Source organism: Stenella coeruleoalba, assembly GCF_951394435.1.
Source record: "Stenella coeruleoalba genome assembly, chromosome: 1".
In the NCBI taxonomy this organism is placed as follows: Eukaryota; Metazoa; Chordata; class Mammalia; order Artiodactyla; family Delphinidae; genus Stenella; species Stenella coeruleoalba.
Window position 1 is genome coordinate 115,525,729 of NC_137169.1, and position 68,398 is coordinate 115,594,126.

At 44.7% G+C, this 68,398-nt stretch overlaps 1 protein-coding gene across 1 annotated transcript; it reads left to right on the top strand.

Annotated features, from left to right (window-relative positions):
• Window positions 1-1,035: 1,035 nt before the first annotated feature.
• Window positions 1,036-27,376, top strand: VANGL2 (VANGL planar cell polarity protein 2). The gene is made up of 8 exons (XM_079926909.1): window positions 1,036-1,387; window positions 16,487-16,747; window positions 16,886-17,006; window positions 18,920-19,527; window positions 20,319-20,455; window positions 20,969-21,104; window positions 24,221-24,452; window positions 25,273-27,376. Exons 2-8 carry the CDS (start codon window positions 16,677-16,679, stop codon window positions 25,531-25,533), a joined length of 1,566 nt encoding a protein of 521 aa, XP_079783035.1. The 5' UTR covers window positions 1,036-1,387; window positions 16,487-16,676; the 3' UTR covers window positions 25,534-27,376.
• The last annotated feature ends 41,022 nt before the right edge of the window (window positions 27,377-68,398 follow it).

Here is a 68,398-nt window from a genome sequence, read left to right on the forward strand (position 1 = left end):
ACTAATGACATTATAATAATACTTTTGCTTTCACTCACTCCAAGGAGTACATGTACTTTTCGCAAGCCTAGACTTTTATAGTGGGGGGTCAATCTTGGTGGGTTCAAAGCTATTGCCCCACTTCATGAAACTCAACTGGTTTCTTGGCATACTCTAAAGCAGAAATGCCCGATTATGTCGGATACTTGTGATACCCTACAATCCCTGTGTAGCGCCATCAACTCCAGTGTACGTGAAACCCTGGGGCCAAGAGCTCTGCCTGCTTGGGGTTAGGGACCCGATAGGCCAACGCATTTTTACACTTGGAGGTTTCCTGGGAGAAGGGCCTCTCTCCCCTGCCATCCAAACTTCCCGGCGCCCTCGTCGTCTCCCTTCCCCCACTCCCCCAGGGCAGGGTTTCCTTTGTAATTAATCCCAACGCTCAAACCAGAGGGGAGGAAAAAAGTGTTAATGAAGAGAGCGTCCCAGACTGACTGAGCGGTCGCCGCTCGCAGCTAGAACACCAAGTAATTAAATTATTTTTGGAAGCCGGGGGATATGGTGGCGACTGTGTCAGGGAAATCCCCGTATGCATGGGAAGAAGGGAGCATTTCTCGCCACTAATTAAAATCAGGGATGACTTTCTCTTCTCGCAGCCCTAGAGGGAGGAAAAACTCAATCTCTCCACGTCCCAGATTGCACTGGATTTCGTGTAGCCGGGTCTGGGCCCTAAAGAATTGAACACGGCCACCCCTCGGGGTCGGGGGGCTCTGTCTCCGACAGGCGGGTGGAGAAAAACAGCCCCAGGAGTTGCTGCGGGGTGGGCCCAGGACAGGAATCGAGACATCCCCCAGACCACCTTTCGGGGCCGAGGTCACAGTCCCGCCGGCAATTCCCGGGATCCAGGAGGGCCGCCAGGAATCTGGAGGCGAAGGGCTGGGGGGGGGGGCGCCGACTCTTGGAAGAGCGGGGCCGCAGACAATGGACGCGGCGGCGGGAGGGGCGGTGCCTGCGGGAACAGCCGGGAGGCGGCACCCGGGAGCGCGCGCTCCCCCGCCCCCTGCACCCCCTCGGCTCTCGTCCCCTCCCCCTCCGCCCCCTCCCCCTCCTCCGCCGGTTCCCGATCTGATTCCTGATCCCTGATTCCTTGATCCTTGGTCCCGCCATGGGAGCCTAAGCGCCCCGCATTCCCCCCGGCCCCCTGCCCCTGGGGCCCTGAGGGGGAAGAGACTGCGATCTGGGACGGAGAGGGGGCGACCAGACTCAGGAGCCCCCCTCTACACCCCCCCATCGTCCGCGCTGCCCGTCCGGGAGCGCGGAGTTCGTAGCGACCCGGAACGCTGCGGATACAAAGGCGCCGGACCGAGTGGGGCGCCGGCGGAGCCCACCCGGCAGTTCGCAGCGGCTGGTGAGTGCCGGGCCGAAGGGGCGCGGGCAAAGTTTGCAAAAAAAAAAAAGGAAACAGAAAAGGGGACAATCATGCAAGGGGCCAGGGGGTGCCCAGTCCCCCAGCGAGTGGGGTGGCGTATGGGGGAAGGGGGGCGCGGGGTAACCCCCTTCCGGTCCGTTCCCCCACTGCACAGCAGAGTGCCCCCCAACTTTGGGGAGAGGAAGGGGCGCGTGGGGAGGGGGCGGAGCCCGGGCCTGGAGAGCCGGGGACTTTCCTGGGCCCGGGGTCCGGCGCCCGGCGGGGGCCTTAATGTTACCGGGGGAGCCGGTTGAAGTCAAAGGCTGGGAGTGTGTGTTGGAGGTGGGGGGAGAGGCAGTGGAAGGATCGAAATCTGGAGGTGTTGGAAGGCGAGGGTGTTTAGGGGTGCATGCACACCTCAGAAGTGTGGGGAGGGCCGGGGGCAGGTATGCACTGAGGGTGTGATGTGGAGTCTGGGGAGACCCGCCCGAGGAGAGTATAGGGGGTGTTCGTGCAGGTCGAGGATGGGGATGGAGGCCAGAGACCCGGACACTGTGTTATCTATCGGGGCCCAGAGGACAGGCGCCGGCATCCCTCTCTCCACTCATATTTACCCATTTCAGGGGCTGTGGGCTTTGCATTGGTGAGTTTTAAAGGCCTGGTGGAGCATTAATGTGCATGATTCTTTGTTTTTGTGTGTGTGTGCACCTTGACGTGCTGCGTGTTCCTGCAGGTGGGTTTGGAGATGAAGGTGTTTTTCTGTGCCTGAGTGAGTGTGCACCCAGGGAGGAGCTGACCATGTATCTGTGGTGTGTTTGGATATGTATTTATGGGTATACTGTGGGGAAGGGGTGTGTATCTATGTGTGTGAACTGGGTGGGGGTTTATGGGAAAGAGATAGACAGGTACTGAGGAAGGTGGGTGTGGGGCAGAATGGGGCATACCTGGATAGGTGTGTGTGCATCTGTGTACTGGAAAGGGATGCGAGTGAATGTGTTCTCTTGTGTGTAAAACCTGTGCTGATAGATAAGTACCAGCGTGTGCCTGCCACACCACACACAGGTGGTGTGTGTATTTCTGAGTGTGTATTGGGGGTACTGCCACTTGCCTCTGCAGGCAGATTTTCCTGGCAGAGAGCCCCAAAGGAGGGCTGCCTGGAGGATCCTGAGGCTTCTTGGATGGCCCTGCCTTGGTTTTGAGGGTAGTGCCTTAAGTATCTGAGACCTATGGGTGGGAGTGAGTGGGCCATTTTATGAGGTGCCTGTTTTGGACAAGGGTGTGTGTTGTGGGGAATAGGGAACAGGGGTTCAGGTTGTAGTCCTAGAGGAATCTGGGGGATTGGAGGAGTCAGGGAGAAGAAAAAGAGGGACATCCTCTTATTCCACCTTATAGGTAGGGTTCTAGTGCTTGGAGAGGCTACATTCTTGGCTTCCCAGCCCAAGTTCAGGCCCCTCAGGCCACAGTTTTCTTGTAAAGCCATCTTGGAGTTTGCTGTTTCAGAGTCCACAAACTGCCCCCTCTCTAGGATCCTATAGTTCCCGAGGAGTCTGGGATTTTGGTATGGGATGGAGGCCGGAGGAAGGAGAGCCGGTGCGTAACATCTTGGGTTCCCTTCCCAAGGGAAGGGAAGGGGTTGAGAAGGTAGCATGGGAGCTCTGGGGAGGGCAGTGGAGGGTGTTTCTTCAGGAGTGTCTGCAGGTGTGTCTGTGTGGTTTATCACACTTTCTTTTTGCTGGTGAGAAGCATGATTGGGATGGAGCTGTGGTCTGGGACCAGGTCTCAGGGTGAGGAATAGGGGCTGAGCTTGCCAGGAGGACAGTTGTCCCTGTGGTGGGGAAGGGGCAGGCACTCATCCAGGGCTGTACTCACCGTCATGATGGTGCGGTGGGAAGTGGATGTATCTGTCCCCAGAGAAGCAGCATCTACGTTCTCTGTCTCTTTCCCTCTCTCTCTCTCTTTCATTCTTTCTCTTTTGGGATGAAGAGAAGGGGCTGGCCATCTTTGGGATGCATGCCTTGTTTGCCCATCTCACTCTCAGTCATTTTCCTTTTGCTGCCAGAGGTTAGATCGAGGCACCCAGTTTTAGGAGCTGAGGCTGTGAATGCACAGGCCCATTAGGGTCTCTGGGTAATTCCCTAATGGGAGTTCCTAATGGGCATGTGCAATTGGAATGTTCCCTCTTTAGCCCTCAGGGCTCCCCACCTTTCTTAAGCCCCCAGATTAAGAGCAGAAAATGTTGGGACTAGGGGTGGGGCAGAGAAGGAAAAGACTGGATTAAAAAAAATGCATGATTGCCCCAAACCTGACACCTATCTGATGGGTAAGGTTCCCAGGGCGAGTGAGGTTCTTGCATCTAGGATGGTGTGCTCTGGGGTACCTTCCAGGGTACCTTGTTTGCTCCTGGCCTCTCACTGCATGCATGATGTATTATACTGGTGTGTGCTGGGGGGCTCTTCCAAGGAGGAGAGGACTTGTGGTCAGACATTAGGAAAGGCCGCCTCTGAAAGTACTTCATACTGGAACTAGTGGCCGCGTTACCCCCTCCTCCCCCATTGTCTTGCTTCTGCCCTCTCTCCCCCTAATTCTTCTGGGACCGGCCTCTCTGGTGTGCCCCCTCTGCTTCTCTGCTCCTTCGAGATCTGAGGAAGGGCCCCCTTCCCTGTCCCTAGAGCAGGACAGACTTTTATCTGCTTACTTGGTTTCCAAGAGGTCCTTTCAGTTAGAGGGGGATCAACTTGACTAACAGAAGCTTTGTGGGGAACAGTGAAGAGATCTGGGATGCCCATCATCCCCTGAGCTTGAGGGTCTTCAGTTTTCCTTGGTATTCCTCCCTGAGCAGCTCCCCACACTGTGAGGCCAAAGGGAAGCGTCCAGCAGAGTTGCCTGGAATTAGTACTTAATAGTGTTGTGACATTGGGCAGGTTCTTAAAACCTATTCCTCAGCCTCTTAGATGTCTTAAGACACTATCCTCAAGACTGCCCTGGTGGTCCAGCGGTTAAAACTCTGTGCTCCCAGTGCAGGGGGCCCGGGTTCGATCCCTGGTCAGGGAGCTAGAACCCACATGCCGCAACTAAAAGATCCTGCACGCCGCAACAAAGATCCCGCCTGCCGCAACTAAGACCTGGCGCAGCCAAATAAATAAATAAATATTTACAAAAAAAAAAAAGGCACTATCCTCCCTCCCCAGATTGGGCCTTCCTCCAGGAACCTCTAGTGGCCTCCTTCCCTGGGTTTTAGCCTGCTCTTAAATTATAGTTTGGCCATTTCCTAGTTCTGAGACCTCAGATAGAGTAGATAACTTTTGAAGCCTCACCTGTAAAATGGAGTTAATAATAGGCCCTACCTCTTAGGTTTATGAGGATTAAATGAAGTAATATAGAGAGAGTACTTCACACAGTGCCTGGCACTTGGGAAGCCCTCAGTAAACGTTACCTGGAATGGTTTGGGTTCTGACTGATGATTATTAAAGGCGTGAGTTCTGGGTTGGGGAGGAGAGCTAGGCCTTGGTTCTGCACTTCTTCTGGCAGACCATATTGGGCACTGCCTACTGTTTGCCAGGTGCTGTGTGAAGCACAAGGGATGGAGGGGTGAATAAGACTGGCTTTCATAGGGAAAATGTGCATAAACATGGCAATTCACTGAAACCCAGTGAGTAGTATATGGAGGTGTGTTCAGGAGGCCACCGGAAGAGCAAGAGTGCTTGGTCCTGGCATGGGTGTCAGCGAGGGTTCCTGGAGGAGATGTGACCTTAGCTGGATTTTTTTTTTTTTTTTTTTTTTTTTGCGGTACGCGGGCCTCTCAAAAATATGGAACGCTTCACGAATTTGTGTGTCATCCTTGCACAGGGGCCATGCTAATCTTCTCTGTATCGTTCCAATTTTTTAGTATATGCGCTGCCGAAGCGAGCACAGTTGGATGTTTTTTAACTGAGATGAAATTCACATCACATAAAATTAGACATTTTAGGGACTTCCCTGGTGGTCCAATGGTTAAGACTCTGCAAGGGGTGCAGGTTCGATCCCTGGTCGGGGAACTAAGATCCCGCGTGCCGCGTGGTGTGGGCAAAAAAAAAAAAAAAGAGCCATTTTATTATTTATTTATCTATTTGGCCACGCCGTGCGGCTTGTGGGATCTTAGTTCCCCGACTAGGGATCGAACCCGCACCCTCGGCAGTGAAAGTGCAGAATCCTAGCCAGTGGACCGCCAGGGAATTCCCTAAAATTAGTCATTTTAAAGTGAACAGTGGCACTTTGTACACCCACAGTGTTGTGCAGCTACCACCTCTATCTAAAAACACTTTCCTTATCCCCAAAAGGAAACCTGTACCCATTAAGGATACAAGTTAATGTATCCTCCCCATTCCTTACCTCCCAGCCCCTGGCAACCCCCAATCTGCATTCTGTCCCTATGGATTTACCTATTCTGCTGTTTTATATAAATGGAATTATACAATGTGTGACCTTTTGTCTTGCTTCCTTCACTTAACACAATTTTTTCAAGGTTCATCCGCGTTGTAGCATCACACCTCCACTCCTTTTCGTGGCTGAATCATATTCCACTGTGTGGACCAACCTTAGCTGGATTTAAAGGATGAGTTAGGCAGGCAGGGAGGGGCCTGGGGAGGGTGCTGCAGGTAGAGGCTGAGCATGAGCTAGAAGGAACCCGGGGTGCTGGTGAGCCACATGCTGCCGGTGTTATTGGATCTTGAAGTATTAACTGGGGTTTTGGCCTCAGTTTCCCTGCCTATAAAATGAAGTCCTTTGTGGTTGGCTGGGGCTGGAGGCATTAGGGAGAGGAGAGGCTGGGATATTTTATTGCCTCTTCTCAGAGTCTGGGTCGCAGATGGGACTTTTTAAAACTTGCTCTTTCTTCCTCTTTGCTGGGCAGCTCCCTCCAGTATGCATCTGCCCTCATCCCTGTGGGTACCCGTCTTCCTGTTTTACTGGGCATTGACTTCCCCTCTCTCTGAATTGACCTGAAATTTCTCTCACGCTCTCCAGGTGGGTAACCCTGTTCATGGGGAGATTTTGGTAGCAGAGGTGAAGGAAAAGGCCTGGGAGTAAATCCTACTCACACTCGTTCCCCAGCAGCCTTCCCTGTTTTTTTTTTTTTTTTTTTTCCGGTACGCGGGCCTCTCACTGCTGTGGCCTCTCCCGTTGCGGAGCACAGGCTCCGGTCGCGCAGGCCCAGCGGCCATGGCTCACCGGCCCAGCCGCTCCGCGGCACGTGGGATCCTCCCGGACCGGGGCACGAACCCGCGTCCCCTGCATCGGCAGGCGGACTCCCAACCACTGCGCCACCAGGGAAGGCCTTGGGCAACCTTCTGTCACCTCTTGTCTTGTGATGTGGAGAGAAATGAGGTGGGTCAGGAAGACTCTCTCCATCCCTTTCTCCACACTGCTTGGTTCAGAGTAGGAGGCAGAGGCCTTGTGTGGTGGCGCCCTTTGGAAATTAGGTGTTGCTGTGCTTGTCTGATGCCCCTGGCAAGGCTGGTAATTACAGACATGACAGCTGGGAACGGGTTTGGGAGAAGTGGGCTTAGAATCAGCAGAGCTGAGGATTTCCTGGTAATCAGGGTGGGGCAGTGAGAGGGGAGAGTGGGAAGAAGTTGGGGGCTGGAGTGGGGCGGGAGGCTTGGGGCCCCCTTCTCCTGCCACTCCACACACAGCTGAGCTTAGCGCCTGCAGGAGAGAAGGAGGTGATTAGAGCCCAGGCCCCGCCTCACTGTAAATGTGGAAGGAGGGAGGGGAAGAGAGAGGCTGGAGGATCCAGGAGCCCCTGAGGAAAGAGGCAGAGAGTGTGATGAGGGGTTTTGGCTGCTCTCTCAGACCTGGGTGTGGTCTAAGTTAGAGAGGGACCGTCATTTGGGGGCTGGGCCAGCACTGTAGCCAAAGTGTTGTTTCCATCTTATTCTGGGTGGGGTCTTACTTCTCACAATGAGGTTATGGGAACAGGGAGTGAAGGGGATTGGCTGTGCACCCTCTATAGTAGAAAGAGGTGGAAAGTAACATTTTATTGAGCATCTGTTACATGCTTGACTCCGTGATATTCTGTATACATTATTTCATTGAACGCTCGACCTTCTGAAGTTGGCACAATTATCCCCATTTTACAGATAAGAAAACTGAGGTTTAGAGAGGGCAAGCAACTCATCTAAGATTACATAGCTCCTCAGAGGCTATGCTAGGTCTATCTGATGTCGTTTCTCTTCCGTTTCCCAAAGTGCTCTTTCCACCTTTCCCTCCTCTCATTTCATTTAGTTCAGGTTTTGTTCATTATTGCCTTTCATCTCGAACTTGAATAATTCCCCTACCTCCTGAAAAGCAGACATGAGTCCAGATGTCAGCCTGAGGAGTAGAGAACTCTACCCTTGAGGGAGGGTGTCAGTCTGCTGGAGGAATGGGGTCTCCTAGGAGGAGCACCTTGTTGTCACAGCCTGGGGCAGGCCTGCCACCTGGGCGGAACATCCCCGGGGGGCTGGCCTGTTCCTGTCTGCTGGGTCACTTCACATGTGGGGGCTCCGGCCACCATAACCCATGGAGTCTTGTTTTGATTGGAAGGGCCTGGCCCTCGTTGTCTGTAGAATTTTCCAGCAACCCCCTAACAATATCCCTCAGACCCCAGAGAGTTTCACCAGAGAGTTCGTGGCTCCCCCAGTCTGGCTAGAAGAGAGAGTGTGTCTGTGTGTGAGGGTCTGGGGAGGGGGCTCTGGCTTTTTCGGGTGAGTGGAGGTACACAGGAACAGGTGCTGAGCCCGAGGTGTGAATGCAGTAACTTGGAAAGCAACCGAGTGTGAACAGAAACACTTATTTTTGTCCCCTGCTTTACTCCAAGATTGGGGTGGCAGATTTAAGGGTTGGGGGATGTTGAGTCTCCTCAGAAAGAGTGAAAACCTCAGGTGGTGGGTTTGTCAAGACAGTGGGGGTTGGTTGGTGCTTGGGCCTTTCAGCTGGCTTGGTTTTCCTAGATAAGAACCGGCTGATTTACCAGGTCAGAGGCCCTGGAGTGAAGCAGGAGGAGAAGGTTTTCAGAACGGGGAGACCCAGGGAGAGCCAGGCCTGCCACCCGCACCCCCAGTCACACGGCGTCTTGCACCCTTAGGCCCTCCCTACTGCTTTCCCCACACAAACCGACCTTTGTTGCCAGGGTCCCCACGTCACAGCTGTCCCCGTCCACGTGCAGACCTGAGGCTGGCTGACTCCTCATCCCGAGGGGATGCTTTCTACTTGCCCCCCCTCCCGCCGAGGCGGGCGCTGGGTGAGCAGGCTTTGAAGGTCTCTTGGGGTCAGGGACAGGTGGGGCCCACCTAGGACAGTAGGCTAAGAAGAGGCGGAGGCATTTTGTTTTCCGTGAGGGTGGGCATGTGGAGCGCACAAGAGTTGGCCTCTGGGTCAACGTGGCTTGCCCGCCTCCCGTTGTCCACCTTCTCCTGTCCCTGGGGACAACTCAAGGTGCCTATTTTTCTTCTCGGCTCTTCCGCAGCTTACGTGGTGGGCACGTAGGGGCTGGTCCTTTGCCCTAGCTGAGGGAGGAAGAAGCTCAGAGCCTGGTGGGTGGGAATTATGGGGCCTGCTCATTGGTGAAAATTTAACAGAGCATCCAGGCATCTAGAAGCCCCGGTTACCTTCTCCCCAGCTTAGCATCCTGTCTCCCCTCTGGCTTCCACCTGGGACAGATGCCAAAGGGATTACTGGCCCCTTCTACCGAGCACTCCTTCCTCCCACCCAGTGTTCCTTTCCAGACCGACTGGGAATGGGTCTGGGGGAGGCAGGGAGTGCAGCGCTATGGTGTGTGTGCAACATGCGTGTACTTGTGTGCAGTGCGTTGGGGGCAGGGACTTTCTGAGAGCCGGGGTGGGGGTGGGCGTGCTGGAGAGAAAGCAGAGCAGGTCTTTACAGAACCTGCCTGGCCAGGGTGGGTGGAGCTGGGCGGGGCAGGCAGGAGCCATTCCAGGTTTCAGAGGGGGAATACGAGGTGTACACGTGCCTGTGTCTGTGCTTAAGTGTGTCTGTGGATTTGGAGGGTCCTCGGTCTCCCCCTCTGCTTTAGATCGAGAGAAATTAAGGAAGTAGGTGGAGAAGGGCTTGGTTGTGGCTTCCCTAGCTCCTCTGCAGTTAGAATGCAAGCTCAGGTATCCTGGCCGGGAGCCCGATCCATGGGCCCTCCCCGGCTGTGCTCCTTGCACTGGGGTCTGGTGGTGAACAGCTGCTCTGGTAGCATAGACTGTCTGCATGACCCAAGCACAGCTCTTCCCCTGCTACTCAGCCCAGTGAGGAGAGGGATCCTGCCCCCTGCCCCAGGGCTCTAAGGAGGGGGAGCTTATGTCTGGGGCCGTCCTGGGAGAGTGCCCACTAACAGGGCAGGGGCGGGGCTTTGTGCCAGCTTTTGGACATCTGCTTCCGGCTCTTTCCTAGCCCTCAGCCCACTGAGATCCAGCTGTTCTCTCTGGCCTCCTGGACAGCGCTGTCACTTAAGGACACAGGGGCCTTTTTCAGGGTACAGGAATGGGGGGGGCAAAATCCCATTTTTGGTCTAGGGCCTGGGGCTGGTCCTGGCCCACTTTGTGCCTTAGTTCTTTTCGTGGTAGGGAGAACCCAGCATGGGCCTCCTGGGATGCAGGATTCGTCCGTGGCGCAAGGCTGGATGGGAATGAGGAAGGAACACTGAGATCCTCAGTCAGGAGCGGTCGGTGGGTGGAGGCAGAAACCAGCCCTTACAGGGGAAGGGGCTCTTCAGTCTCAACTGTCTCAACAAGCTTAGGCCTGTCTAGTCTCTGTCCCTTTGTCACTGAGGAAGAGGGGGTAGGGCAGGAGCCAGCGAATTCTCTCCTGTCCTGGCCATCTTATAGTCTTGGCTATTCCAGGAACCAGAGTCCAGGAGGAGTGTCGTGGAGGAACCTGGTCTCACTCCAAGAGGAGCATGCCTCAGAGTCAACAGTGTTAGTGAGATCTTTCTAACAGTGGAGGCCAGAAAGGGCTGCCTCGGATGTACTACCATGAGCTAGCACCCTTCTTTCTTCGGGCCCTACCTTTTTATCTGTAAAACTTGGGGTTGCACCTGGAAGGCCTCTTCTAGCTTAGTGCTGGGACCTACCGAGAGTTGGGTGGGTCAATCCACTGTCTCCTCCTGTGGTGGTGGGGGGCGTGGAGAACGATGTGGGCACAGTCAGAGGTTCTGGAACCTCCCTCTCCTCCCTGGGAGCTTGTTAGGTGCTGCATTTTCCTCCCACATCGGACACCTCCTGCCTCTACCAGTGTCTGACAGGGCGGCCTGGATTGAGCACATCCGTGAAACTCAGGGAGTGATGTGGCAAAGAGGAGAAACCAAGTGGGACAGTTAGTTGTGACTTGGAATCTGCTCTCCCTCACACTAGCTGATGTCTTGGCAAGGTGCTTGGTCTCTCTGGGCAGATCTAGCTCCTTGGATACTGGGCTGGGAGATGGGACTTCTGGTGCCCCCCAGGAGGGTGGGCATCCAGCACTTTGGGTGGAACTCACATTGATATCCTTGGACAGAGGCAGTGGTAGGTGAAGCTTAGGGAGCCATGGGGCTGGGGGCCCACATGTCCACACCTCCCATGATTTGTAGTGGGGAAGAGGGTGCAGGGCACATGCAGTAAGACTTAGGCTCTTGTGTAGGAATCAGAGACCTTTTCAAAAAAACTGAAGTATAGTTGACTTACACTGTTGTGTTAGTTTCAGATGTACAGCACAGTGTTTAAGTATTTTTGAAGATTATAGGAATCAGAGACCTTTAATGGGCAAGGGTCCACAGACTCCTCTGCAGGAAGGGTCTAAAGAGGTGATATGCCCATTTCCTTGCATCCAGGCAGGACCACCCTTCCCCATCCTGGCCTGAGGAGAGGAAGGCCATTTGTTTAAAAACTGGCCCTATCGGAGCACTGCTCCTGTGGGATGAAAACTTTTGGCTTCCTGTCCTCTTTCTTATCTTCTTCCCCCCTCCAGCTGGAAGTGCATTCTGAAATCTCACACAAGCGCCTTCCGCTGCGCCTCGGGTCTGGAACTCCCAGCCCTGTCCTCGGTAAGGAAGAGGAACTGCAGGCGCCCTTTCTGAGTGCATGTTTGTGTTCTGTCCCCTCCCCACCTTCTTCTCTACCTGGTTGCCCTGCTCCCACAGTTCCTTCCGCCAGCCCGATCTGGGTCCTGTTTCTGCCTCCTTTCCCCACCCCAGGCCTGAAAGGAGCTGGGACTGGGTGGTGGGATAGCCCCGGGCTAGAGCAGCAGGGGGAGGTGGTGACCACGCCGGCGGCCATCTGGTCATTGGTCCTCATCATGCGCCTCGCGTGGGGCTGCCTGCGTCTGTGTCCGAGGCCTTGTCTGCCTAGGCTGCTCCTCTGAGTGGGGCAGTGGGGAAGGGGCTAGTCTTGGTCTGACTTTTGGCCAACACAAACCCCTCCGATGCCTCCCACCCCACCCAGGGCCTTACTCCCTTTGCCTGTTGCCGGGTTTTGAGTGTATTTTTTCCAGAGGCCTCTGATTGTTTCCTGAAGAAACCCGATCCCAGAGCTCATACAAAAGCTGGGGCCGCCAGAGGAGAAACCCCATTCTCTCCCCCTCTGTCCCTACCCCCCCACCTCTATAACCTCTCTCGCTTGGGATGCTGGGTATGGGTTCCAGGACCTGGCTGCCATCACCTAGGCAACAGGGGGCTTTGGTTGCCATGGTGATCAATGTGGGAGAAGCTGGGCAGCAGGGACAAAAGCCCCCACATTTCCCCCCCCAGCCCTCCTCCCAGTCCTCTTGGGATGATACTGAGACACATTCCATTAATTTTATTTCTGAAAGGCCTTTGGAGGGGAGAAGGGTCTCCTTTTTGTGACGGCCGCTCTCTTCCCTCCCACTCTCCTCTCTGGCCAACCCCAGATAATCCATGGTTGGTTTGAGCAGGGGACCGAGTGAGTGTGTTTGTGTGTCTGGGGTGGGGTGGGGGCAAGGTGAAAAGCAATGGAACACATTCCCTTTTACAGCCTCCCACCCCCCAAACCAGGGCACTCCCTGCCCTGCAGCAAGTCTGGACTTCCCTCCCAGTCCTGTCATGCCTCCCACATTTCCACTTGTTGATCTCATCCAGCGATCCCCTCCCCCACTCTCTTCCCTGGGAACGCTGCCCACCCGGGAGACCCTCCAAACCCCTGATTCCTGAGACCGATTAAACAAGGGGAACTTCTGCCCTTCTCTTTGCTCACCTCCCATCCTTCCCCACAGCCTCTCCAGTGCTTGGATTAGTTCCCTGGGGTATTTGAGGGGACAGCAGGCAAGGGCCTCAGAAATTGGGTTCATTTTTGGCCCCTCTCTTTGGTAGGGGAGGAAGGAGCATGTTTTGGTGCTTTCTGGGCACCTTGAGTTGGGTTGGTAGGGGTGGGAGAAGCAGGCCAGGGGAGCTGGGTTTATGTTGGGTCTTTAATGAGTAGCTGGGAGGAAGGTAGGGAGCTTTAGGCCAGGGCAGCTTAGAACAAAGGGCTGGGAGGGGACTGGCACCCTTGTCTGGTTTGAAATTTATCTGTAGGGGAAGTACAATGGCATCAGCTTCCCTCCTGGGTGTGTTTGAAGTGGTGGTTCTGGTCTGGTGTGTGTGCGCGTGCGCGTGCGCGTGTGTGTGCGTGTGTGTGTGTGTGTGTGACTTTAGTTGTACAAGCAGCAGGATTTATTTATACCACCTCTTTCCCAGGTCTCAGAGGAAGCATCTGGGGATTAGAGTAGGAATGATCCTGAAGCCAGAGTGTATTAATTGCTTAACTTATTACTTGCTGAGCAGTTTATTAAAGTACTTCTTTTACCCCCAGGATACGTACAGCAACCGCACGAGGTGTGTATCATTTTCCCTATTTTACCAATGAGCCTACCAGGCTGCCAAGCACAGAGAAGTTAAGTAACTTGCACATGGTCACACAGCTCATCAGTGGGACAGTTAGGCTTGGAATTCAGACACTTGGCTGCAAACCCCAGGCTCTTTTTGCTGTTGGCTCAGGCAGACATGAGAATTCAGGCTGGGGAGATGGAGAGTCTGGGTTCTGGTGTCTCTGTCTGGACTGGAGTCCATGGCAGTCCTTTTCGTCTTTATTTCTCCACCTGTCTCACTCTGTAACCCAGCTCTCTTTGAACCTCCTGGTGAAATTCAATTTTTAGGAGGATGACTAGAAAGAATAAGCTGAACCACAGCAAGAGAGCTGCAGGTGATGTGTCTGGACTGTATCAGGGACTAGACCAGTAGAATGGGTTCTTGGGGGAGACGGGGTAGTGGAGCCCAACATGTAATTAACAGACAGGGAGATGAACAGGGCCTTGTTTGTAGCAAAGGTTTTTAGAAAGGTTTAGGGTGGGTTAAGGTCCTGTGTCTCTGTTTTCCTAAGTATGTTTCTGTCACACACTTGCCTTGACATGGGGCTACTGACAGACATCACTAGGCCGTGGAGTGCCTCCACGTAACTCTGTTAGGAGGATAAATGAATGGATTTAGCATTGATTTCACCTCCGTACAGTCGTTGCAGTTTCCCTGAGAGTCAGGTGGGTATTAGTTACTTGCTATCTGCCCATGGGAAGGCGGTAGATACAAATATGTATCAATCGTAGTTCTTATTCTCAAGTTACTGATGGTTCAGTTCAGCTGGAGAAAAGTTAACAACTACATAAAGCAAATGAACGTACCTGACCTCTGGCAGCACCCGGCTGATTTTATTCCTACCTTGAAACGCTCTAATTCTTGGCTGCATGACAGCCACTCTTCTGGCTTCCAGGCTCCTCTGGCCTTGCCTTCTCAGCCCCTTTGCCTGATCCCTTTCCTCGGACACGTTTACATATTGGAGTTCTCAGGGACCCCCTATTTAACCCTCTCCCTGGGTAATCTCATCCATTCCCTTAACCTTGCACGCCATCCATACCTCCAGCTCAGACTCTTTTCTGAGTCCAGGACACCAGCTGCCTGTTCCACAGCCTGTCTCACAGCCATGAACTCAGCACACTGGAAACTGAACTCACCAACTTCCTCCCCAGTCTTCCCACCTAATAATGGCACGACCACCTACTCTCTTGCTCAGGCCAGAGATCTTGACGTTCCCCTCCCCCTCACGCAGTCCAATTAAGTCCTGTTGGTCCTACCACCAACATATGTCGCAAAAGTGACTATTTCCCATCTCCTCTGCTGCTCTGCCCCATCCAAGCCTCACCACTGTAGCCGCTTTTTTGTTTTTCAATTTTAATTTTATTTATTTATTTTTGGCTGCGTTGGGTCTTCGTTGCTGCACGCGGGCTTTCTCTCGTTGCGGCGAGTGAGGGCCACTCTGCATCGCGGTGTGCAGGCTTCTCACTGCGGTGGCCTCTCTTGTTGTGGAGCGTGGGCTCCAGGCATGCGGGCCTCAGCAGTTGTGGCACACGGGCTCAGTAGCAGTGGCTTGCGGGCTCTAGAGCACAGGCTCGGTAGTTGTGGCTCGTGGGCTCTAGAGCGCAGGCTCAGGAGCTGTGGCGCACGGGCCTAGTTGCTCCGCGGCATGTGGGATCTTATCTGACCAGGGATCGAACCTGTGTCCCCTGCATTGGCAGGCAGACTCCTATTCACTGCGCCACGAGGTTAAGCCCAGTAGTTGCTTCTTTACTCATCTCCCTACTTCTGCTTTCTCCTCTCTCCAGTCCATACCTGCATAGCTAAAACCCTTTGCAGGCTTCCCATGAGCTCTTCCCCTGACCCATGGAGTTTGCAATAAGCCGGACCCCGGCCACCTCTTCAGCCTCACCTTCCACTGCCCTCTCCCTTCCGCAGCTCCGGCTCCACTGGTCCACCCAACTCTACTGCCTTTGGCCTTCCACGGGGGATTCTGAGCTCTGCAGGCTTTGCCCTCCGCTCTGCCTGCTTAACTCCTGTGCTCTTTCAGGCTTGGCTGTTGCTTTCTGGAACCACTCAGTTTAAACGAGCCCCGCTCCCCAGACTTGCCTGTCATACTGTCCTCATTATTCTCCTTTCATCACTGATGTAGTTAGTCGTGTATACTCACCTGTTTACTTGTTTAGCGTGCACCTGCCCCGCTAGATTGTGAACTCAGGGTCTTTTCACCACTGTACCCAGGGCCTAGCAGGGTACATGGTTCCTAGAAGGAGCCTAAGCAAGAGCTGGTGACTCAGCGAGTGAAGGTAGGAAATGACTGCTCAGTGCGCGGGGATGATGATGGTGGGGTCGGGGTTGGAGGGGAAGATGTAACATTGGGTGCTGGGGGAGGGGGGGCTTTCGTGAGGGGGTAGGGGCTGCGCTTTGAGGAATGAGCAGGATTTGGCTGAGCGTGAGAGAGGAGGCGAGAAGGAGAGGTCCTTCTCCCTGCAGAATTAGAAGGTGAAAGTATAGAAGAAAGATGCTGCCCCTCGGTAAGCTCATGACCTTGCCTAGTCCAGGATGTTAGGTTGTCAGAGAATGATTTCTACCCGGCTTTTCCTCCTGCCCCCCACCACGTGATCCGTAGTTTCCATTCCTTACCCCCGTTTTGTGAGCACACACAAGCACACACACGCACACACACACAGCCTCAGGGGGAGCCGCCAACTTGACCTGGCAGTAACTGTGGGTGTGTTTGCCGTAGATGCTGGGGAGCGGATGCCAGGAGAAGCAGCCACAGGCAGTCCCCTGTGGGCACACTCAGAACTTATGAGCGGGAGGAGATGAGGGGAGAGAAGGAGAGGCTTGGGGCAGCCTCTGGGCAGAGCTAGCTGCCTCCTGCTATGGTCTCCACTGGTCCAACCAGTTGGCCTGGCCAGAACCTGCCTTCTCCAAGTCTTAGTTTTCCTGGCTGAGAATAGGAAAGCATTGCCTGGTTCTCCCCAGCAGGGGGTCCAGTGTTGGGTCATTCTGGGTGGCCTTTGCTGGCCCTCCTCCCCCACCCCTGTGCCCTGGGCACAGTCTGGGGGTGCTCTTTCTAGGAGGCAGGGCAGGAGGAACTGGGCCCACTGGACAGAGCAGGAAGCTGGGTGCAATATTCTCAGGTAGTGGCAAGGCTGCCCTGAGCTTCCCGCAGCCGCCTCTTGGGGATGGCCTTCCTCTCCACTCTGACCCCACGGAAAGCTCCGGCTCCCCCCTAATCAGCTGCTTCCTCTCCTCAGGACGGCCGCTTGATTTTCTCTGAGACCAGCCCACCCGTCCAGCAAAATAGAGTCCCTCAGGGTGACGGTTGATTTTCTAAAGGTGCCCCTTGGCCTGAAGAAGTCGGTGCTAAAGGAGGTGGCAGTGGGGCCCCCCAAAAGGCCCCAGCCTGTGGCCCTGGAGCGCTACAAGGCGCGGCGTTCAGACGCCATGGACACCGAGTCCCAGTACTCAGGGTATTCCTACAAGTCGGGCCACTCCCGCAGCTCCCGCAAGCACAGGTGGGTGTGCGTGGGGCGTGACGCAGGTGGGGGGAGGGGTGGAAGCATGCACAGGGGTGATGGACCGGGGGTGGCTGCGGAGAAACCCGGGTCCTCCCCTTGACCTCATGTGCCTGTTCCCCTGGCCTCCTGCTGCAGGGACCGTCGGGACCGACACCGCTCTAAGAGCCGAGACGGGAGCCGTGGGGACAAGTCGGTGACGATCCAGGCTCCAGGGGAGCCCCTGCTGGACAATGAGTCCACGAGAGGGGATGAGCGGGTGAGCGTCAGGGGGATGAGGTCTAGGCCAGGTGTTTTCCAGACTGATCCTTGGAGAAGTTAGAGGTCCATGAGAAAGGGGAAGGGCCTGGAAACCTGGTGTCTTCCGACAGAGACCAGATCAGGGAGGGCATCTTGTGTCATACTTCTGCCAAGTGTCCCAAGCCAGGACCTTGTTTCAGTAGAATGCAGTAGAATTTCAGTAGAATTCAGAGATCCCTTTGGAAGCAGCAGCCTCTTTCGTCTTTATGACCCATGTGACTTGGGCTGTGTAATGGGAATCGCCTGGCTCCTCTGGGCTCAGGCCCGCCAGTTAGGGGGTTGGGAATCTGGAGTGGGAGGGGCTGGGGGTGTGGCAGCCTTGAGTTCTCCTTGAGCCTAAAGGCATGGGCACTCCAGCGCTCTCTGGTGTCGGACTCTAGAATAGCACCTCTGGTCTTAGGGTAGGTGGGAGGAGTCGATGGAGAAAGGGGAGGGAGAAGAAGTGAGCCTGGAGAGACGGAGGAGGTTCTGCAAGAGAGTTCTCTGGGACAGGGCTGAGCAGGTTGCTCCTGGTCTAGCCTCTCTGGCCCACTGTGTGCACCTGGCAGGGAGGTCAGGGGGCAGAACCCAGTGCGGGCAGAAGGCAGAGGCAGGATTTGAGTTGACTGTGAGGTTGTCCAGGTCTCATTCCTCCTTTTCTTTCTTCTTGGGAGCATCTTAGGGGGCTGGAGACTTCACAGGACATCTCTGTGACTGACACTGGGGATTCCTGGGTCTTGGGAGCAGATCACTACCTGAGGGAAATGTTCTTTCTCTCTCTTTCCCAATCCCATCTTCTCCCAGAGACCTGGCCTCCTGAATTCTTGAAATGACCCTGAGACCTGATCAGCTCCTGTTGTTGACGATTCCCCAGGCCCCTGATGCTTGGAGTGCCTAGGCAGTGTGACTGAGGGTCATATTAGGGTTCCCTGAGCTGAGAGCAGGCAGCGCCTCCACTTTTCATCTTCTGGTCAGACTCTTCTCCTTTCCTCGGGGAGGAGATTCTTCCACCCCCTAGTCGCTGACCCTGCCAGGCAGTCTCCTACACTCCCCATTCTGTGTCTCTGTCCTGTAGCCTGAATCCCCTGGGTGTCAAAATGTGACTCCATATTCCCAGACTGTCCACGAGTTAAGGGTGTAGGCACGGATGACCACTGGTGGCCTTGGGGCTCCTCTGAGGGATGGCATCCAGCCCCTGCAGAGAAACCGCTTGAGTGGACCACACTCAGAAGGGCACCAGGGGACCTCAGCCTATCCACCCACTTGCCTCCGGGAACAGGCAGCCCCTGTGTGGTGGGCATTCAGATGGCCCAATAGAGCCAGCCAGGCGGACCAGAGACCCAGAGTGGCCCCGAGTCCGCACTGCATCTCACATGCCCCTCATTAGTCACTCACCTTCTCCAACCCTTCCTCCTGGTGTCCTCTTCTCTTCACCACGCTGCCTTTGTCAGGTCCCTCCCTTAACTAGAATCCTTGAGTGGCTCTCCGTACTTGGAGGATAGGTACCTGTTGCTTATCCTGGCCTTGCAGGTGGCCTGCTCGAGCCTGCCCGCTTTGCCTGGAGAGTCTGACCTCGGATCCCAGTCTCTGGCTGAGCGGCTCCCTGGCATCTGTCTTGTACCCTCTGCTCTGAGGGTACATGGGTAGTTTTTTGCTGTCTGGCTGATGGCATGAAGCTCCCACAGGGCCCAGGTCTCAGATGCCCCATCTCTGCAGAGGCCAGGCTTGGGCATGCCGTGGAGCTCAGTAAATACTTTGATGGCCGCATGTTTGTTGATTACCTTCTCTTCTCCTCTCCCTGCTTTGCTCTCTGTCTTCTCTCCGCTCACCTTTTCTCCTGTGTCCCTGCCTCCTCCTCCTCTCCCCACATTGCTGCGGCCCCTCCTGATGCAGGACGACAACTGGGGGGAGACGACCACAGTAGTAACGGGCACCTCGGAGCACAGCATCTCCCATGATGACCTCACGCGCATCGCCAAGGACATGGAGGACAGCGTCCCGCTGGACTGCTCCCGGCACCTGGGCGTGGCGGCGGGGGCCACGCTGGCCCTGCTGTCTTTCCTCACGCCGCTGGCTTTCCTGCTGCTGCCCCCACTGCTGTGGCGGGAGGAGCTGGAGCCGTGCGGGACGGCCTGCGAGGGCCTCTTCATCTCCGTGGCCTTCAAGCTGCTCATCCTGCTGTTGGGCAGCTGGGCCCTGTTCTTCCGCCGGCCCAAGGCCTCTCTGCCCCGTGTCTTCGTGCTGCGTGCCCTGCTCATGGTACTCGTCTTCCTGCTTGTCGTCTCCTACTGGCTCTTCTACGGCGTGCGCATCCTGGATGCCCGCGAGCGCAGCTACCAGGGTGTGGTGCAGTTTGCCGTGTCGCTGGTAGATGCCCTGCTCTTCGTGCACTACCTGGCCGTGGTCCTCCTGGAGCTGCGCCAGCTCCAGCCTCAGTTCACGCTCAAGGTCGTGCGCTCCACCGACGGGGCCAGCCGCTTCTACAACGTGGGCCATCTCAGGTATGGGCGCGTCGGGGCAGGCAGACGGGCCTGGGGAGGAGGCTGAGAGGACCGTAGGGTAGGAGGGTGTGATGGTGGGGCTGGAAGGGACAGGTTAGGAGGGCTGTGTGGGACGGAGTTGCGTACTCTGCACATCCTAGGTTTTCAACAGCGCTTGTCAGGCTAAGGGTCCTGGAGCAGGTAAGGCGGGAGTCAGGAGTTGGGAGTGAATAGATGAACAGACAGTTAGGGATCGGGGATCTTAGAGAGGGATGGACCAAAGAGGATAAAGGTTTGGGGCATGAACAGGGGCTTTTTAGAATCATGTTTCTAGCTCTTTCTCGGAGGCACAGCCTCTTGAGGGCACTCAGTCAGTGGTCACAGAGATGAGCTGGCCAGAGGAGGGACTCCCCCCCAGAGGAAAAGATAATGAGGAGAGTGCTTCAGCCCCCCTAAACTTGTGGGCAGGATGCCCGCCCTGGCCATCCAGAGCATCAATAGCACCTCCTGGTCCTGCAGGGAATCTTGAGGGGAGAATGATGGAGGGGAGGAAGTGATCCTTGGCTGGGGACCCTGGCCCAATGCCCTTTCTCCCCTGGGCTTCAGCACGGCAGGGAAGGACTGGCAGGCCCAGCCCTGGGGAAGGCTTGGGAGCCTGGTAAGTAGACCTCAGGCCCTGAGCCAGGCTCCTTGGAAGCAGCTTGTCCCTGCCCTCTGTCCTCTCCTGCCCTGCCAACCTGCCCTGATGTGTCCCTCCCCCTGCGCCCCTTGTCTGTCCGTTCTCCCTCCCCCTCCTGCCGTGTCCCCCACAGCATCCAGCGCGTGGCAGTGTGGATCCTGGAGAAGTATTACCATGACTTCCCTGTCTACAACCCTGCCCTCCTCAACCTGCCCAAGTCCGTCCTGGCCAAGAAAGTGTCTGGCTTCAAGGTGTATTCCCTCGGAGAGGGTGAGCGGCCCTGCTCCTCGGCCTCCTGGTCTCCTCCCAAGCAGGATTCCCAAGTTCCTGCCTCCTGTTTCTCTTTCCCCCTTCTTCCCTTGCTTTCTCCTTTCCCCAGCCCGTGTCCCAGCCCCTTCTGTTCTGTCATTTCCCTTAACTCCAGGTGGCTGGTCTTAGCTGCTGACTCTACTTGCTGTCCCTTTATGCTATGGTGCGTCCCCTTAATCTGGCTCCTCTGCGTCTGCTCATCAGCCCTGGTCCTAAGCCCTGGCTCTCTGAGCCCCAGAACCTCCTGCACTGGGGCGGAACATGTGCGGGACTCCTGCCCTCTGGTGCCTTCCTTGTTGCTTTCCTGTGGGCCTCTCCCAGACGCGGCCAGGAGGGTTGGGAACGGGAGGTGTTGCTGGGGCGTGGACACAGCTTCCTCTGGATGCGTCAGGTTGCTGGCTCCAGACTTCCTGGAGCGAGAAAGGAGGCCACGCTCTGAAGTGGCCATCCCCTCTCTCTCCTGCTCCTGTGCAGAAAACAGCACCAACAACTCCACGGGCCAGTCCCGGGCTGTGATTGCAGCAGCGGCCCGGAGGCGGGACAACAGCCACAACGAGTACTACTACGAGGAGGCCGAGCATGAGCGGAGGGTGCGCAAGAGGAGGGCCAGGTGGGTCCCTGGGGGAGGAGGGGTTGCTGGGGGCTCTTGGGTGTGGATAGGCTGGGGAGAGGAAGACCATCGGCTTCTGTAACTGCTGATGATATGGGTGGGGTGTGTGCATTCGCTTTCTGTTGCTGCCTTAATAAATCACCATGAACCCGGTGCTGCAAACACCCCACACTGATTGCCTCACAGTCCCATGGGTCAGGCACGGGTGAGCTGGACCCTCCACTCAGGGCTCATGGGCTGAAATCAAGGTGACTGTCATTTGAGCCTGAGTCCCCTTCCAAGCTCACTGGTTGTTGGCAGAATCAGTTCCTTGTCACCTGGACCCATAGGCAGTTCACCTTTTCCTCCGGGCCAGCAAGACCAGGTCTGTCTCTGACTTCTGCCACCAGCCAGAGAAAACTCTGCTCTTAAAGGGCTCATGTGATGAGACCAGACCTGTCAGGATAATCTCCTTATTTTAAAGTCAGCTGACTCAGCACTTTCATTGCATCTGCAAAACGTACCAAGATTATTGGTTTTTTTTTTTTTTTTTTTTTGCGGTACGCGGGCCTCTCACTGTTGTGGCCTCTCCCGTTGCGGAGCACAGGCTCCGGACGCGCAGGCCCAGCGGCCATGGTTCACGGGCCCAGCCTCTCCGTGGCATGTGGGATCTTCCCGGACCGGGGCACGAACCCGTGTCCCCTGCATCGGCAGGCGGACTCTCAACCACTGCGCCACCAGGGAAGCCCAGTACCGAGATTATTGGATAACCAGGGGATGGGCATCTGATGGAAGTGGACGGGGCATTTGAATTCTGCCTACACAGTGGAGCAGGGACTGTTAAAGGATGTGAGCCTCCCTGGCGATGGCAGAGATTGAGGCTAGACTAGCCCTCCTTCCAGTAGATCTTGTAGGCTTGCTCAGCAGATGGTACATTTTTACCTGCAAAAAAATACCATATGCTAACACATATATATGGAAACCAAAAAAAAAAAAAAAAAAGGTCATGAAGAACCTAGGGGCAGGACGGGAATAAAGACGCAGACCTACTAGGGAATGGACTTGAGGACACGGGGAGGAGGAAGGGTAAGCTGGGACAAAGTGAGAGAGTGGCACGGACATATATACACTACCAAACGTAAAATAGATAGCTAGTGGGAAGCAGCCACATAGCACAGGGAGATCAGCTCAGTGCTTTGTGACCGCCTGGAGGGGTGGGATAGGGAGGGTGGGAGGGAGGGAGACGCAAGAGGGAAGAGATATGGGAGCATATGTATATGTATAACTGATTCACTTTGTTATAAAGCAGAAACTAACACACCCTTGTAAAACAATTATACTCCAATAAAGACGTTAAAAATTAAATAAATAAAATAAAATAATATCCATTTATTTCCCGGGGGAAAAAAAAATGAGGTTCTAGTGCCCATATCTTGGTAAATTCTTAAACGCTGTCCTCACTTCTCCTTTTTTCCTGTTCACATTGTTATGTGAATGCTAGTTGTGCCTGAAGATTCTTTCTTGGTGCTTACTGTTTGCCAGGGCCCACCTTGGTCTGTTGGGATTTCCACGGAGGAGGAGCAGAGGGTCATGGAACTCTGCCCTTCCTCCCACGTGATCTCCAGACTTCCAGGGAGAAAGGTAGCCCTGACCCTGTTCTTACATGAGGCTGTAGTGGACTGAAGGTCAGCAGCTCCATTTCTGTGACATTCCAGCAAGTCTCCAGTTGTCTCAGAAAAGGCCCTCGTGGGAAGGAAACCGGAGATGTTCCCTTCCTCCTCTACCTTTGCCCTGACTAAGGTCTTTGGATCTCCTGTGCTGCCACCACCATAGGGGACGCTTGCCTTCCCCATTACCTTGGTCGTAACTAGGAGAAAACTGTTTCCCTTGGTTCAGATCCTGAGTCAAAAGGATCTTTTCAAAAGAAACTTTACTGAGACACTTGGGGGAAGCAAAAGAATAAACAGAGACGTGGTAGACTTACACAGATCCACACGTTTACTTAGCCCAGAATCCCATCCTAAGCTGCTTGAAGTCCCCAGGTTCCTGGGTTTCCGGATACTGGTATTGTTTTGTATGTCTGGCATACTGGTATTGTTTTGTATGTCTCTATGCTTCTAATGTAAATTGGCTTCTTTTCCCTGCTTCCCCCTTAACGGTATATTTTTGAGATTCACCCTTGTCTGTATATCTGGTTTGTTGCATCTCATCACTGCAGAGTACTCAGAGAAATCTTCCACCATCCTGACCAATATTTGGATGACGGTCATCTTCCTAATTTTTTCCATTTTGATGAATAAGTAGTATCTTATTAACATTTTAATTCTCTGATTACTATCCAGTGACTACTTCATCTCTTTTTCAGTCTTTCAGGTCTCTTACGAATTATTTGTTCACTCCTTTGCCCATTTTCTTTGCTGTTCTTACCTCTTCCTTCTTGATTTGCAGCATATATTTTGCATTACCTCTGCCCACCCCAGGTGTTAGTTAATGTTGCCCATGCTGTCCTGGTTGAATAGACATCTGTCATTTTGATGTAGTTATAGCTATTAATTTTTCACCCACTGAAGTGTGATTTGGCGGGTCTTAAGAAGGCTTTTTCTAGGGTTTGATCCATAGTTGTCTCTCTGGGTTTGACACTAGGTTGTCCTCCTTGGGTCCCTGGGCTGAGCTCACTGAGCACTACAGCTGTTTCCTATCCCTAGAGGGGGAAAGACCCTCCCCATCTACCCAGCTGCACACATGCATGTTCACATGCACACACACAGCCCCCAAAGCCTGGTTCTTTTTTTTTTTTTTTTTGCGGTACACGGGCCTCTCACTGCTGTGGCCTCTCCCGTTGCGGAGCACAGGCTCCGGACGCGCAGGCTCAGCGGCCATGACTCACGGGCCCAGCCGCTCCGCGGCATGTGGGACCTTCCCGGACCGGGGCACGAACCCGCGTCCCCTGCATCGGCAGGCGGACTCTCAACCACTGCGCCACCAGGGAAGCCCCAAAGCCTGGTTCTTGACTCCAGTTGGGTGCGTATTGCTTCAGGGAGAGCACAAAAGCCTGACCTCGCTCAGGCTGCTGGAGGGCTGAAGCTGGGGGGAAGATGAGAGGTTGGCGTCTGGTCCATACTCCTCATGTTCCCCAGGCTTGTGGTGGCCGTGGAGGAGGCCTTCACTCACATTAAACGGCTGCAGGAAGAGGAGCAGAAGAACCCCAGGGAGGTGATGGACCCACGGGAGGCAGCCCAGGCTATCTTCGCATCCATGGCCCGTGCCATGCAGAAGTATCTTCGCACCACCAAGCAGCAGCCTTACCACACCATGGAGAGCATCCTGCAGCACCTTGAGTTCTGCATCACTCACGACATGACACCCAAGGTAGGCCCATTCTGCCCCCGGCATCCTTCCTCTTTCCCCAGTTCTGGCCCCTTCCTTTCCACTTCCTTCTCCCTTATTCTCTCACCTCCTTCCGTACCCTCCATCCCTCTCTCTCTCATCTCTACCTCGGTATAGTCTCTTCTGTCATCCGTACTCCATCCACTCCATCTCTGCATGGGGTAAAGTTCTTAGGTGGTGAGGAGAACAGGGAGTTTCAGGACCATTTTGGGAATGGTTGAGACCTATTTCTCATCTCTGTAGGGGTTCCGGAATTTTCAGATCCAAACTCCCACCTTACCTCTCTCACCTCCAGAAGATGTTCTTTGCACTGTGCTCTTTTTGAGCCATTCCCACCCTTCAGCTCTACGGCCAGCTTCCTAGACTTGCATCCCCTGAGCCATCTTTGGGGAACAGGTGATTAAACATGTTGCACTTTAACTGTGACACCTTTAGCTTTCTGCTGGTGCAGCCCTGCTGGACGTTACCCATACGAGCAGAAGGGAGAAGAAGGAAGGACGAGGGAGGGCTTGCCCAGGTCATAGCAGGTGCCAGGGATGAGGGGTCAGGACAGCTGAGTCCCAGCCCTGACCCTACTGAGCCGTATCACCTCCGTGTGCTCCCGATCCCTCATTGATAAACTAGGGTCCGAGGCAGATGATCTCAGGCCCTTTCCTGCTCTGACATTCTGAGATCGTTTGCAGAGAGTGAGCCTGGGGACATCTTGGTGGTCTTTGGAAGCTGTACCCCCCGAGGGGTAAAGGAGGGTGGGTGGGTGGGTGGGAGGGAGAACTTCCTGTGAAGTCCCTTCTCCCTTCCTCAGGCCTTCCTGGAGCGGTACCTGGCGGCTGGACCCACCATCCAGTACCACAAGGAACGCTGGCTGGCCAAACAGTGGACACTGGTGAGCGAGGAGCCGGTGACCAACGGGCTCAAGGATGGCATCGTTTTCCTCTTGAAACGCCAGGACTTCAGCCTGGTGGTCAGCACCAAGAAGGTCCCATTCTTCAAACTCTCTGAGGAATTTGTGGACCCCAAGTCGCACAAATTTGTCATGAGGCTGCAGTCTGAGACCTCGGTGTGATTGTGCAACAGCAGGGGGAGTGGGAGACGCGGGGGGCTCCTGAGGGTGGTGGGGGCGTGGCCCTCAGGCCCTGCCATGTTCCTGCCACCTTCTTCCTCTTGCTCTAGTTTTTTTTTTCTACTTGAATTAACCACCCCCCCCCCACCTGTCTCCTCCCCTCTTCCTTATTTACCCTATGTGAACCTGGAGAGACCATCCTTCTGTCAACAGTACCTGGGAAATTCCCTCTCCTTCTCCCACCCCCGTCACTTTTGTATCACTCCCGGCCCTGCAGGAACCAGTGCCTCTCTCCCTCTCCTTTCCCCGGGTGACAGTCTCTTCTGAAAGGGCACAGGGCCCACCTGAGCCCCACTCTCGAACCCAGGTTCTTATAAGCAGTTCTATCCAGCGGCCCCCAAAAGGGTTTCTCTGGGGGGCTCCGATCTGACTCCAGAGAGCCACGGTGCCAAACTCCTGAGCAGCACTACCTGTGGCCTCCTGGCGGCAGGTGGATCTGCTCCCCCTGCCCGCTCACCCCAAGCCGGAGTTCTTGGGCAAGGATCCTCCTGCATCCTCCTACACAGCCCCAGAGTCCGGGGCCTCCCTGCCAGGGTTATTTGCTTCCAGCTGTTTGAGCCTCTCTCCCCCATCCACACATATTCAGAGCAAGGGAAGATCCCATCCTTTACCCTGACATGTCTACCTTCCATTTCTGATTTGTGTGGTCACGTGTGACCACAGGCAAACTGAGATGGAAACCCTCTGTGACCACTTTTCCTGGGCCCTGGGGGACAGACAGTACCTTTCTTCCAAGGGGTCTTTCCTGTGCAGCCCCTGGGGGAAGGTCGGGAGGGAGCCCCGTGAACATCGCTGACCCCTACCCTCTGAACTTCCTTCACCTGTGTTCCCACCATGGTGGGATGGGTCTCCCCCTTCCCAGTGAAGGATGCCACGTAGACTCCTATACAGAATTAGTGGCTTGCAGACCCTGACCCACCCTGGTGATCCCAGCCAAATGTTTTTCTTTCCTTCACCAGCCATCCCCAGTCTTGCTGTCTCTTCTCTCAGCTCCAGAGACCTGTTGCCTCATCTCTTTTTTGGGGGGAGCCAGCAGCCCCTCCTTATCCCCTGCCTTAAGTCCACTTCTTTGCCTCAGGGGTCTCTTTTCCTTGGCCGGCCAGGGTCCCCCCCTGTTCCCTCACTGCCTGGTTTTCTGGGCTCTGGTCTCCCTCTGTATTGGGGTGAGGGACCGAGATTGCTGCCCTTGATGGGTACTTAGCCCCTCACCCCATTTAGCTTCCGTAGTCTTTGCACCCAATCTGAATTCTTGAGCAAAATTTGCTGGCCTTCTAATACTTACTTTCACTGTAAATCTGAGCCTTTAGATCAGACACCCTTAAATTATGTAGTTTTAGCCAAGGGGAGCAGAACTAAGAAGTACTCACATACCTCCAGCCAGCACCCATGTTGGGGAGCATTCTGGTGGCTGGGCTGGAGCAGTCCCCTGGGCCAGTCCTCAGAATAACTCACAATGCCCCCTTAGAAGCCCGTCTTTCCCCTGGAAAACCCATTGGTTCTTGCCTTGCAGAGTGCACCCTGGGCTAAGATCCCAGTTGATCTCTTACCAGGGAGTCTTCTTCTCTGTGTCGTGGCAGCCCTGGGCATGATGGAGATTGTTTCTCCTGCTGTCCTTTCTGAAAAAGCACATCTTTCCACACACCACTTACTAGAGAAGGGTTCTTCGGCCAGTGCTTACCTTGTCTGCACTTGGGTGGATTATGGGGCTGACCTAGGCAGCGCCTGGAGGTCAGCCTTGGGCTGGGGCTGTGGGTTTGGGGATAAGCCTGAGTGAGATACATCCTGTCCTGGGGGTCCTGGGAAGGTATTTTTTCCTTCTCTTCAAAGACCTGGTTTCAGAGGAGTCCCTTCTCGCTCACATTTCTAAATACCTCACTATCCTGGAAAATGGGGCCTGGATGGTGGTTGGGGTCACTGCCTTTGTGGGCAGGAGTGGGATGTGGTGTGGTTTGAGGAGGAGTTGGGGTGGGGAGAGGGCAAGTATTTGGGATCAGAGTCGCTGCCCTAGGTTAGGGGCGGGGGAATGTTTATTTTAAGAACCTGCCATGTTTTTAATCACTGTGATTTTTTTCATTCCCTTTTCCTAAAACAAAAAGACATTTTTTTCCCCCGACTCTCTCTCTAAGCACTAAGGGCTGTGACTGAGAATGGTAGTGTTTTGGTCCTTTGCGTCAGAACTGTGGTATCTTTGTGTTCTTTGATTATTGTTATTATTATTTTTTGAAATGTCAGGATGAATTGTCAAGTGTATGGCTGTGTTTGTCGTTTGCTTCTCCTATATGGGAAGTTGTCTTCATGCTGTGAACTGCTGTGGGGTGTGCAGCTGACTCAGTCCCTCTGAGCAGTGTCCCCCACTTTGCCTGTCCCAACACATGCTGGATTTGCTCTTTCTTCCCCCATGGGGGTGTTGCCCACCCATTACCACCCGTGCCCCATATGCCACCATCAGGGATGCTGTGGCTGGGTCTCTCCAGTGCTCTTTTCTATGACTACATGGCATCCTAGCTCATCCCCACAACACCTCCCAGACCTTCCTTTTCACCACCTTGGAAGGCTGGTCCTCCTTCCCTCCACACCAGGATGCTGTGCCTCAGTCCTTCACCTACCTCGCCACTCTGCCGCCGTCCCCATTTGTCCCTTTCTCTTAAACTACTCTTCATGCTCTCTCTTTCTATTCTTGTTTATTTCCCGTTAGCTTCTCCTTTTGTCTTCCCACCCCCCTCCATTTCAGCCCTTACCTTTTCACTTCCCCATTCCCACCTCAGTCCCGTTGCAAACCCTGACACAATAACTGTCATGAGACATTGGGATCCTTTCTCATCTGAAACGTCTGTTTCCCAGAGTTTGTGCTTCTCTTCTTCTCTGTTGGGCCCGGATGAGCTCCCTTGCCCCTCTGTGGTGTCTGTCAGTCTGTCTTCTTTTTCCTCTGCCCTCCCCATGGGGCAGCATCTGCTGATGGATTCGGTCCTGGTGTGTGATTGTTGTGATTTGTTCTTCTGTGTGTGAAAGGAAGAGGAATTTTTGAGTTCCTTCCAAGTGAGATTGTATATGTAGAATTTTCCACTGTTGGATCTAGATTTTTTTTTTCCTTTTTTTGGGTTACAGAGCTGAGACCTTGTGCATGCATGTAGAAAATTGTAAAATGTAAATTCTTTTTTTTAATATATAAAAAGCTTGTTTTTACAGTTTGCAGTGGATCTAAACATTATGACAATTTTAGGGATTTTTTTTCTTAAACATAGGAACTAAAACTGTACAAATTTTTTAATATAAAATAAAGACATTTGACTTTTGTGGGGGCATTCTGTTGTTTTCTTCTTTTTTTTACAGGAGTAAAAAGAGCCAAAGAGGGTCAAGAAAGAGTGAATGTATGCTCCTTGTTAGGGAGTGGGTGGGCCAGGAGGGGGCAGTGTGAGCTCATCACTGCTCCACTCTTTTCAGGATGAATGAAAAAGGAAGTTGCTTATTCTGAACACTGCTTCCGAGAAGAGAGACACTTGGGAACGTGAAGACTCAGCTGTTCTCTGGGGTGGTTAAGGAGGAAGGAAAGATTCCTGTCTGGGTAGATTCATGGGAGTTTCAGAGAACAGTTGATGATTTCATTCAATAGTGACAGCTCATCACATTAAGAAACATTCCTGAAGTGTATCTTGTGTTACTAAGTATCGTCTTATTTCTACCATTATCTATCTAATCTTTCAGATACTGCACAAAAGAATTTTCTAGCAGTAGTCATTTATTTAAAATGGAAATATTCTGTTGGCACTGTGCTTGTCATCAAGCCTTGGAATTATCATTGAGAGATCAGGGCCCTTCTCTCAGCTCTACCCAGACCCAAGCTTCTCTGTGACTTTGGGCAAAATTCCTAGCATATAAACCTCTTTCTAAGGTTAAAAACAAACGAACCAGCAAATGTAAACTTTCCTGTGTGAAGTTAACCCACTTACTAGATTTGGTCTTCCTCTACCCTGCTTCATACTTTGCCACACTCTGAGGATGCAAAGACCAGTGTTGTACCCTTGTCCTGGAGGAAGATCCAGGCCACAGCGAGGTGACAGACCAGATAACCTAACACAAGACTGTGTGGCCTGTTCACAGGCAGAGCACAGATTAGTCCTGACTGGATTCCAAAGAGCTCAGAGAGCCTCCCTTCAAGAAATTTAAGCAGTTTGTTTAAGAATCAGGACCGGGTAACACTACTTCCTTGAGGGGAGGTTTATCTATTCTGTTCACCTAAGTATTCCTAGCATCTATACCAGTTCCTCACATATAGTCGCTGTTCAGTTAAAAAATTTATTGAATGAATAATGAATTATAAAAAACGAATGATACAATAGGGGCATATAAAAGAGATCATATACTTACTGCTCCCTTTAAATTTGCATTCAGGTCTTTCTCATGTGAAAATGAATTTAAAAAACCTTCCCTTGGAACTGCATCCCCATTCTCATAGCTCTGCCCTTTTCTGTAATAGGCTTTTAATTTCAGTTGCTGTTTTCATTTCACCTCAAAACCAGCTTTTGGGGCTTTCCTGGTGGCGCAGTGGTTGAGAGTCCGCCTGCCGAGGCAGGGGACACGGGTTCGTGCCCCGGTCCGGGAAGATCCCACATGCCGTGGAGCGGCTGGGCCCGTGAGCCATGGCCCCTGAGCCTGTGCATCCGGAGCCTGTGCTCTGCAACGGGAGAGGCCACAACAGTGAGAGGCCCGTGTACCGTAAAAAAAAAAAAAAAAAAAAAAAAAAAAAAACCAGCTTTTGACTTATTGTGACCAAATTTCTACCCTACCATGCCTCTGAAATTATTCTTGTTCTTAAATACCTTTTAGTAAATCTCTATTCAGTGCCTATGATGTTCCTAGCCTGGGACTAAAGTGCTCTGGTTGGGAAAGATAGTGGATATGTTCCTGGCTTCTGAGTCCACCCTTGTGGACCCTGGAGGAGTCTGTATTTAACCTCATGACCCTCCTCCTCTAATGCCAGGCCCAGGAATTAACAGATTGAAGGCTAGATCTCATGGGATCATATTTTCTCTCAGGGTTTGCTGAAAGTAAAGGTGATGATCCCACCCATTTGTCATGTAACAAAGGGTATTTGTAACTTAGCCGAAAAGACGTATTTTTTCATGGAAGTACTGTACCTATCACTGAAGACAGGGACTCAACTTGGTGGATAGTCAGGGTCTTGCCTGGGACTTCTCCTTCCCATAGCTGCCCAGATGTGATTTTCCAGCCTTTGCCTTTGAAATGAAGCCAAGGGGGAACCAGGAGTTAGGGCTCTGGGTGAGAAGACGTAAGAATCTTTAGATCCAGTTCTTAGCGATTCCATATTAATTTTTTTTGTTTGGGTCAGTCTAATGGCTTCTACAAAACAGAAAACCGGCTGCTTAAAATAGCCCCTGGCTTTTTATTTGTTAGTTTAAGCCAGTGATGGAAAATACTCTTCCAGCTGCTGGGAAGGCTGGCTGTGATGGGAGGAAATCAGCCTTTGGAAAACGATTACAGTATCAGCGGACAAATGGTCATGGAAGATGCTAGAGAGATAGTACAGGACCATCCACACAGTGGAAAGATGTTGGGAAACAGTCATCCCTGTCCAGCTCTCCAGTTTCTCTGTAGGCTGAGAATGGTGTCCATTTCCCTTGTTACAAAGGACAGGGCAGACAGGTCATCCTAGGAGCTCATAATAACAAATACCAAAATGAAGTATGTATGGAAAATTGGGAGAAGGTAGTGATTTGGATTTGGGAAAGTTGGGCAAGGAATTGACCTCTCATGTCACCCCAGCATGTTTTAGGGGGATACTTAACTGTGTGCCATGCAGGCAGATAAAAAGATAAAACATTGTCCCCATCCTCTAGGAGTTCATGGTGATCCATGGGAAATTTTATTATTTTGTTGCCTATTGTAGGCACCCAAGAGGTGGTCAGTACCATTAGCAAGAGACAGATTGAAGTCAATAGTTGGTGAGTGCATTGAGCTTGATAAGTAAACTATTTGACGTCACCACTCAAAAAAGAGACATCAGGACGATCTGATATCCCATAGGGGAGACCACTTTGGTGGAAAAAAGTTAGGAGTATGAGATCTTTAGTTGTGTCCTGTCCCTTCTGCTTGCTTTTGGACACAGTTCACCAGTGCAGCTGCTTCACCAGGGGCAAATATGTGGTTAAAAATGAAAGTGGATTTTTTGGGTAATGAAAATACTCTGTGTGATACTATGATGGTGGATACACATCATTATAAATTTGTTCAAACCCATCGAATGTACAACACCAAGAGTAAAACCTGATGTAACTTACTGACTTTGGGTGGTCAACGTAGGTTCATTAATTGTAGCAAATGGACCACTCTGGTGGGGGATGTTGATAGTGGGGGAGGCTATGCATGTGTGGGAGCAGGGTCCATATGGGAACTTTCTGTACCTTCTGCTCAATCTTGCCATCAACCTAAAGCTGCTCTGAAAAATAAAGTCTGGTCAAAATGTACAAACTTCCGTTAAAAGGTAAATAAGTACTGGGAATGTAATATACGACATGATGACAATAGTTAACACTGCTGTGTGGTATACTTGAAAGTTATTAAGAGAGTAGATCCTAAAAGTTCTCATCACAAGGAAAAAAATGGTTTTTCTCTTTTTTTCCTTGCAACTACATGAGAGGAAGGATGTTAACTAAACTTATTGTGGTAATCATTTTACAATACATGTAATTCAATTCATCATGCTGTATACCTTAAACTTATACAGGGATATATGTCAATTATATCTCAATAAAACTGGGAGGAAAAATATAGCCTGTTAAAAACAAAATAAAATGAAGCATAACCTTAGTTCTAGACACAGACCTACTAATAAAAGAAATAATACAGGCTCTTGTGATTCAGGAAAAAAAAAGTGAAAACATATGCTATTTCCCCTGGATTCCTCAAAGTGTGTCACCATGAAGTTTGAAAATCTGATAAAGCCAACGGAAGAGGAGGGTCTGGGGACCCATCAACATAGTGACAACTGAAAATTTGCATGCGTCCACAGCCGTTTAACTTAGTTCCAGTTTCGGGTTCTTTCAAGTTCCTGTTAATGTTTGTTCTTTTTCGTATATGAATGTATGACTTTAGGGAGTGTTGACTGGGATAGTTTTTACTGCAGTAAATAACTGTTGTTGAAGGGTATGCCCCTTCCCTTATGAGACAAATAAGCTCTGGGGGTCTAATGGACAGCATGGTAACTATAGTTAATAATACTGTGCTGTGAACTTGAAACTTGTAAAGAGAGAAGATCTTAAGCATTCTCACTACACACATAAAAAAGTGGTAACTGTGAGGTGGTGGATGTGTTAATCTGCTTGTGGTAATCATTTCACAAAGTAGACGTATATCAAATCACCACGCTGTCCACTTTAAATACACAACATTTTATTTGTCAATTATACTTTGATAAAGCTGAAAAACAGTTGTTGAAGAACTACTTGTCTTCTGCCTGTGTACCTACATCCTAACACTTTACCTCTGTTCTCAAAGGTGAAATCCAGTTAAAAAGGAAGCAGGGAAAGCTGACTCTGAAGACTTCATTTTCCAGGACCCGTCAGCAGTTTGGTACTTTTGGTTGGCAGCGTATCAAAGAATTTGATACCAGGGAATCTGCTACCTGGAATTGAAATGTTCAGGTGGTTTTTATTCTATCTTGAAGGAGGTCTCTAAAATAGAGCTTCTCAAAACTTTAATTGTGCCATGTAGCAAGCAAGAAAATCACTTGAAGATTTAATCAAAACGCAGATTCTGATTCAGCAGGTCTGAGATAGGGTCTGAAATTCAGCAGTTCTAACAAGCTCCCAGGTGTCTTAGCTCAGGTTGCCATAAAAATTACCGTAGACGGGGTGGCTTAAACAACAGAAATTTATTTTCTCACAGCTCTTAAGGCTGAAAGTCTGTGAGCAGAGTGCTCATGTGGTTAGGCTCTGATGCGAGCTCTCTTCCTGGCTTGGTGGAGGGCGAGTGAGTTCTGGTCTCTTCCTCTTCCTATACAGACAATAATCTCATCATGGGGGCTCTACTCACAAGACCTCATTTGAAACTATTTACCTCCCAAGGGCCCCAACTCCAAAACCATCACATTGGGAGTCAGGGCTTCAACATATCAATTTTGGGGAGAACACAATTCAGTCCATAGTGCCAGGTGATGCTGCTGTTGTTCTGCAGAACTTACTTTAAGTAGCAAGACCCTAAAAGAAGCTTTGTGTTCCTATGACAGCTTGAGGGGCCCAAACATCCCTTACTTAACACTAAGTTACTGGATCCAGGAGATATGTTGAGATCTAAATTTCATGAATATAATAAATAGTTTGGGAAACTCATTGTTCCTTATATTGTAGAATTGCACCATCTACATCAAATTGTCATTTATGAGACTCTTAAATGATATGTTGTGATGTGGCCTTATGTGTAGAGTTTATGCAAAGCAATTCATTGGACCTCTTAACTGACCCAGAGAGACATTCATAATGACATAGAAAAGAGCCAAGCTGGGGAGACTTCATCACTAGAGGCCACAGAAATTAAAGGAACAGCTTACAATACAAATTATCTGACCATAAATTTCTTGCCAACATGATCAATAAAACAGAGGAAATTCAAGAGTTTTACCAAGTTTAGAGAGTTTCAGATAAGCTTCTTTAATGTATTTTAATACTTATATTAATTGCTATGGGTATAGAATGAAAATAAACTGTAACAATATACCAATAATTTACACATATCTTCTCAAGTTTCTTCATGAAAGTCATTGAGTTTACTATGCAGTCTTTGAGATCATAATGATCATGTTCATTATGTTGCTGCCTTATCTGTGTCCAGTGTTTTCCACTTATTTTAGTCATTCAACAAATATTTGTTGAGCATCTTCTATGTGCCAGGAACTGTGCTAGGTATTGGTGATATGGCAATGAATAATACAGATGTGGTCTTTGTTCATAGATACTGATCACATAATATCAAATGTGATGAATGTAATGAAGGAGTAATGGGACCTTATAATAGGAACCTAACCAAGAGGGGCCAACTGGGAAGGTTTCCTTGAAAAAATGTCATTTCATCGCCACGGAAAAACTTCTGCTTGAAAACGTGGGGCACAAGAACTTTTTGACCAGGAAGAGCCTCTCTTTCTCTTCAGTGAGGAAACTGTGTCCAAGTAATTGCTAAAAAGTGAGTGTCAAAATCATGGGACTTTAGGATGTTGTCAATTGGTTTCCTGGAGAAATGAGGGAGTTACTTTATTAAGGTCAGTGATGGTAACCGAAATAAAAGTTATAAAAAAAAGGGCTTCCCTGGTGGCACAGCGGTTGAGAGTCCGCCTGCCGATGCAGGGGACACGGGTTCGTGCCCCAGTCTGGGAAGATCCCACATGCCGCGGAGTGGCTGGGCCCGTGAGCCATGGCCGCTGAGCCTGCGCATCCGGAGCCTGTGTTCCGCAACGGGAGAGGCCACAACAGTGAGAGGCCCGCATACCGCAAAAAAAATAAAAGTTATAAAAAACTATTTTTTAAATAAACAAATCTTTTATTTTACGAATAAGATAAAAAGAGATAGGGAAAGAATAAAACACCTAGGAATAAATTTAACCAAGGAGGTAAAAGGCGTATACTCTGAGAATCATAAATCACTGATGAAGGAAATTGAAGAGAGTACAAATAAATGGAAAGTTATCCCATGTTCATACAATGAAAAAATTAAAACTGTTAAAATGTCCATACAACCCAAAGTAATCTACAGATTTAATGCAATCTCTGTCAAAATACCCAACACATTTTTCACAGAACTAGAAAAAATAATCCTAAACTTTATATGGAACTACAAAATACCTTGAATAGTCAAAGCATTCCCAAGAAAAAAGAACAAAGCCGGAGGTAACACTCCCTGACTTCAGACTATGCCTACAAAGCTACAGTGATCAAAAAGTATGGTACTGGTATGGTAATAAAAACAGATGCATAGATCAAGGAAACAGAATAGAGAACCCAGAAATAAACCCATGCATTTATGGGCAATTAATCTACAATAAGGAAGCAAGAATATACAATGGGGAAAAGACAATCTCTTCCATATGTGGTGTTAGTAATACTGAACAACTACATGTAAAAGAATGTAATTAGAACACTTACAGCATGTACAAAAATAAACTCAAAAAGGGTTAAAGACCTAAATATAAGACCAGAAACCATAAAACTCCTAGAAGAAAACATAGACAGTAAGCTTTTTGACATAGGTCTTAGCAATATCTTTTTGGATCTGCCTCCTCAGGCAAGGGAAACAAAAGCAAAAATAAACAAATGGGAAACTTAATCAACTTAAAATCAAACTTAAAAGCTTTTCCACAGCAAAGGAAACCATCAACAAAATGAAAAAATGGGAGAAGCCATTTACAAATGATATGTTTGATAGGGGGTTAATATCCAAAATATATAAAGAACTAACATAACTCAATATCAAAAAAACAACTTGATTAAAAAACAGGCAGAGGACCTGAATAGGCATTTTTCCAAAGACATACAGATGGTCAACAGGCACATGAAATGATGCTCAACATCATTTATCATCAGAGAAATGCAAATTAAAACTACAGTGAGATATCACCTCACACTGGTCAGAATGGCTATCATCAAAAAGAGCACAAATAACAAATATTGGCAAGAGTGTGGAGAAAAGGGAACCCTTGTACACTGTTGGTGGGAATGTAAATTGGTCCAGCCACTGTAGAAAACAGTATGGAGTTTCCTCAAAAACAAAAAAATAGAACTACTATATGACCCAGCAATTCCAGTCCTGGGAATATATCCAAAAAAAAGAAATCACTAATTCGAAAAGATATATGCATCCCAATGTTCATAGTAGCATTATTTATAATTTCCAAGATACAAAAGCAAACTAAGTGTCCATCAACAGATGAATGGATAAAGAAGATGTGAGATACACACACACACACACACACACACACACACACAATGGAATACTACTCAGCCATAAAAAGAATGAAATTTTGCCATTTGCAAAAACATGGATGGACTTGGAGGGTATCATGCTAAATGAAATAAGTCAGACAGAGAAAGATAAATACTGTATGATATCACATAAGTGGAATCTAAAAAATAAAATAAGTAGTAAATATAACAAAAAAGAAACAGACTCACAGACATAGAGAACAGACTAGTGGTAACCAGTGGGGAGAAGGAAGAGGGAGGAGCAAAATAGGGGTAGAGAATTAAGAGGTACAAAATACTATGTATGAAATAAATAAGCTACAAGGATATATTGTACAATACAGGGAATATAGCCAGTATTTTATAATAACTATAAATGAAATATAACCTTTAATATTGTGAATCACTATGTTGTACACCTGAAACTAATATAATATTGTAAGGCAACTATACTTCAATTAAAAAAGAGAGAGAGAATGAACTTTTGCCATTTGCAGCAACATGGATGGACTTGGAGGGCATTATGCTAAGTGAAATAAGTCAGACAGAGAAAGATAAATACTATATGATATTGCTTATATGTAGAACCTAATAAATATAACAAACTAAGTGAATATAACATAAGAGAATTGGGTTCACAGATGTAGAACACAAACTAGTGTTTACCAGTGGGGAGGAGGGTAGGGCAATATAGGGGTAGAAATATAGCCAATATTTTGTAATAATGGAAAGTAACCTTTAAAATTGTATAAAAACAAAAATTTTTTAAAAACCAAAAAGCAAAAGAACAAAAGCTCTCTTTGGAAATCTAAAAAGAGAGAGAGAGAATTAGAGAATCTAATGTGCCCTGCTGATATATATGTATATACCAATTGCTCAAAACTAAAGAAAAGAGGAACTTTGTGGAAATCTCTCATGTTTAGACCACAGAGTCCATACCTGGTACTCGCCTGTCCTCAGCTGCCATAGCTCTTCCTGAGAGCAGGATCTTTGCCTTGCCAAATCTTATAACTAGTTGCTGAAAGTGTGTACTGTTTGAGGAAAATCCTGAGTTAAGAATTTTTAGTTTGGAATTTTATTTTCTTTGAATTTTTAACAAGCCACATGGAAACCTACTTTCCAGAATTCCTGGAATGACACATATTGTGACTAAAAAGATGCCCACAAAAGCCTGCTGGGTGCTTCAGGTGGGACCCCACAGAGTTTTAGCATTTTGGAAGGTCACTACTTGTTCAGACTTTCTATTTTTATCAATTAATCAAGGGGAAATAATGGAATCAAACCAGCCATACATACAATTATAAATAAGAATGCTACTTTATTAATTTATAACAGCTGGTAAGTCTAGTTTGGGAGCTGGGTTGATCATCTGTACAGGCATATTCTTGGTGAGGCAGATCGAATGGGTAAATTAGCCTCCTGTAGGGTAAGTACAGAACCAGACAGAGGAAACTGTAAATTCTGAAAGGACATGACTAAGTGCTGTAGTACTTCAATGCCCTTCTCTCTTTATCTACACACTGTACCTGGGTGACGTCATCTGGTCCCATGGCTTTAAATACCATTGTATTCCAGATAACATAGCATAGTGGTAATGCACTTGGACTCTGGAGTTAGCCTGCCTGAGTTTTTCTTCTGACTTTACCTCCATTAGCTAAGTGACCATGGGGAAAATTTCTCTGTTTCTTCATCTTTAAAATGAAGATAATAATACAGTGCTAACCCCATATGGATGTTGAGAGTATAACTAAGAAAATATTCATGAACTGCTTAGATAGTGCCTGGGACACAGTAAGCACCTAATAAATGTTAGTTATATGCCAAGTGCTCTCAAGTCTCTATTTCTTGCCCTCATTTCTCCCCAGAACTCTAGAAGTGATTCCCTGCTCAAATCTGCTTCTTTCCTCATGACCATGTTTCATTAAACAGCATCACCATCCACTTACATGCTCAAGCTAAAAAACATAGGAGTTACCCTTGATTCTTCTCTTTTTCTCATTCCCCACATTCAGTCCTTCTGTCTGTTCCTGGAACACATCTTGCTCATTTTCAACGAAGGGTCTTTTATTTGGTATTCTCTGCCTGAAATGCTGACCACTTGACCTTCTTTTGCCAGACTCTTGTCATTTAAATATCAGCTTAATGTCACCTCCAAGAGAGGCTTTCTATAAACAGCTCAACCTGTAATAGGCTTGGAAGATAAAGATAGTGTTTCTCTGTGGAGCAGAGGACAATGACTTAACCAGACTCTTGAGAGTGGCTCTGTGTCAGTAAGCGAGGCTTTGCATTTATTTTCCATTTCACGTGATGGGCCCAGGCTTGAGCAACCAAACTCCTGATTTTGGTCTACCCAAAGCCCTATTTCCTCACCACTGACAGCATTAATTTTAACTTTGGGGATGCCTTGACTAAGTGAACACCGCCTTATCACCTTATGGCTGGTACTTGTGGGGCTTGCTGTTGCATTGTCGCAATAACATCTTTTCCTCCTCCCACTCAGCAGAAAATGAACAGGCAACACCACTTGGACAGCTTGCCTCAATCTTAACTCTCACCTCTCAGCCACATTAACAGGTAGAATATGGGGACCCTTACTCCTCAGCTCTTGCCCACCACTTGCCCCCAAGTATGGGGTTCAGAGAGCTTCTGGGTTGGTGAACACATCTACCAATTGGGAGAGTGGGGCCACCCCAACTCCATGGAGACAGAAACTCCTATCCTCAGGACCCTCCCAGACTTCACCCTATGTATCTCTTCATCTGGCTGTTCATCTGTGTATTTTATAATATCATTTATCATATAATAAACTGATAAACATAAGTAAGTGTTTCCCTGAATTTTGTGAGACATATTAGCAAGTTATGGAACCAAAGGAAGGGGTCATGGGAACCCTGGTTTATAGCTGATTGCTCAGAAGTACAGGTGATAACCTGAGACTTGTGATTGGCATCTAAAGTGGGGGTAGTCTCATGGGACTGAGCCCTTAATTTGTGGGATCTAACGCTAACTCGAGGTAGGTAGTGTCAGAACTGAATTGACTGCAGGACACCCAGCTGGTGTCATGGAGAATTGCTTGACATGTAGGAAACCCACACTTTGGGTGTCAGAAGTGAAGTGTTGTGAGTGTAACAGTGTGAGAGTAAAATAGAAACACACAAGACACAAGAGTGTGTTTTTCTTTATAAAGGTACGTTGAATTTTAAAAAAGTGTAAAATTGAGGGGCTTCCCTGGTAGTCCAGCCAGTAAGACTCCACGCTCCCAAGGCATGGGCCTGAGCTCAATACCTGGTTGGGGAACTAGATCTCATATGCATGGCGCAACTAAGAAGTCCGTGTGCTGCAGCTAAGACATGGCGCAGCCAAAATAAATAAATAGGTATTTTTAAAAACCGTAAAATTGAGGTGAGAGTGCTACTTATAGGTGAGACAAGTGAAAATTTGCCTCTGATTTTGTGGTCTATGCTCATTGTGAAGTAGTTTACAGTCTTTTCGTTTGTTTGTTTCTGCATATTCTGCTCAGGTGGCAAAACATTGCCTCACCAGCGTGGGTACTCTTCTGAAAATTAACTTTTAGACTGACTCTGGCTATGCTTTTGGGTACTTCATTAATTGTAAAAACAGGGGTTTCTCACTTCTGGACAAATAAACATTCCTCAAGTTCTTTTCTGACTTTCTGTTTTAGTTATTATAAAATGGTTAGTTTGGTTAATAACACAGCCGGGGCTGTGGTAATTTTCTATTCATAGGTATCTTTGTTCTTACCTTTATCAGCTGACTATATTCCCCTGACAGTTCTGTCAAATATTGCTCTTCTCCAAAGTCAGAGCCCACTTTCTGAATTCTTGGAGACTAATATGGTGTTTTGTGTTCTTTTTCTTTTGATACTCAGATCATCTTTAGGGCTTCTCAGATGGCTGCTAGGTGGCACCAAGCTTGTGAGGCCTATCACACGGCACACATGAACAAAAAGTGTTCTAGGAATTATTAGGCATGGCTGGTTTGCTCCATGGGTCCAGAGCTGCTCAATGGTATTGTACAAGTTATCCTACCATCAGGCCTCAAGGCGAAGAAGACAGCTCATCCTCCCTCATTGGGGCTTTGGTAAATACTTGGGTTGATTTTATACAAGTGAAATTTTTTCACCTGCATATGCTTTAGTGACCATGTGTACCTTTATAGCTTTATACCATGTTCATAAGTAAGTGCTTATGACCAGTGGTGGTCAGCAAATGATTTCTAAAGACATTATCTCTCAGTTTTCAATACCTTTGTCTATTGATAGTCATCAGGGCACACATTTTGTGGGAGAGGTGATAAAATTTGAAAACCTCAAGATTCATTTCCTTGAGATCCTATGGTTTCACTGCCTATTTCTTCCAGAAAGAAAAGAGGGCAATAAAACATCAATATAGAACTTAAAAAACCAAAATGGCCTAGGGTTGTGTCAGTTTATTTATCCAAACCACAGCGGCCAGACGTTCTGTCCATAACTTTAATGAACATGAATGTTATAGCAGATAGAAGGCCAGAACTCTTTCCAAATGAAATACCAGCGGCTAGGCCCATGAGTTGTCTGGTCACACATGGCCACACACTAGTGAAACACCCATGTGATGCATAATGTTGTGTTAAATTATTTTAACATGTTAAGGGCAATTCATTCACAGGTTCAATAAGCCCTGACTCAATGGATTAAAATCAAGTTACATTTTCAGAAGACATTGCTTGAACTTTGTAGAGAGTTTTCAACTTCTGTTGAAAAGCAAGTCTCATTTCTGACCTCACGTATTTTTTCCTAAAGTGTAACCTAGATTGTAACTGGATTCATTTATTTGTTCCTAACTAGATTGTGCACCTAGTTCTGCCCCTGAACAACCCCTGTACCACTACCCTCCACTGAAAAGTTATTATTTTCTTGTGTATCCTTCCATTTTTTTTATACAACAGGTTCCTATTAGTCATCAATTTTATACACATCAGTGTATACATGTCAATCCCAATCACTCAATTCAGCAGCCCCCTGTCATCCTCCCCACGGCTTTCCCCCCTTGGTGCCCATATGTTTGTTCTCTATATCTGTGTCTCAATTTCTGCCCTGAAAACCGGTTCATCTGTACCATTTTTCTAGGTTCCACATATATGCGTTAATATATGATATTTGTTTTTCTCTTTCTGACTTACTTCACTCTGTATGACAGTCTCTAGATCCATCCACGTCTCTACAAATGACCCAATTTCGTTCCTTTTTAGGGCTGAGTAATATTCCATTATATATATGTACCACATCTTCTTTATCCATTCGTCTGTTGATGGGCATTTAGGTTGCTTCCATGACCTGGCTATTGTAAATAGTGCTGCAATGAACATTGGGGTGCATGTATCTTTTTGAATTGTGGTTTTCTCTGGGTATATGCCCAGTAGTGGGATTGCTGGATCATGTGGTAATTCTATTTTTAGTTTTTTAAGGAACCTCCATACTGTTCTCCATAATGGCTGTATCAGTTTACATTCCCACCAACAGTGCAAGAGGGTTCCCTTTTCTCCACACCCTCTCCAGCATTTGTTGTTTGTAGATTTTCGGATGAAGCCCATGCTAACTGGTGTGAGGTGATACCTCATTGTAGTTTTGATTTGCATTTCTGTAATAATTAGTGATTTTGAGCAGCCTTTCATGTGCTTCTTGGCCATCTGTATGTCTTTTTTGGAGAAATGTCTATTTAGGTCTTCTGCCCATTTTTGGATTGGGTTGTTTGTTTTTTTAATATCGAGCTGCATGAGATGTTTATATATTTTGGAGATTAATCCTTTGTCCGTTGATTCATTTGCAAATATTTTCTCCCAGTTCTGAGGGTTGTCTTTTCCTCTTGTTTGTGGTTTCCTTTGCTGTGCAAAAGCTTTTAGGCTTCATTAGGTCCCATTTGTTTATTTTTGTTTTTATTTCCATTACTCTAGGAGGTGGATCAAAAAAGATCTTGCTGTGATTTATGTCAAAGAGTGTTCTTCCTATGTTTTCATCTAAGAGTTTTGTAGTGTCTGGTCTTACATTTAGGTCTTTAATCCATTTTGAGTTTAATTTTGTGTATGGTGTTAGGGAGTGTTCTAATTTCATTCTTTTCCATGTAGCTGTCCAATTATCCCAGCACCACTTATTGAAGAGACTGTCTTTTCTCCATTGTATATCCTTGCCTCCTTTGTCAGATTAGTTGACCATAGGTGCATGGGTTTACCTCTGGGCTTTCTATCTTGTTCCATTGTTAAATGTTTCTGTTTTTGTGCCAGTACCATATTGTCTTGATTACTGTAGCTTTGTAGTATAGTTTGAAGTCAGGGAGTCTGATTCCTCCAGCTCCGTTTTTTCCCTTCAAGACTGCTTTGGCTATTCGGGGTCTTTTGTGTCTCCTTACAAATTTTAAGACTTTTTGTTCTAGTTCTGTAAAAAATGCCATTGGTAATTTGATAGGGATTGCGTTGAATCTGTAGATTGCTTTGGGTAGTATAGTCATTTTCGCAATATTGATTCTTCCAATCCAAGAACATGGTATATCTCTCCATCTGTATCATCTTTAATTTCTTTCATCAGTGTCTTATAGTTTTCTGCATACAGGTCTTTTGTCTCCCTAGGTAGGCTTATTCCTAGGTACTTTATTCTTTTTGTTGCAATGGTAAATGGGAGTGTTTCCTTAATATCTCTTTCAGATTTTTCATCACTAGTGTACTGGAATGCAAGAGATTTCTGTGCATTAATTTTGTATCCTGCTACTTTACCAGATTTATTGATTAGCTCTAGTAGTGTTCGGGGAGGCATCTTTAGGATTCTCTATGTATAGTATCATGTCATCTACAGACAGTGACAGTTTTACTTCTTCTTTTCCAATTTGTATTCCTTTTATTTCATTTTCTTCTCTGATTGTCGAGGCTAGGACTTCCAAAACTATGTTGAATAATAGCAGTGGGAGTGGACATCCTTGTCTTGTTCCTGGTCTTAGTGGAAATGCTTTCAGTTTTTCACAATTCAGAATGATGTTTGCTGTGGGTTTCTCATATATGGCCTTTATTATGTTGAGGTAGGTTCCCTCTATGCCCACTTTCTGGAGAGTTTTTATCATAAATGGGTGTTGAATTTTGTCAAAGGCTTTTTCTGCATCTATTGAGATGATCATATGGGTTTTATTCTTCAATTTGTTAATATGGTGTATCACATTGATTGATTTGCGTATATTGAAGAATTCTTGCATCCCTGGGATAGATCCCACTTGATCATGGTGTATGATCCTTTTAATGTGTTGTTGGATTCTGTTTGCTAGTATTTTGTTGAGGATTTTTGCATCTATGTTCATCAGTGATGTTGGTCTGTAATTTTCTGTTTTTGTAGTATCTTTGTCTGGTTTTGGTATCAGGGTGATGGTGGCCTCATAGAAAGAGTTGGGAGTGTTCCTTCCTCTGCAAATTTTTGGAATAGCTTGAGAAGGATGGGTGTTAGCTCTTCTCTAAATGTTTAATAGAATTCACCTGTGAAGCCATCTGGTCCTGGACTTTTGTTTGTTGGAAGATTTTTAATCAGTTTCAATTTCATTACTTGTGATTGGTCTGTTCATATTTTCTGTTTCTTCCTGGTTCAGTATTGGAAGGTTATACCTTTCTAAGAATTTGTCCACTTCTTCCAGGCTGTCCATTTTATTAGCATAGAGTTGCTTGTAGTAGTCTCTTAGCATGCTTTGTATTTCTGCAGTGTCTTTTGTAACTTTTCCTTTTTCACTTCTAATTTTATTGATTTGAGTCCTCTCCCTCTTTTTCTTGATGAGTCTGGCTAATGGTTTATCAGTTTTGTTTATCTTCTCAAAGGACCAGATTTTAGTTTTATTGATCTTTGTTATTGTTTTCTTTGTTTCTATTTCATTTATTTCTGCTCTGATCTTTATGATTTCTTTCCTTCTGCTAACTTTCAGTTTTGTTTGTTCTTCTTTCTCTGGTTACTTTAGGTGTAAAGTTAGATTATTTATTTGAGATTTTTCTTGTTTCTTGAGGTAGGCTTGCATAGCTATAAAATTCCCTCTTACAACTGATTTTGCTGCATCCCATAGGTTTTGGATCATCGTGTTTTCCTTGTAATTTGTCTCTAGATATTTTTTGATTTCCTCTTTGATTTCTTCATGATCTCTTGTTTATTTAGTTACTTATTGTTTAGCCTCCATGAGTTAGTGTTTTTTACATTTTATTCCCTGTAATTGATTTCTAATCTCATAGCGTCATGATCAGAAAAGATGTTTGAAGTGATTTCAGTTTTCTTAAGAGTACTGAGGCTTTATTTGTGACCCAAGATGTGATCTATCCTGGAGAATGTTCCATGCACACGTGAGAAGAAAGTGTAATCTGGTGTTTTTGGATGGAATGTCCTATAAATATCAATTAAATCTATCTGGTCTATTGTGTCATTTAAAGCTTCTGTTTCCTTATTTATTTTCATTTTGGATGATCTGTCCATTGGTGTAAGTGAGGTGTTAAAGTCCCCCGCTATTATTGTGTTACTGTCGATTTCCTCTTTTATAGCTGTTAGCAGTTGCCTTGTGTATTGAGGTGCTCCTATGTTGGGTGCATATATATTTATAATTGTTATATCTTCTTCTTGGATTGATCCCTTGATCATTATGTAATGTCCTTCCTTGTCTCTTGTAACATTCTTTATTTTAAAGTTGTTTTTTCTGATACGAGTATTGCTACTCTAGCTTTCTTTTGATTTCCATTTGCATGAAATATCATTTTCCATCCCCTCACTTTCAGTCTGTATGTGTCCCTAGGTCTGAAGTGGGTCTCTTGTAGACAGCATATATATGGGTCTTGTTTTGGTATCCATTCAGCAAACCTGTGTCTTTTGGTTGGAGCATTTAATCCATTCATGTTTTTGTTTTGGGTTTGTTTTTGTAGGTCCTTTTCTTCTCTTGTTTTTCCCACTTAGAGAAGTTCCTTTAGCATTTGTTGTAGAGCTGGTTTGGTGGTGCTGAATTCTCTTAGCTTTTGCTTGTCTGTAAAGCTTTTGATTTCTCCGTCGAATCTGAATGAGATCCTTGCTGGGTAGAGTAATCTTGGTTGTAGGTTCTTCCCTTTCATCACTTTAAGTATATCATGCCACTCCCTTCTGGCTTGTAGAGTTTCTGCTGAGAAATCAGCTGTTAACCTTATGGGAGTTCCCTTGTATGTTATTTGTCATTTTTCCCTTGCTGCTTTCAATAATTTTTCTTTGTCTTTAATTTTTGCCAATTTGATTGCTATGTGTCTCAGCATGTTTCTCCTTGGGTTTATCCTGTTTGGGACTCGCTGCACTTCCTGGACTTGGGTGGCTATTTCCTTTCCCATGTTAGGGAAGTTTTCGACTATAAACTCTTCAAATATTTTCTCTTGTCCTTTCTCTCTCTCTTGTCTTCTGGGACCCCTATAATGCGAATGTTGGTACATTTAATGTTGTCCCAGAGGTCTCTTAGGCTGTCTTCACTTCTTTTCATTCTTTATTCTGTCTGCAGCAGTGAATTCCACCATTCTGTATTCCAGGTCACTTATCCGTTCTTCTGCCTCAGTTAATCTGCGATTGATTCCTTCTAGTGTAGGTTTCATTTCAGTTATTGCATTGTTCATCTCTGTTTGTTTTTTCTTTAATTCTTCTAGGTCTTTGTTAAACATTTCTTGCATCTTCTCGATCTTTGCCTCCATTCTTTTTCCGAGGTCCTGGATCATCTTCACTATCAGTATTCTGAATTATTTTTCTGGAAGGTTGCCTATCTACACTTCATTTAGTTGTTTTTCTGGGGTTTCATCTTGTTCCTTCATCTGGTACATAACCCTCTGCCTTTTCATCTTGTCTATCTTTCTGTGAATGTGGTTTCTGTTCCACAGGCTGCAGGATTGTAGTTCTTCTTGCTTCTGCTGTCTGCCCTCTCCTTCCAAGTTTTTTGTATGCATACAAAATACATTTATATCTTCTTCTTTGCCCACCTTTCATACAAATGATATTCTACTGTTTTGCACCTTGTGTGAAGACATGAAAAGGACAAACTGTAGAAGATAATATTGATAAGCTTCACTGCATTGAAGTAAAACACCTTTTGTTTAACTAACAAATTCCTTGAAGTGAGTAAAAAAGATTCATCATAGATGAGGAGAAGATATTTACAATGTATATACTTGTATTATTATAAGAGATAAATATATATAGATCTCCTATAAATCAAAAGAGAAAAGACAAATGATTTAATTAAGATTGGGCTGCAGAGATGACAGGGAATCCAAATGCCCAATAAATTATTAAAATATCAGAGAAATACAATATAAAATTGCATTGTGAATTAAAACTTCCTTTCACATTCATCAGATTAGCAAAAATGGAAGTCTGACAATATCAGGTGCTGGTTGCAGATGAGGCAACAGAAGTGAGAACTGCTTCAATCATTTGGAAAACAATTTCATAATATCTGGTAATCTTGATGAGGCCCCCACCTGATAACTTGTAATTCTGCATTTAGGCAGAGGACCTAGAGAAACTCTGAATATGTACATAAGGAGACATGTACATTTCATTCTTCTTTTAAATAGAAAAACAAAGCAAAGGGGACAAACCCTCAATTTAAATATCCACCATTGTGGTTTATTCATATAGTGGAATACTACACAGCCATGAAAACAAACTATAGCATCATGGATAAACATGAATGAATTTTTCAATCACAATATTGTGCAAAAAAGAAAATTATGGAAGAATACATGTAGTATACTACTTGAAAACATACATCATAATAGCTTTTGTTGTCTAGGGACACAAATGTAGTCAAAATATTTTAAAAATGCACAGGAATAATAAGCACCAGTATACTTGGCAAGTATACTTTCAATTAAGCAAAGGTAATTTATATGGTAATCTAAATTTATAAACTAGGTGCTGACTACACAGATTTTATTATTATCCTTTATATTTTTCATTTGTCTGAAATATTGAAAAATAAATTGTGTGATTTTTTTGTAATGCTGTTAATTTTGCTGAGACCCAGATGTTTTTCTGAGATCCAAATATTCATATTAATTGAATATTTGAAAAGCATTTTAAAATTTCCACAGCATTTTCTTATTTTATTTAATCTACAACATAATTTTTGATCATTGGTTGCAAAGAAATATACTAACTCACATAATAAAATAAGAAGTTTGCTAGCATAGGGACACTCTCTACATGAGCTATGGAGCCTGAGTCCAGGTACCAGCTCTCCCACTTGTGTTCTTGTTCCCTATTTGCCTTATCCATGAGTATTTTTCATTTATGCCATTATGACTCAATATTAGACTCACAAATTTCCACTTACTTCGTCAGAGCACAGCCAAGACCTTCTCTTCAGGAAAACCTTCACTCTTGCCCAAAGGCGTGAGGTGTTTCCTTGGGACCTCCACAGGTCCACCAAATAATAATTCAAGGTTGTAACTACCCATAGTAGCAACGTGTCACAGACAGAGAGCTGGAGGGGTTGGAGTTTATTTAACAAATTAATGGATAAGAACCTTACCTATCATTGTGGCTCTCATCCACTGCAAGCTAATGACTAGGCCAAAATAATAGTGCAGCCTTCTCTGTGGTCCCTGAAGTGGTCTGATGGAGGGTAGCAGTCATTAATACTTGCCAGGTTTCCCATCACTTGCAACATGTCATTCTAAGCTCAGCAATTGGACACCTGTCCAATGATTGATGGGGTAATACCTCAATTTTAGCTTCACTATCACTATCTCAGGCTGTAATAAAGATTTAATAGACAAACAAGAATCTTCTTCTTATGCTGCTATAACTGTAGCTGGACCATAGTATTCACTCAATTTTAAACACTGGAGTTGGTCTCTGTGAGTAACGGTGGAACTGGACAAAGGTGAATTTTGGCCAGTGCAGTTGAGGAGCTAGGGCCTTTTTCATACATGCTCTAGGACTGAAAAAAATCCATATAGTACTTTCAAACTGATCACCTTTGCAGGTGGTCCTCACAAGGTTGTACACTTTTGTACACCTTAGACTTGAAGGAATTCCTGACAGGTGCACCAGGAGACATATGCAAGAATGTTCACAGAAGCATTGTGCTTATTGGCTCAAACCCAGAAACAACCCAAATGCTCTTCAACAATAAAATGCATAAATAAGCTGTGATTTATTCACATGATATAATATTATACAGCAACAATCAAAAAAACTATAGTTGCAGGCATATAGTTGCAGGCATACTGTTTTGCTACAACAGTAGCAAAACCATTCACGATTTTTCACTTCTGGGCCATGCTTTTGGGGTTTGGCAGCTTCACTACATGAAGTAAGTAATCATTGATGACTAGTCTAGCCACTGCAACACAGGTCACACATACCCTGCAAGCATCTTTGTAAAGGGGATCTTCTGAGTAAAAGATAATGTAAGCTAAATGGGGGAAGAGTATTGTGTTTGCTCAGTCTAAGTATTTTCATTTTGAATTTTTTTTAATGTTTGGTTTCTTTAGAGATTTTGGAATAGTACTGGACCATAATTTATGGTGAGAGCTACCAAGGGGAGTTTCTCTATTATTAAATGATTAATTCAAGAAAACAGAGGCCCAGAGATTAGATCCAGATATCTGTGACATCACAGGCTGAGGGTATCTTAGGAATTTTTAAAGGATGCAGCTCACACTTGGCTCTGAATTTTGGAAAGCCTGTTGCTTTGTCTTAATTCACCTGAAGTATCAGCCGAACTATAGCATAAAACTTGATGTTCTCACCTGAAATTTGAAAAACAGAGCTACACAGTGTTTACATTTTTGTATAAATTTCCTTCTTTCCGCATGTTTGTTTGTTTGTTTTAACTAAGCTGGTTGAGACTGAATATAAAATAAGTCAGAGATTTTAAACGTTCTTTTGGTTCCAGGTTTAAACTGAGCTTCCAGCCTTTGGTGCCTCTTGCTGATGGTGAGTGGGGTGCTGTAACTTATGAAAGTGGAGTGAGGACCATCGGCAAAGTCCGTTCTGTTTTTGCAGTGGATACCTCCCGCTTCCTATTTATTTTTTAATGTTCTATACAGAAATAGCATGAATCCAAATTTAAAAAAGGAGTTTCAGAGTGGAAAAACCAAGCCACCTGCTGACTTTGGTGAGGCAGAAATCCACCCTGGTCTGAACAACCTGCAGCTCTATCTTAAAATGGACCTTGAACATCCAAGGGCTGCTGCCACTGCTACCCTGAAAGTCTCGGCAGACCAAGCCTCACTGGCACATCTGCGTCTCCTGGAAAGGCAGCTTGGCATTTGTTTTAGACTCCTTTCGGGGCTTTTGTTCTTTGTGAATTGAAGGGGTTTGATTGGGTGACCTCTAGGTGGATTTTTGAGAGGTCTTGTTCTCTTGAGTTCTAGGATCTCAATTTTGCACTAGCAGGTTGGGGTTAGAAAGAGTATGGCTTAATTCCCTCTTGAGAAACTCAAGTGTTGAGTTCACATCTGCCTCTGTGTGGAAGGCAGTGTTGGCTCTATCCTAACTCCTGTTGGCTGCTTTGCTTCCAGTGCTGTCAGGGTGATCAATGATAATAGACTAACATGGACATGTAAGAGGATAAAAATAGTCATAGTGCTTTCATGGAAACGTGTGCTTTTTTCAAAACATATTCATAAAACTTTTTGCACCTTTCTGAAACTCTCTGAAGAAATATGAGGGAAGACAATGGGACCCAATAACATGACTAGCATCAGTTATTTCCAAAGTACCAAACATTGTGCTAAGCTATTTATATACACTGTTAACACATTCTTCATTTAAATTTATGTATACACTTCAAAACAGCTCTATAAGATAGGTACTACTGCTACAGCTGATTTACAGATGAGGAAATCAATGCCTTAATAACTTAATCAGGTCACAGGGATACAGCTTGTAAGCAGGGCTGGGATTTAAACCTAGGTCTGTCTGACTCCAGAACCCCAGTGCTTACCCACTAGTCAACATTGCTTCTCTACAGAAACAGGGGTAGAAAGCTCCTATGTGGTCTTAGAATCCAGGTTGGAGCCTAATTAGTCATCTTAGAACCTAGGTTTCCTGATTGCTATCTAATGCTTCTTTCTTTTTTTCGTTTTTTATTGTGAAATAGATCGTATTGTATAAACACACATACATACGTATATTTTATATTGTAAAACTGTCATGTAAATTTGTCAATATTTGCTCAGATTTGACATATAAAATGGCAATTTCATGATTTAATATACTATATACTTTTTCATGAACTAGTTTAAAGTTAAAACACATTCTAGTATAACCACCATCCCAGTTTAAAGAATAGAACATTGCTTTCTGTGTCCCTCCCTGGCACATGCTCCTTCTTTCCCCTTCTAGGTAACACTGTCCTGACCTTGTGATAATCGTTTCTTTTCCTTATAGCTTAACAACTGTTAAACTTCAGGGATGTTGGCATCCCTAAAGAATATAGCTTATTTTTGCTTGGTTATGTCTTTATATAAATGGATCACACCATGCATATTATTTTGTGACTTGCTTTTTTCATGCATCACTATGTTTGTGAGCTAGATTGATGCCTGCAACTATAGTTTTTTTGATTGTTGTTGTATAATATTATATCATGTGAATAAATCACAGCTTATTTATGCATTTTATTGTTGAAGAGCATTTGGGTTGTTTCTGGGTTTGAGCCAACAAGCACAATGCTTCTGTGAACATTCTTGCATATGTCTCCTGATGCACCTGTCAGGAATTCCTTCAAGTCTAAGGTGTACATTTATGGGTAGAATTTCTAAGTGGAAGAAAAGACTAAACTATTTGTACCAAATTTCTCTGCACCCAGCAGGTGTAACTTATACCAAGTTTACATTGCTCTATGTTCTTACACTTGATATTATCAAACTTAAATATTTTTGTATTCTGAAGGCATGTAATGGTACTTCATTTTGGTTTTAATTTGCATTTCTGTGATTATTAAAAAGGCTGAGCAATTTCTCATGTCTTCATTGACCATTTGGAGTTCTCCCTTGCCCTTTGGGAGATGTCTGCTCATATCTTTTGCCTCTTTGTTTTATTGTCTCTCTCTCTCTTTCTTCTTCGTAGGAGTTCATTATATATTTCTGGATATTAGTCCTTTGTCAGTTGTATATATATTATAAATATCTGCTCTCAATTTGTGGCTTGGCTTTTCATTTTCTTGATGATATCTTTAGTTGAATAGATTAAAAAAATTTAATGTATGGGTATGATTAGTGCTTTTTGTGTCTTGTTTAAGAAATCCTTTCTTATGCCAAGATCATCAAGATATTCTCCTATATTGTCTTTGAAAATCTTTATATTTTTGCCTCTTATATTGAGGTCTTTAATATTCCTGGAATTGCGTTTTGTGTATGGTGTCAGATAGGAGGAGGAGTCCAGTTGTTCCAGAGTGATTTATTTAAAAAATCCATCCTTTTCCCACAGATATGCACCACCACTTTCCACTATGGGTAATCAATGACTCCCTGTTCAAATTTGAGAACAATGGAATTATTAACTTTTTATACTTATTGTTTTACTCTTCTCACTTATTGTTTCCATGTGGTTATTTTACAGATGTAGTACTATGAAAATACTGAAGTATTATCAATATTGTGTATCTCTTAACTTCCCTGAGTTGAGGACTACCACATTCATAACGACCTGTAAATTCCCCTGGATACCTGTCCCCTTCTGCTACCTTGCTCCAAGCCACACAGATCAGAGATGCCTGTGTGGTGACTCTTGTCAATAGCTGACTCTCAGGTTTTGAAACTTTGGAGAGAACAAAGGGATAATTCAAGTCACCGAGCAAAGAGTTAGGGAAATGAGCCAGGGGAGCCAAGTTGTGTACTGGGCCTGGAAGCAAGAAAGCATGGGTCCCTTCTGTAACTATTTTCTGTGTGATCTTAGACTGACCTCAGTTTTCTTATTTGTTGGGCTACATGAATTATAATGACTCTTTCACTTCTAAAATTCAAATGGGACTCAGTCATTATCTTTCTGTGTGACTATAAGTATACATACATATATAGATTTTAGTTTCTTTTTCTATAACTCTAGTTTCTTTTGCATGTTTATTCAGAGTCAGTGCTTAATAAATATCTGATTTCTTACCTGTTTTAGGACAATAGCACGGATGTACCCAGGGAAGAAGTGGAAAGGAGGTATGGCAAGAGTTGGTGAGAAGTTTACAAGAAAGGGTAAGGCCCACCAGTCTGCCCCCTCAGTCACTATAAAGTTCTTTAACAACAATACATGTACCTCTTTGAAACTGTTTCCTTCACTTGCAAATGAGGATAACAGTACCTACCTCATTTACTTTATATACTTTTTGGGAAGATCAAAGGAGATATTAGAAATATAAATAATGAAGTATTTTAAAAAATGGAAGCAGTTATATATACACTCACTGGGTACTGTCTCTGATCCTGCAAAAACAACACATAATCAATTCCAGCCTTCAAGGAGCTCACAATCCACAGATATAACATGGTATAGTGGCAAAAACACTGCAGTAGAAAAAGACACCCTATTTCCTGGTATTATATTTGTTGTGTGAACTTGGACAAGTCTTTTAACCTCCCTGAACCTGATCTTTTATTTGCAAAATGGGCAGGAAAAGATTAAGCCACACAGTTGATAACATTGCTTCTAAAATTCCCCGATTCCATGTCCCTGGACAAATTACAACTATTCTTCCTCTTTTTTTTCTTTAATATTTATTTACTTATTTATTTATTTTGGCTGCACTGGGTCTTCATTGTGGCAGGTGGGATTTTCATTGCGACACACGGGATCTTCATTGCGATATGTGGGATCTTTAGTTGTGACATGAGGACTTCTTAGCTGAGGCATGCAGACTCTTAGGTGCAGCATGCAAACTCTTAGTCACAGCATGCTGACTCCTAGTTGTGGCATGCAGGCAGGATCTAGTTCCCTGACCAGGGATTGAATCCGGGCCCCCTGCATTGAGAGTGCGGAGTCTTACCAACTGGTCCACCAGGGAAGTCCCTCCTCCTTTTTCTTTTTTTTCCTTCTTAAAAGAAACATTGTGAGGGTCAAGCAAGATGTGCCAAAGGACTTTGAAATCTTAAGGGGCTGTGTGAATGTGATGTGTGGTTATTTCTATCTCCCCCACCTCCTACCCTTGGTGTGAGTGGGTTTCAGGACCAGCTGTGTAATTTGCATGGCCTGTTGCAAGATGAAAACATGGTCCCTTATTAAAAAGTTATTAAGAATTGCAGGACAGCAACATCAGAGCATTAAACCAAACACAGGGACCTTCTCAGCGTGTGGCCCTGTGTGACAGCACAAGCCACAAGACCGTGAAGCCATCCCTCGTGGTTTTGTAATTTCCCAAGTATCCAGCTCTCCTAGCACCGCTTGGTGGTTTACAGGTTTATGACCTGTCCACCTGTCTTTTTACTCGTCTGTTGCAATACACAAGGACCAGTCATGCAAGTTATTATCCACTTAGTAGAAAGTGAGGGAATTCATGGCATTGGGTAATATACCAAAATGGAAGTATTCTTAGTTTTAGTTTCATTTAAAATTACACAGTAGTGTTTTGATCTACTTTACTGACAGGTCTTCTTGACTTGGTCGACCTCAAAATTCTTCCTTGAATGGTTTTAAACAGTCCCTTGGACTTTTCAACTCGTGTCACCTAACTTCTTGCTCTGTTGCTTCTCATCCTCTACCCCAGAAAAGTTCTACAGACATCCTGCTATTCCAGCCCATCTTCCAAGCCTATGCTCAATCGGCTTCTTTTACTTACTTCAGCTTTCTGTTTGAAACTCAAGTGCTTAAGAATAATACCTTTTAAACCTTCCCTGGTACTTCCCTTGGATACTAATTTAATGCTCGGTCCCAGAGATCCCCAATTTTTTCCTACAACAGATAGTTTTGATTCTTACAGTCTTAAGTTTTCTGGAGTTAGGACTTCTTGAAGTTTTTGAGCTGAGGGTTAGGGCTTACAGGAGTTAGCCCATGTGAGGCTTCAATGCTTTAAAGAATAACTGCAATAAATGGACCTGACCAAGAATGAAACGGTTTGTTAAATAAGACAGTTACTTACCTATCGCTGAATGTTGTCTAACTAGGCTCGGTAACTATAGAGGCATTTGAGCATGGGTGGAAGTTTGAGTGAGATGGTCTTAAAAGGTCTACAACACTGACAGTCTGGTGATTCTGTGTTAGCAAAGTTATTATCAGGTTGACTCCTCCTCCTTTACTTTTTTGAAAATCTCTTAAACTGCAAATGGGCATAAGGTTCTTTTCTGGAGTGATGGAATGTTTTAAAATTGGATTATAATGATGATTGCACAAGTTTGCAAATTTACTAAAAATCATTGAACTGTACATTTGAAATGGATGAATTATGGTACATAAATTATACCCCAATAAATCTGTTTTTAAAAAGTCTTGAGAACTTACACTGTCATATTTTTAAAACAATATATTTATTTTACATTATACATTATATATGTTTAAAGTATATGCTAAGAATTGGGATAGTTTTAAGAGACTAGATACTCAAATAAGAAGTTAAATCTAATGCCTGGAAATTTATCTAGAATATGTTAAAATGATGTAAACGTAAAAAAATGTATGTGAATCATCACTGAAGTTACTGACTCATTCTTTAAAAAATTATTTAATTAGTTTTAAATTTACACACAGTAAAATTCATTCTTTGTGATATATACTTCTGTGGGTCTTCTCAAATGCATATAGTTATATAACCACCACCACAATCAAGATATGGAACAGTTCTATCACATTCAAAAATCCTCTTGTGCTGCCCATCTGTAGTCAGCCTGTCTCCCACCTGCAGACCCTGGCAACCACTGAGCTGTCCTCTGTCTCTATAGTGTTGTCTTTTCAAGGACATTACATGATATATACATTTTGGAAAGATTTTCAAACAGCAATTACTAATTTTAATTTTTAACTGAGATATAATTGACATATAACATTATATTAGTTTCAGGTGTACAAAATAATGATTCAATATTTGTATATATTGGGAAATGATCACTACAATATGTTTAGTTTACTAAACATCTGTCACCTTACAGAAAAAGTCGTAACAAACTTTTTTTCTTGTGATGAGAACTTTTAAGAACCACTCTTTTAGCAACTTTCAAATATACAATGAAGTATTATTAATTATAGTCACCATGCTGTGCATTACATCCTTATGACTTACGTATTTTATGACTGGAAGTTTTTATTTTGTGACCAACTTCACCCATTTTGCACCCACTCCCCCTTCCAATGACACCACCAATCTGTTCTCTGTATCCATAAGCTTGTTTTTGTTCTTTGGAGGGGGGTGGGGGGAAAGTTTAGATTCCACATATAAGTAAGATCATATGGCATTTGTCTTTCTCTGTCTGATTTATTTCACTCAGCATAATGCCCTCAAGATCCGTTTAGGCTGTCGAATTTTAATTTTTGAATTACAAAAATAATGGCTATTTTGGGGTTGTGGGAATTTCCCTGCTGATAACTAGTCAGATTGAGAAGGCTGAGATAGTCACAGACAGGATGAGGTTAGTCTGAATTCAGTTATTCTCATAGACTCACACTCAGTTAGAGCTGGAAGGATTTTTAGAGTTATTTAGCTAAAATCCTAATTTTAAATATAAAGAAACTGAGGTCCAGAAGACAAGAGTGAATCTCAAGCTTGTGTAACTAGTAGTAGAATTGACCTGGCACTCAGTTTCTTTTTTATAAAATTTAATTAAAAAAAATTGAGGTATAGATGATTTACAGTGTTTCAGGTGTATAGCAAAGTTACGTATATGTATGTAAATATTTCAGATTCTTTTCCATTATAGGTTATTACAAGAAATTAAATATAGTTCCCTGTGCTATATAGTAGGTCCTTGCTGGTTATCTATTTTATATACAGTAGTAAGTATCAGTTAATACCAAATTCCTAATTTATCCCTCCCCACCCCTTTCCCCTTTGGTAACCATAAGTTTGTTTTCTATGTCTGTGAGTATATTTCTGTTTTGTAAATAGGTTCATTTGTATCATTTTTTTTTAGATTCTACATATAAGTGATATCATATGGTGTTTGTCTTTCTTTGCCTGACAACTTAGTATGATAATCTCTAGGTTCATTCATGTTGCTGTAAATGACATTATTTCATTCTTTTTAATTGCTGGGTAGTATGCCATTTTATGTATATATCACATCTTCTTTATCCATTCATCTGTTGATAGATATTTATGATGCTTCCATGACCTGGCTATTGTAAATAGTGTTGTTATGAACATTGGGGTGCATGTATCTTTTCAAATTAGTGTTTTCATCTTTTCAGGGTATATGTCCAGGAGTGGGATTGCTGGATCAAATGGTTACTCTATTCTTAGGTTTTTAAAGAAATTCCATACTGTTCTCCATAGTGGCTGCACCAGTTTACATTCCCACCAATAGTATATGAGTGTTCACTTTTCTCCATACCCTCTCCAGCATTTTTTATTTGTAGACTTTTTGATGGTCATTCTGACTGGTGTGAGGTGATATCTCATTGCAGTTTTGACTTGCATTTCTCTAATAAGTAATGATGAGCATCTTTTCATGTGCCTATTAGTCATCTGTATGTCTTCTTTGGAGAAATGTCTGCTTAGGTCTTCTGCCCATTTTTTGATTGGGTTGTTTGTTTTCTTGATATTGAGCTGTATGAGCTGTTTGCATATTTTGGAGTTTAATCCCTTGTCAATTGCATTATTTACAAATATTTTCTCCCATTCTGTAGGTTTTCTTTGTTTTGTTTATGGTTTCCTTTCCTGTGCAAAAGCTTTTAAATTTAATTAGGTCCCACTTGTTTATTTTTGCTTTTGTTTCCATTTCTCTAGGAGATAGATCTAAAAAAATATTTCTGTGATTTATGTCAAAGAGTTTTCTGCCTATGTTTTCTTCTAGGAGTTTTAGAGTATCAGGTCTTACATTTCGGTCTTTAATCCATTTTGAGTTTATTTTTGTATATGGTGTTAGAGAATGTTCTAATTTATTCTTTTACTTGTATCTGTCCAGTTTTACCAGCACCACTTTTTCAAGAGACTGCCTTTTCTCCATTGTATATTTTTGCCTCCTTTGTTGCAGATTAATTGACTATAAGTGTTTGGGTTTATTTCTGGGCTTTCTACCCTATTCCATTGATCTATGTGTCTGTTTTTGTGCCAGTACCATACTGTTTTGATTACTGTAGCATTGCAGTATAGCCTGAAGTCAGAGAGCATGATTCCTTCAGCTCCGTTCTTCTTTCTCAAGATTGTTTTGGTTATTTGGGGTCTTTTGTGTTTCCACACAAATTAAAATTTTTTTTGTTCCAGTTCTGTGAAAAATGCCATTGGTAATTTGATAGGGATTGCATTACATAGTGTTAATCTCTATATTAGCACTCAGTTTCTTAACAGTCAGATTAAGTATGCTTTTAACTATTATATAACATGATTTTTAACTATTGGTTTTGTCTGACTTTCAGTTCTAGCACAAATTCTGCCTTTTTGTACTTCCTCTGCCACATTCCTGATTGCTGATATCAAAGCAATACTTGGTATATATCACTAATACTGGAAAAAGGATGGTTTTGGACTACCATCTCATTGTTAATTCCTGACTCTTTGCATCACGAAACTATTTCAGTAACTCACTAATTAATATGTATTTGGTGGCTGTTCATTCTGCTTATAGGAAAAATGCCCAAGAGAAAACACACAATCCAGACTCAAATCATTTTATTTTATTTTTTATGGTCAGAGAGGTAAAGTTTTTTTTTTAATTGGGGTATAGTTGTTTTACAATGTTGTGTTAGTTTCTACTGTACAGTGATCAAGTCATTTTAAATGGTGAGAACAAGAAAGGCCTTTATAGATCATTTGAGGTGGTTCTGAGGCATTGTTAGGCATCTGTAGAGTCCCCACCTGGGGCACCTTAGTAACGGGGTAAAGAAAGGGGCTGAGTGGTAGCTGTGCTACCTCCTCTGATGAAACCATTTGGTATCATTATCATTCTTCCTGAAAGGCTTCCTTTAACATTTCTTGTGGTGCCAATCTGCTGGTGATGATTCAGCTTGTGCATGTCTGAAACAGTCTTTATTTCAGCTTTGTTTCTGAAGGTTATTTTCACTGGGTATAGAATTCTAGGTTGACAGTTTTTGTCTCTCACTCTCAAGATGTTGCTCCATTGTCTACTGTCTTGCATTGTTTCCAATGAGAAATCTGCTGTTGTTATTACCTTTATTCCTCTGTACATATGTCCTTTTTCCTTTGGCTGCTTCTAAGCTTCTCTCTGTATCACTGGTTTTAAACAATTTGATTATGATGCACCGTGGCATAATTTTCTTAAGTTTTTTTGTGGTTGGAATTTATTGAGTTTCTTGGATCTATGGGTTTATAATTTCATCAAACTTGAAAAATTTTACTGTTAATTTTACTTCAGACATTTTCCCCATCCCCTTTTCCTGGACTCAAGGTACACGTATATTGGTCCATTTGAAGTTGCCCTAAATGTCAATAATTCTTGGTTATTTTGTTTTCAGTCTTTATGTTTCATTTTGGGTAGTTTCTATTGCTAATCATTTTTTATGCAGAGTTTAAGTTCACTAATTTTTTTTTTTTAATGCAGAGTTTAATAAGTTCTTACTTTCAGCCAGTGCATTTTTTCGTCTCTAGAAGTTCAGTTTGGGCCTGTTTTATATCTTCCATGTCTCTCCTTTTTTTTTTTTTTTTTCCTGGCCATGCTGTATGACTTGCAGAATCTTAGTTCCCCAACCAGGGATTGAACCCAGGTCACGGCAGTGAAAGTGCCGAGTCCTAACCACTGGACCACCAGGGAATTCCCTTCCATGTCTCTCCTTAATATGCTCATGCTTTCTTCTACCTTCCTGGACATATATAATATGTTTATAACAGTTGTTTAAATGTCCTTTTCTATTATTTTTACCATTGGTGTCATTTTTTGGCTCTTTTTCTTTTTTTTGTCCTCAAAATGAGTCACATGACCCTGATTCTTTGCATGTCTGATAATTTTTTTTATTGGATGCCAGTTTTGTGAATTTTAGGTTATTGGAGGTTTTTGTATTTTTTAAAAATAATTCTGAGTTGTGTGTGTTGTTAATTTATTTGGAGACTGTTTAATATTTTCAGTTTTGCTTTTGAGTTTGTTAGGTGAGATTAGAGCCAATCCTCTTTATTCCTTAGTGTACATCCAAATTTCCATCTGCAATCTTTGTATTTTAGCCTTAAGAACTTATTTTAATATTCTTGTAGTGTATGTCTTCAGGTCATGAATTCTTCTATCCTTTTATTCTTCTTAAAAAGTCTTTATTTTGCCTATTTTCTAAAAGATATTTTCTCTGGAAAGAACTCTAGATTTAGTGTTTTTTCTTTCAACACTGTAAAGATGTTTTTTGTCTGCTTGCTTACAAAATTTTTTTACTAGACATCTGCAATAATGCTTATCTTTCTTCCCCTGTATGTAAGGCTCCTTTTTCCCTTGGCTGCTTTTAAGACTTTTTTATCACTGGTTTTCAACAATTTGTTTATGATATTACTTTTTGTGGTTTTTATGTGTATCTTGCTTGGGGTTGACTGAGCTTCTTGGTGCTGACTGAGCTTCTGTGAGTTTATAGTTTTATCAGATTTGGAATATTTTTGGCCATTATACCTTGAAATATTTCTCTGCTCCCTCTTTTGGGTCTCTGATTACATTTATGTTATTCTGCTTAACAGTGCCACACTTCGCTGAGGTACTGTCCTTGTCTCTTTTTTAAAGTAATTTTTTCTCTGTATTATTCAGTTTGCCTCTCACTCTCAAGATGTTTCTTGAGAGTGTTGTTAATGGTTTTAATGATTTAATGTTTTTAATGGTTTTTTATTACTATGTTATCAAGTTCACTGGTCATTTCTTTTGTAACTGTTAAGCCCAGCTAGGGAATTTTTATTTCAGATATTGTATTTTTTAACTTTATAACTTCCATTTAATTGTTTTCTGTGTCTTCTATTTTTTCCCATATGAACACAATAAGGAGAGAAGTGGAAGTATAGAAAAGAACCGAATGCAACATCAGCTTAAAACATTTTAAAAAAATTGATGTAGTCCTGAAAGTATGTCACTGAGATCTTTTGTTGCAGAAAGGCTAATTGATTGATGACTCCAGCAGCATGCTCTGAAGCCAGCATTGTGTTTGTACTGAAGTCATGGTTTTCATGGGCTGCACTTAGTCAGTGATTGAATGTGGTTTGTATACTAATGCAGGCTTTTTCTTGTAAGATGCAGACTCCTCTGATGGGTGATTTTGGCTTGAGGACTCATCAGCCTAGCTGAGACTTTCTTAGAACTGCATGGCAGTTGGAAACTCTACTAATCCAATTCTTCTTCCTTTCCTCTCTTTTTCCTAAGGGTCAGATCTACATCATGGTCTGAAAAGCCTCCCTCCTGCTCCAGTTCCTTCTCTTTTTCTCATAGGCATCTCCCTCAGTAAATCTTTGGCATCTTGTTCATTGGAGGATCTGAACAAATATATTTATTATTATTTTATTTTTGTTTTCAGCCAGTATAGAATTTCATTTAAATAAAAGGTTACAGATCTAAAAGTTTTTGAGAACTAGTGATCTATTTTATATCATTTATAGTTTAGATACTGAAGCTCAGAGGGTCCTTCTGAATATTGAGTTTGTGAAGCAAAACCAACTTATATTATGGCAATAGGTGATAAAGGCTTGTTCTCCTATCTGGTGACCTGAGGTCCTGGATAAAGAATCAGGAGCCCTGACATTATTGCTAACTCTCTTTTGTACCTAGACAAGACACTTAACTTCTCTAAGTTTATTAAAAGGTTTGGGCTAGCTCACCTATATAGACCCTTTAACTCTAAATGTAATTTTATAGAAGAGAAAGCTTAAGTAATTTACCTGTCCAATTATCCAAAGTCTTGTTAGTGAATATCTGGATTGGACTTTTTTTTCCTAACAGCCAACAAATGGCCCAAGACTTTTTTTGTATTGAACTGTCTTTAGGAAAATACCTTGATAAACCACTCGTGGTAAAGGATGTAATCTGAGAACATGGATTTTGGGGCCAATATAATGAAAAAAGTGGTTGAACTGTTCTGTATAAAAAGAGAAGGCATTTAGTTTTCACTCTAGGAGGGAATAGAAAAAAGAAGGAAGAAGCAAGGAAAAAGAGTGAAGTTATCAAAAGAGTAAGAAGCTAGAGAGCTACATGGGGTGAACATTCCTGGGTGTAGAATGGGGAAAGGGTTTTTAAGCCTAGAGATACACAACATTTAATTGAAGCTTTTTTTTTTGTTTTCTCTGTATGAATTAGGCTTCTGTGTTTGAAAGTAACACAAACCCAATTCAAAGAAGCTTCAATAAAAAAAATCTTAGTGGCTCACAAAGTTTGGAAAGATACTAGGAGAGTTTGTATCATCTAAGGAAGAGTTACAGAAACCAGAGCTGCAGGAACTGGAACCAGAAACTTGATTTAAAATTGCCAGATCTCAGGAGGAGCTTCAAGATGGCGGAAGAGTAAGACGCAGAGATCAACTTCCTCCCCACAAATACATCAGAAATACATCTAAATGTGGAACAACTCCTACAGAACACCTCCTGAACGCCGGCAGAAGACCTCAGACCTCCCAAAAGGCAAGAAACTCCCCACGTACCTAGGTAGGGTAAAAGAAAACAGAAAAAACAGAGACAAAATAATAGGGACGGGACCTGCACCAGTGGGAGGGAGCCGTGAAGGAGGAAAGGTTTCCACACACTAGAAGCCCCTTCGCGGGCGGAGACTGCGGGTGGCGAAGGGGGTGAGCTTCAGAACCATGAAGGAGAGCGCAGCAAGAGGGGTGTGCAGGGCAAAGCGGAGAGATTCCCGCCCAGAGGATCAGTGCCGACCGGCACTCACCAGCCCAAGAGGCTTGTCTGCTCACCCACTGGGATGGTTGGAGGCTGGGAGGTGAGGCTCGGGCTTCGGAGGTCAGACCCCAGGGAGAGGACTGTGGTTGTTGGCTGTGTGAACACAGCCTGAAGGGGGCTAGTGCGCCACAGCTAGCCGGGAGGGAGCCCAGGAAAAAGTCTGGAGCTGCCGAGGAGACAAGAGACTTTTTCTTGCCTCTTTGTTTCCTGGTCCGTGAGGAGAGGGGATTAAGAGCGCTGCTTAAAGGAGCTCCAGAGACTTGCGCGAGCCGCGTCTATCAGCGTGGACCCCAGAGACGGGCATGAGACACTAAGGCTGCTGCTGCCGCCACCAAGAAGCCTGTGTGCGAGCACAGGTCACTCTCCACACCTCCCTTACGAGGAGCCTGTGCAGCCCACCACTGCCAGGGTCCCGGGATCCAGGGACAACTTCCCCGGAAGAACACACAGTGCATCTCAGACTGTTGCAACGTCATGCTGGCCTCTGCCAGTTCAGGCTCACCCCGCACTCTGTACCCCTCCGTCACCCCGGCCTGAGTGAGCCAGAGCCCCCAGAGCAGCTGCTCCTTTAACCCCGTCCAGTCTGAGTGAAGAACAGATGCCCTCCGGCCACCTACATGCAGAGGCGGGGCCAAATCCAAAACTGAACCGTGGGAGCTGTGCGAACGAAGAAGAGAAAGGGAAATCTCTCCCAGCAGCCTCAGGAGTAGTGGATTAAATCTCCACAATCAACTTGATGTACGCTGCATCTATGGAATACCTGAATAGACAACAAATCAACCCAAATTGAGGAAGTGGACTTTGGGAGCAACAATATATATATTTTTAATCCTTTTTCTCTTTTTGTGAGTGTGTATGTGTATGCTTCTGTGTGTCATTTTGTCTGTATAGCTTTGTTTTTACCATTTGTCTTAGGGTTCTGTCTGTCCATTTATTTTTTATTATTTAACTTAAAAATTTTTTCTTAATTATTTTTTATTTTAATAATTTTATTTTATTCTATTTTATTTTATCTTCTTCTTTCTTTCTTTCTTTTTTTTCTCACTTTTATTCTGAGCCATGTAGAGGACAGCTCTTGGTCCTCCAGCCAGGAGTTGGGGCTGTGTCACTGAGGTGGGAGAGCCAAGTTCAGGACACTGGTCCACAAGAGACCTCCCAGCTCCACATAAAATCAAATGGTGAAAATCTCCCAGAGATCTCCATCTCAAGGCCAAGGCCCAGCTCCACTCAACGACCAGCAAGCTACAGTGCAGGACACCCTATGCCAAACAACTAGCAACACAGGAACACATCCCAATCCATTAGGACAGAGGCTACCTAAAATCATAATAAGGCCACAGACACCGCAAAACACACCACCAGACGTGGACCTGCCTACCAGAAAGACAAGATCCAGCCTCATCCACCAGAACACAGGCACTAGTCCCCTCCACCTGGAAGCCTACACTACCCACTGAACCAACCTTAGCTACTGGGGGAAGACACCAAAAATACCAGAAACTATGAACCTGCAGCCTGCGAAAAGGAGACCCCAAACACAGTAAGTTAAGCAAAATGAGAAGACAGAGAAACACACAGCAGATGAAGGAGCAAGGCAAAAACCCACCAGACCCAACAAATGAAGAGGAAATAGGCAGTTTACTAGAAAAAGAATTCAGAATAATGATAGTAAAGATGATCCAAAATCTTGGAAATAGCATGGAGAAAATAAAGAAACAATTAACAAAGACCTAGAAGAACTAAAGAGCAAACAAACAAAGATGAACAACACAATAAATGAAATTAAAAATTCTCTAGAAGGGATCAATAGCAGAATAACTGAGGCAGAAGAACGGATAAGTGACCTGGAAGATAAAATAATGGAAATAACTACTGCAGAGCAGAATAAAGAAAAATGAATGAAAAGAATTGAGGACAGTCTCAGAGACCTCTGGGGCAACATTAAATGCACCAACATTCGAATTATAGGGGTCCCCGAAGAAGAAGAGAAAAAGAAAGGGACTGAGAAAATATTTGAAGAGATTATAGTTGAAAACTTCCCTAATATGGGAAAGGAATTAGTTAATCAAGTCCAGGAAGCACACAGAGTCCCATACAGGATAAATCCAAGGAGAAACACTCCAAGACACATAATAATCAAAATATCAAAAATTAAATACAAAGAAAAAATATTAAAAGCAGCAAGAGAAAAACAACAAGTAACACAAAAGGGAATACCCATAAGGTTAACAGTTGATCTTTCAGCAGAAACTCTGCAAGCCAGAAGGGAGTGGCAGGACATATTTAAAGTGATGAAAGACAAAAACCTACAACCAGACAAAATAGACTTTAAAACAAAGACTATTAAAAGAGACAAAGAAGGACACTACATAATGATCAAGGGATAATGATCAATCCAAGAAGATAAAACAACTGTAAATATTTATGCACCCAACAGAGGAGCACCTCAATACATAAGTCAAATACTAACAGTCATAAAAGGGGAAATCGACAGTAACACAATCATAGTAGGGGACTTTAACACCCCACTTTCACCAATGGACAGATCATCCAAAATGAAAATAAATAAAGAAACACAAGCTTTAAATGATACATTAAACAAGAGGGACTTAATTGATATTTATAGGACATTCCACCCAAAAACAACAGAATACACATTTTTCTCAAGTGCTCATGGAACATTCTCCAGGATAGATCATATCTTGGGTCACAAATCAAGCCTTGGTAAATTTAAGAAAGTTGAAATCGTATCAAGTATCTTTTCTGACCACAATGCTATAAGACTAGATATCAATTACAGGAAAATATCTGTAAGAAGTACAAACACAAGAGGCTAAACAACACACTACTTAATAACCAAGAGATCACTGAAGAAATCAAAGAGGAAATCAAAAAATACCTAGAAAAAAGTGACAATGAAAACACAATGACCAAAAACCTATGGGATGCAACAAAAGCAGTTTTAAGAGGGAAGTTTCTAGCTATACAACCTACCTTAAGAAACAAGAAACATCTCAAATAAACAACCTAACCTTACACCTAAAGCAATTAGAGAAAGAAGAACAAAAAACCCCCAATTTAGCAGAAGGAAAGAAATCATAAAAATCAGATCAGAAATAAATGAAGGAAATGATAGCAAAGATCAATAAAACTAAAAGCTGGTTCTTTGAGAAGATAAACAAAATAGATAAACCATTAGCCAGACTATCAAGAAAAAAAAGGGAGAAGACTCAAATCAATAGAATTAGAAATGAAAAAGGAGAAGTAACAAATGACACTGCAGAAATACATAGGATCATGAGAGATTACAAGCAACTCTATGCCATTAAATGGACAACCTGGAAGAAATGGACAAATTCTTAGAAATGCACAACCTGCCAAGACTGAACCAGGAAGAAATAGAAAATATGAACAGACCAATCACAAGCAATGAAATTGAAACTGTGATTAAAAATCTTCCAACAAACACGAGCCCAGGACCAGATGGCTTCATAGGTGAATTCTATCAAACATTTAGAGAAGAGCTAACACCTATCCTTCTCAAACTCTTCCAAATTATAGCAGAGGGAGGAACACTCCCAAACTCATTCTATGAGGCCACCATCACCCTGATACCAAAACCAGACAAGGATGTCACAAAGAAAGAAAACTACAGGCCAATATCACTGATGAACATAGATGCAAAAATCCTTAACAAAATACTAGCAAACAGAATCCAACAGCACATTAAAAGGATCATACACTATGATCAAGTGGGGTTTATCCCAGGAATGCAAGGATTCTTCAATATATGCAAATCAATCAACATGATACACCATATTAACAAATTGAAGGAAAAAAACCCATATGATCACCTCAATAGATGCAGAGAAAGCTTTTGACAAAATTCAACACCAATTTATGATAAAAACCATCCAGAAAGTAGGCATAGAGGGAAATTTCCTCAACATAATAATGGCTATATATGACAAACCCACAGCCAACATCATCTTCAATGGTGAAAAACTGAAACCATTTACACTAAGATCAGGAACAAGACAAGGTTGCCCATTCTCACCACTATTATTCAACATAGTTTTGGAAGTTTTAGCCACAGCAGTCAGAGAAGAAAAGGAAAAAAAAAGGAATCCAAATCGGAAAAGAAGTAAAGCTGTCACTGTTTGCAGATGACATGATACTATACATAGAGAATCCTAAAGATGCTACCAGAATGTTACTAGAGCTAATCAATTAATTTGGTAAAGTAGCAGGATACAAAATTAATGCACAGAAATCTCTTACATTCCTGTACAATAATGATGAAAAATCTGAAAATGAAATTAAGAAAACACTCCCATTTACCATTGCAATAAAAAGAATAAAATATCTAGGAATAAACCTACCTATGGAGACAAAAGACCTGTATGCAGAAAATTATAAGACACTGATGAAGGAAATTAAAATGACACAAATAGATAGAGAGATATACCATGTTCTTGAATTGGAAGAATCAACATTGTGAAAATGACTCTACTCCCCAAAGCAATCTACAGATTCAATGCATTCCCTATCAAACTACCACTGGCATCTTTCACAGAACTAGAACAAAAAATTTCACAATTTATATGGAAACACAAAAGGCCCCGAATAGCCAAAGCAATCTTGAGAAACGAAAATGGAGCTTGAGGAATCAGGCTCCCTGACTTCAGACTATACTACAAAGCTACAGTAATCAAGGCAGTATGGTACTGGCACAAAAACAGAAATATAGATCAATGGAACAGGATAGAAAGCCCAGAGATAAACCCAGGCACATATGGTCACCTTATCTTTGATAAAGGAGGCAAGAATATACAGTGGAGAAAAAACAGCCTCTTCAATAAGTGGTGCTGGGAAAACTGGACAGCTACATGTAAAAGAATTAAATTAGAACACTCCTTAATACCATACACAAAAATAAACTCAAAATGGATTAAAGACCTAAATATAAGGCTAGACACCAACAAACTCTTAGAGGAAAACATAGGCAGAACAGTCTATGACATAAATCACAGGAAGATCCTTTTTGACCCACCTCCTAGAGAAATGGAAATAAAAACAAAAATAAACAAATGGGACCTATTGAAACTTAAAAGCTTTTGCACAGCAAAGGAAACCATAAACAAGACGAAAAGGCAACCCTCAGAATGGGAGAAAATATTTGCAAATGAAGCAACTGACAAAGGATTAATCTCCAAAACATACAAGCAACTCATGCAGCTCAATATCAAGAAAAAACAAACAACCCAATCCAAAAATGGGCAGAAGACCTAAATAGACATTTCTCCAAAGAAGATATACAGATTGCCAACAAACACATGAAAGAATGCTCAACATCATTAATCATTAGAGAAATGCAAATCAAAACTGCAATGAGATATCATCTCACACCGATCAGAATGGCCATCATCAAAAAAATCTACAAACAATAAATGCTGGAGAGGGTGTGGAGAAAAGGGAACCCTCTTTCACTGTTGGTGGGAATGTAAAGTCATACAGCCACTATGGAGAACAATATGGAGGTTCCTTAAAAAACTAAAAATAGAACTACCAAGCAACCCAGCAATCCTACTATTGGGCAGATACACTGAGAAAAGCATAATTCAAAAAGAGTCATGTACCAAAATATTCATTGCAGCTCTACTTACAATAGCCAAGACATGGAAGCAACCTAAGTGTCCATCAACAGATGAATGGATAAAGAAGTTGTGGCACATATATACAATGGAATATTACTCAGCCATAAAAGGAATGAAACTGTTATTTGTAGTGAGGTCAATGGACCTAGAGACTGTCATACAGAGTGAAGTAAGTCAGAAGGAGAAAAGCAAATACCATATGCTAATACATATATATGGAATCTAAAAAAAAGAAAAG

Coding starts and splice junctions, on each gene's coding strand:
- VANGL2 (XM_079926909.1), top strand. CDS start 16,677: ATGGACACCGAGTCCCAGTACTCAGGGTATTCCTACAAGTCGGGCCAC. Junction 19,528..20,318: donor TACAACGTGGGCCATCTCAG/GTATGGGCGCGT, acceptor TGTCCCCCACAG/CATCCAGCGCGTGGCAGTGT. Junction 20,456..20,968: donor GGTGTATTCCCTCGGAGAGG/GTGAGCGGCCCT, acceptor GCTCCTGTGCAG/AAAACAGCACCAACAACTCC.